This window comes from Elaeis guineensis, chromosome 4 (genome assembly GCF_000442705.2).
Source record: "Elaeis guineensis isolate ETL-2024a chromosome 4, EG11, whole genome shotgun sequence".
In the NCBI taxonomy this organism is placed as follows: Eukaryota; Viridiplantae; Streptophyta; class Magnoliopsida; order Arecales; family Arecaceae; genus Elaeis; species Elaeis guineensis.
This window is the reverse complement of record NC_025996.2, coordinates 56957820-57029908: the sequence shown is the minus strand read 5'-3', so window position 1 is coordinate 57029908 and position 72089 is coordinate 56957820. Positions and strand designations below refer to the sequence as shown.

At 39.0% G+C, this 72089-nt stretch overlaps 2 protein-coding genes across 2 annotated transcripts; both read left to right on the top strand.

Moving 5' to 3' along the window:
- Positions 1–22619: 22619 nt before the first annotated feature.
- On the top strand, positions 22620–34015 carry LOC105042494 (uncharacterized). Its single transcript, XM_010919734.4, has 6 exons — positions 22620–23169; positions 23366–23464; positions 26906–27083; positions 28909–29006; positions 33458–33519; positions 33602–34015. The coding sequence occupies exons 1-6, from the start codon at positions 22708–22710 to the stop codon at positions 33723–33725; spliced, it is 1023 nt and encodes a 340-aa protein (XP_010918036.2). The 5' UTR covers positions 22620–22707; the 3' UTR covers positions 33726–34015.
- A 148-nt stretch (positions 34016–34163) lies between these two features.
- On the top strand, positions 34164–43182 carry LOC105042506 (abietadienol/abietadienal oxidase). Its single transcript, XM_073256572.1, is given in 11 exon segments — positions 34164–36714; positions 37259–37538; positions 38111–38441; positions 38570–38719; positions 39029–39074; positions 39077–39267; positions 39537–39620; positions 40007–40085; positions 41154–41275; positions 41688–41815; positions 42899–43182. Coding segments are annotated over 10 exon segments (1488 nt in total). The 5' UTR covers positions 34164–36714; positions 37259–37290; the 3' UTR covers positions 43008–43182.
- The last annotated feature ends 28907 nt before the right edge of the window (positions 43183–72089 follow it).

Below are 72089 nucleotides of genomic sequence, written 5' to 3'. Positions count from 1 at the left end.
AGAGCTGCCATCTTTTGCTCTAGACTCTGATCTGTTGAAGGTTCCTTCAGTGAAGCCTCTTAGGATTCGCCTTAGGTAGTAAAATGCCAATCTTCACCTGATGTCTTCAAGATGAAGAGAAATCTCGGCTTCCAACTATGCACGATAGAGGGCATACTCGAAAATACTAGTTGGAAGCCATCCTTCTTCCTCCATGGAGTTACATACCACCACCTGTGTGTCTGGGTGCCGCTTGAGACTGAAGAGAAAGCGAAAGAATATGATGTTTGGCACAACTCCGATCAGCACGCATACTGCGATGAAGCCACAGATATGCCACCATGCATTCGGGACCACCGTGCATGATGATATTTCGAAGTATTAGAGGAGCACCATAAAAAAGAGATGGAGTGGAAGCCTTAGTCCAGCTCGAAAACACTCCTTGTAGAAGCCCATACGTCCTGAAGATAGATAGTAGACTCGATCATCCGGTCTCGGGACTTCAAGTTGAAATAAAGAGGTATTTAATATTGCTCATAGAGCATGATTATGTCTTACTCTATCACCTCTGATCTGAAGTCCAGCGGCACAAAGTTAGGCTCCATGATGGCCATCTCTCTCTCTTATTCAAGAAAGCTACAAAAAGATGAAGAAGAGAGGAACTTGCGATGGAGGGAGAAGATAATCGAAACTTTACAAAGTTCGTATCTTGTCCTATCGAGGGATTTTAAATAACCTCAGACTTGAACGAGACCACCAAAAGCCACCTCTTATCTGCGTATTAATTGCAGGAGATGTGTATCATCAAAGACTAGCGTACGCACGACACGTGGGGACTGTGAATAGACATGATTGCCGCTGCCGATATGGTAGTTAACGCTAATAGCAGGCGAATTATATTTTATGCCACTTTCAAAAGAATATGTGCAGACGTGCGCCAATGCTCCCACATGGATGCAATTCAAATTCCAACCTTTTTTAAAATCTGAACAATAGGTATGGAAATTCATCTGGGATCAAAGTGAGAATTATAATCTCTTGCAATTTTAACTACAGCTAGAGGCACTTGGATTTTCACCTTACTTTTAACTCGGCTCGTGCCTTGCTTGAAGTATAATACAGGCTAAGTATTTGTTTGGGCTATTACTCTAGTTTTTATGGTTGTAGCCGAGAGCTAAGTATATGTTAAAAATTTTTGATTCACACATTTAAAAATATGATTTATATTTATCAAAAAAAGATTACATTTGTTCTTGTGAAGATCTTATTATAAGATCAAGGACTTCATATCACAAAGAATGAAAGAAGAAGAGGGCATAAATCATTCCTCAGGGGGATTGCCGGAGCAGTCGTTTGTGGGATGATATTCCTCGATGCTGGTGATGCCTTCAGTTTGGATGGCTGCATCGGTCTTGTCCACCTCATCAGGAAGGTGGGACGTCATCATAAACCTCGATAGGTTATCCGACAATAGTGCCTGTAAATCCTCATCCAGACAATCAATTTGAAGATGCTGAATTAAGTCAGGAGGAAGGCGCACTTGGGCAATGGACTTGCACTTCTCAAAGCCCATGAAGAATACCGCCCTACAAGCTTGGGCTATGATCTTAGCTCCTTCTTTCTCCAGCTGCTTTCTCCTGCTTTCAGCATGTTTGAGTAAAATCACCTGATCTATAAATTTACTCCAGAGAAGCTTATGATTTACCTTTCTCTCTTCCAACTTTTTCTTCAGGTGCTCCACCTCCGATCCGATCTCCTAGACTCCCGAGAGTGGCTCTGGGGAGACCTGAACTCCCTTGGAAGTAGAGCGTCCGGCACCTCGAGGAGCTCTTTCTCCACGGCCCATCCCTCGGATGTTCTGGCCCTCTTAGATGGACTACCACTGGGGCTCCTTTAAGAGTGAATCCCAAGATGAGGAGAACCTCTTCCCGCTTCGAGCGTCCTCCTCTGATGCTCCAGGTCATCATGGGTTCAATGACTGTCTCTCTCGGCCTCGAACCTCTGTCTCTCAAGAGTGCTAATTCGCTTTTCAAGATCTTTGACCTTTTTATCATCCTTGGATTTCTACCGTTTGAAGGCCTCAAGTTGTCTTTCGACCTGCTGCAGTTCTTCATCTTGATGGAGAATTGACTTCTGAGCCTCCTCAGAAAAGCTGAGTTTCTTAAACAACCCAATATTATCCCTTTCTAACTACTCTAATCAGTACTTCAGCAAGTCGATCTCCTCCTTCTCTATTACTGGAACATCGAGATCGAAACTAGCAAGGCTTGCTAAACATTGGCCTACGAGCATCAGGGATCTTAAAACATCATTGATGACTTCTCCTCTCTTTGTTCATTGAGGAATGACCTCTCGATTGGTGATAGGAGATTCTCAGGTACTCCACTATGGATCGAAGGTTCTCTCTTGTAGATGGAGCACGAAGCGTCAGATTTGAGAATCCCGCAGGAGCAGTGGATGCAAGCAAGCGCTAAGCAGGAGTCGCCATCTCCAAAGATCTTTCAGTTTTCGTTATCGTCGCCAGATCTTTCTCCAGGTTGTCAACCACCTTCTCCATCCATGCTATCTCAGTCGGATCTTTTTTGGAGCACCCTCAGTAGTCATTTTCGGTGCTGTCTCTGACAGCATCCCATTGATCGAAATTCTCCTAGAGAATCTTGTGCCATACTTCTAATGGTGGAGACATGGGCTTAATGGCAGGAGCAGCATATCCTTCTTCTTTTTTGATCGTGGATTCTGTTTCAGCAATCAGAACCACGACCTGTCTCCTACGAGCCAGAATCTGCTCAAGTCTCTTCACACACTAAGAATCTTTCTTACCCAAGGAATCATAATGGAGAAGATCTGTGGCTACTTGTGCCTTCAAAGCATAAATTTAAAGAAGGAAGAAAACATAAAGCCACTGCAAAATAATTAAAACCTCGAAAGAACTATCGTCTGAGTGGTCCCATCAATTATGTCCATCCACGTCATCGTATTCAGCTGATGTCACGAGCCTTAAAAGCAGACATAAAGGCAGAAGCACATGGCACCAGATCCGAAGTACTTTTGGAGTACTCCTTTCGTCTGATTCTCAGACTCGAAAATCAGAGGTAGTGCTATGGTGGTTACCGTGAGCACCTCGGATCGATACTACATCACAAGGCATTTCAAACTCTCAGATCATTAACACGATCACTGATCGTCATGTGAGTTGAGAAGTCCATCTTCCTGTTGAGCGAGGCATCGCAAGGTCCTACCTGTGTGTGAGCTGCCTCAGCCGACTTATTTCTTTATCATGTACAATAATTATCCATTTTGAATAGATAAGCTCGGCGTAATCGTCTCTCTTGATCTCACGGAAGTGATTGAGGGCTGAATTATCTCGCCTAGTTTAGCATATCCAGTGATCCGACAATCTCGAAATCGTACGATCTCACAGCTAACAATCTAGTTGTCCGATATCTTTCTATATAAATAACTAGAGCCCCGAGGATCCAGATAAGTCCAATCCCTCTCAGAGAATTCATTGTTGCTCCTTTGTTCTCTATTTTTTTGACTAGAGCATTGGAGGGTCCTCACCGAAGCCACAATCTTCGATTTGAGACTTATTTTGTAGATCACTCCAGCGTCCGGATCTCTACATGAAGATCAGATGTCTGTCATCCGATCTTGATCGATTTAAGCAGCAACACACCACTAATAGAAGAGTAATTAAGGTAGAAGAATATATTAGTAATGCGATTGTAGGCAATATGTTCGCTGAAATGCCCAATGAATAAAATAAAATAAACTTATGCCTGTTTGTTGAAATGTGCATTGTATTTTGCAGAGAAGTTTGAGGGAAAGGATGGGAGCAAGCTTAGTTAAACTGAAGGAGAGAGGAGAGCAATTCTCCTCTTTTATCCGCCAGTGTGTCAAGGTGAGTTTTTATATCATAATGACCCCACTAAAGACATAGTCAAGATGAGCTTCAATTTTTTATTAACAGCATAATAATATTTTATCCTTAATATCAAAATAGAAGCTTAGGGATATGTACCAAAAGGTCTCTAAATACTATTTTATTGGATATAATACTAAGGCACATACCCCATGGAATTGAAGAACTTCTTGTTTAATGAGTCTTGTATGCATGAAACAAACTTATTTAGTAACTACATACTTGATTCTTATTTTTATTAATTTTAGAGTAATACTTTTTATTGATTGATGTGCTTCTATAACATTTATAGGATAGTTACATATTTGCTCCTAGCCTTACTAATGGTGTATTGAAAACGGTGTTCATGAGGGTTGCGGGAAGATGACTTGGTCAAAGACTAAATTATTTAAGAAAATGGGCAATACAGAATAATAATACAGAAGATTTGAGTGAAACAATTGGTAAAGGGCCCGCTTTTATGACTGTTGAAAAATGAGCTAGCTTGGTGGTAGAGTGGATAAGAAAGAATGGCAGAAGAAGTCGAAGGTTGCATCAAAGAGTCATCAACAGTCTGACGTGAGCATCCATAGACGGTTTGCTATAATATATGCTCATGGTTGGTGTATGGTATGTACTTTTATGTATTCTTACTAGAGTTCTTTCACCTTAATAAAGGAGAATTCTTTTAAGATACATAAGTAGAAGATGTAGTTGTTTTTTGTTGGTAATTAGTTAGTTTCTTCTGATTGTGGTGGGAGAGCTTGAACCATTTTTTGGTCATCAATTTATCTCTGCTCAAAAAATATGTAAAGAACATGATGTCCAATGGTAAGGACTAAAGAGAAAATAGCTTTTCAGTTCATGTATATATAAACACATTTGATATGTTATCTTCCTCTAATTTTCAAGAAAATAAGTTATTCATCTCACCTAAATTTCCACATAAGTCTTTGAGAATTTCTAGTTAATTTCAGTCTATAAACAATTCAGCTTCAACTTGATTGACAATAAGATCTACCATTCAATGCACTTTTTTCTAGACGACCACTGTACTACCCTATCTCATTAAATTTTATATTTCTTAGTTTATTGGAGTTAGACTTCATTAGTTCCATGTTGATGCCCCATTTTGAAGTAATTGTTGTTGCCTTTATGGTACTTTTTCATAAGCATTGAGCATTCATTTACAGTTTTTAAATTATTACAGGAAGCAATGCTCAGCAGACTAGTCTATCACAAAGAGCTGTTTGAACACATCACAAGAGAAAAGATGGTCCATTTACATCTGAGAAAGCAAAGATAGTGAGTGTAAGTATTTTTGTTCTCTTATTCTTTTCTATTTTTCATATTTACTGTCATAGGGCATGTTATTATGTTAGTTATTTCTATACTGAATTTTTTTCTATTTTACATTGAAGGAGAAATATGATACTATCATGTGAGAAAAGTATGGTGAGGTCTTATCTTCCCATCCTTCTTCTTCGGAGGAGGTTTGGTTGGCTGTTGCAGGACCACCCAAAAAGGATAGAGTGTTTGGGTTAGGTTATAGCTTGGTTGCTCCTCCATCTAAATCCAATGGTATATCATCTTAAAATAGCACCATTTGCTATGGTGCATAGCGACATTCCAACAATGAGGTGATAAGGGAGATGCATCATATGTGGGAGAATATGGATAAGTTAAATCAGAATATTCAGACATAACAAAATTCAATAGGTCAGGTTCTTCTTGCACAACAATAATCTATAGACCATATTCTTCATGGCTTGTCTCAATTGATGCATTTGTAGCCACCACCGACATCACTTGGATCGACAACTAAGCATTCTCCTGGATCTTCGGGTATGACTCCCACTACAGCTCCATAACGTTGGTCATTTGCTTGGTGGGTTGCTCCTCTTCGATGGATGCCATCACACCCATACATTCTGACATTTCTTTCGACGGCTCAAACTCAACTCTACCTCACGTAGTTGAAGTAATACAACTTTTATGTCTTTCTTCATTTTTTGTGCTATATTATACTTATACGTGGATATATGATGTTTAGGGTTCTACTTGGGAGCAGCATGCATTGGAGGGAGATAGAAGTGGACATAGCTGTGGTGGAGGTGATACATATCTAGGCACTTTATAGTTTGTTGTGTGCTTTGTTATGTGCCACTTGTCTTATTTTTTGTACTTTATTGTTTGTATACTTTATGTGTTTGGACATATGTGATTGACATTATATATATTCTATGTGCATTGGCACATATTTATGGTGTTATGAAAATTATAATTTATTAGTTTTGGATAAAATATTATAGATTTGATGATTGAGTGTGTCTTGCTAAAATGGCGGAATTCATGTTGCCTGAGGTAAAAAATAAGAGATTGGATATTATTCTTATGGATGTTATTAGTTATGCAGGTATTAATTTTAGGTATTGAAAAAAATTAGGAAAAAAATTAAAAATTTTAGTAACAAAATAGACACAGACTGTTGACAGAATTTAATCTTCAAAACAAAATTAGCGATGGAATCATGATGGATTAAAGACTAACAAAGATGTCAGATAAATAGCATAATGACAAAACTGTTGGGTGGATGTCTGCCAGGACACCACCTCCCAAGATCTTTTCAGTACCACGCGATGCAGCAGGAAGAAAGAAGAAACAAAACAAAAGAAAAAAATCAAAATACGTGGATCAGCCACAAAAGGGCTCACCTCCACGGGACATCCAAACTTCACTATGAAAAAGAAAATTTTACAAGAGGAGACCTCACCCTCAACCCTTGTACACCCAATTCTCTCTCACCTGAAGTTCCCTCACAAAAGCTCTCTCTCTCTTGGAGACCCCCCCTGAACCCCTGAAGAGCCTGGCGACCGCTGTCCAGGAGCCTCCTGCTCCTTCTCTCTCAGCACTCTCACCTCTCTCTCTATTCTCGGGTTCGTACGGGCTTCGTACGGCGCAAATCCGAACCACCGCTTCCTCTGTTCGTCACAAGGACCCTTTTAAAGGGTTAAACAGAGTTTAAACCTAATTAGATTAGGTTTAAGAGTCATAAACAAGCCAAATCAACCTCCTCAACCGTCGGATCGTCACCGAAATCTCCCTGGGCCATCCGATCGCGATCGGTCCATGGAATAGTGCCGTGGAACGCGTGAAAAATGCCCACGCTATCTACAAGCCCAGCGTGGACCGCCCGATCCACGGTGGATCGGGACAAAGGGGCCAGCAGGCCGCCTGGGCTGGGCTGGCCGCCGTGGGGCCTGGGCCGCGCCTGTGCGCGCGCCTGGGCCGCGCCTGCGCGCGGGCCTGCGGCACCTGGGCCGTGCGCCCGCCTGGGCCGCGGGCCTGGGTCGCGCATCCCGTGCCGCCGCCTGTGGCCGCGCCGCTGCCGCCGCCGATGGTCGCCGGCGGTCCTCCACCATCTCAAAACTTATGCCGACTTCGAAAGCCGTATCTCCTCCATCGAGCTCCGTTTCAGGTGATCTTGATCTCGTTGGACTCCATTTTTCACCGCGAACCTCGCTGTGGGCTCAATGTGGGCTGAATCTCAAGATGTCAAATCCTAATAATCTCCACCTCGACTCGATATTCGGCCTCCTCCAAACTTCGAGAGCTTCTGGATCTCCTCACCCCCATGCCCTGGGGCAATCGCCTGCTGATCATGGATGGGCAAACATGGGAGTCGAGCCAGGCTGCTCGATCCCATCTCCATCGTATGCTGTGCTCCTTCTGACTTGAGATCTGCTCAGGCATCATCCTGCGGCAATAGGAATCTCACCTGGCGATGTCGCCTCTCGTCTTCCCGAGTCTCCTGTCTCATGCCCAATCCGCCTTCTGGAGCTCCACCTCGCTCTGGGATCCGCCTGGCTCCCGAAGCTCCACCTCGCACTGGGCTCTCTGCCAGGTAATAATGTCCTCTGCTCCCCTTCAGCACAATCCTATCATCGCGTAGCACCCTCAGGATTCCTCCATCAGCTACCGTCCTGTAGCCTCTCGAATTCAGTCTGCTCAGTGAGATAAGATTCTATCTGAAATTGGATATGTTTCGAACCTCCCCCAATCTCCTCACTGCACCATCATGTGTCCTCCAGCTGACCGTCCCAATGCCTCTGATCGCACAGCTTGATCCATCCGACAGATATACAGTGCCCTCACTGTTCTCAGGGAGTCAAACTGCTCCTCTCTGCAACATATATGATAGGGGCATGCAGAATCTAATATCCACTGCTGGGAAGAAGTAGATACCTCATCAGATATCTCTAGACATCTCCATCTAAATCACTGTCGGCCGTCGCTACAGCAGCCACTGTCCGATTTTTCAGTTGAGGGCAATCTCTGGCTAGATGCTCTAACTCCTCACACCGGTAACACCTGATTTTGCTCAAGTCCCTCCTGGACTTAGACCGCCCTCGTTGCGATCTCCTGTCGCTCCGTCTACCACCTCCTGCTCTTCCAGAAGCCACCAAAGCTGAGCTACTGCCACCTGAGCTCAAAGCTGGGTTCTCCCTCCTGAGAACCTCATTCTGGAGTATCACCGCGGTGACCTCGTCCATCTTGATAGTGCTCTTCCCCACTAGAAGAGCAGTCACCAAGGACTCGTACGAAGGGGAAGCGACGCCAGCAAAATCAGCCCCTGGTCTTCTCCTCAACATTCTCGCCAACGCTGAGAAGGTCGGTGAGGATCTTCTGAAAGTGGCTGAGATGCTCCTGCACGCTCTGTCCCTCAGTCATCCGCAGTTGGTAAAACTACCTCCAAAGGAAAAGAGTGTTGGTGAGAGACTTCGCCATGTACAACTCCTCGAGCTTCGACCACAGCACCGTCGGAGAAGTCTCGCTCAGCACATGGGTCACCACCTCATCCGCCAGATACATGCGGATGGTACTCACTGCCTGAATCTGTAGCCATTTTAATCCCGCACCTCTATGGTGGTCGGCTTCTCATCGCACAAGAGAGCATCGATCAACCCCTGTTGGATGAGCACGTCCTTCACCCTTGCCTGCCACAAGGAGAAATTGCTCTTACCATCGAACTTGTTGATCTCCATCTTGATTGTTCCTATCTTCTCCATCTTCAGTCTTGCTCACCACCACTGCAATCTGCATCCTTGTACTGCCTTACTTTGATACCACTTGTTGGGTGGATGTCTGGTCAGGACACCACCTCCAAGATCTTTTCAGTACCACGCGATGCAGCAGGAAGAAAGAAGAAACAAAACAAAAGAAAAACAATCAAAATACGTGGATCAGCCACAAAAGGGCTCGCCTCCACGGGGCATGCAAACTTCACTATGAAAAAAAAAATTTTACAAGAGGAGACCTCACCCTCAACCCTTGTATACCCAATTCTGTCTCACCTGAAGTTCCCCTCACAAAAGCTCTCTCTCTTGGAGACCCCCCCTGAACCTCTGAAGAGCCTGGCGACCACTGTGCAGGAGCCTCCTGCTCCTTCTCTCTCAGCACTCTCGCCTCTCTCTCTCTTCTCGGGTTTGTACGGGCTTCGTACGGCGCAAATCCGAACCACGCTTCCTCTGTTCGTCACAAGGGCCTTTTTAAAAGGTTAAACAGAGTTTAAACCTAATTAGATTAGGTTTAAGAGTCCTAAACAAGCCAAATCAACCTCCTCAACCATCGGATCATCACCGGAATCTCCCTGGGCCGTCCGATCGCGATCGGTCCATGGAATAGTGCTGTGGACCGCGTGGGAAACACCCACGCGGTCCACAGGCCCAGCGTGGACTGCCCGGTCCATGGTGGACGGGGCAAAGGTGCCAGCAGGCCGCCTGGGCCTGGGCTGGCCGCACGCGCGGGCTGGGCCGCACCTGCGCGGAGCCTGGGCCGCGCCTGAGCACGGGCCTGCGCGCGCCTGGGCACGGGCCTGCGCGGCCTGGGCCGGGGCCTGGGTCGCGCGTCCCGCGGTAGCTGCCTACGGCCGCACCGCTGCCGCCCGCGGCCGATCGCCGACGGTCCTCCACCGCCTCGAATCTCGTGCCTACTTTAAAAGCTCGCATCTCCTCCATCCGAGATTCGTTTAAGTGATCTTGATTTCGTTGGACTCCGTTTTTCGCTGCGAACCTCGCTGTGGGCTCAATGTGGGCTGAATCTCGAGGTATCAAATCCTAACAAAAATAATGATAGACTAGCAATAAAATATATTTATATTTAATGACACACTAGCAACAAACTAGCGACTCATGAGATATTATATTAACGATCATATACTGACAATATAATGATAAAAAATATTTAGTTTTAATGACAGACTAGCAATAAAGTAGTGATGAACAACACATTATATTAGCAATCGAATACTATCAGAATAGTGACAGATGATAAATTTTTATAATTATATTAAAGACCGCATAGCGACGAATTAATGATGGTTTTATTTTTTCTAATTTTTTTTAATGATGAAATTATGACACATTAGAGAAAAATCATTGTATCTTATCAGGATTGTGCCATGGTTTGAGCGATGGCAGAAATAATGCCGTTAATCTATTACTAAATAAATTTAGCGATGGATTAGCAATAGCAAAAATATTCGTTACTAGTTTAGCAACGAAGCTTTTTGCTACTGCCTTGGTTCCGTCGCTAATCAATTACTAGACAGTCTCTATCCAGTTTAGCAATGGAGTAAAGATGGATTTTGTCTATCAATAATTAACAGTTTTCTTATAGTGTAAATAATATTTAGATAGAAAAATAATTTATTTATATTTTTTATATATTGAAAAATGACTCAAGAATATATTACCCATATTCTTTTGCATTATTAGTTTTCTATATAAGTTACTAAGATCTATTCTTATTTTCTATAATATCTTTTATTATACAAATATTATTGTATATAATATAATAGTATAATATATTATATTTATATATTATAATATATAATATTATATAATATATATTCATAAATATAGATAATATATTATAATAATATAATATAAACTAATAAATTATATTATATATAAAATAAAATAAAATATATATTATAAATAGTATATAATATTAACATATTAAATAATATATTATTATATTATTTATTATATTAATATTATTATATAATAATAAAATAAGATATTATATGATAATATTATATTATTATAATAATATCTTATATTAAAATTATATTATATTATATATAAGGTAGTATTATATTATTATAGGATTAGGGTATATTAAGAATGAAATAAAAAGATTATTTTTTTGGTTGACGGGAAAATAACTTATCGACCTCCTATAGGGCCCATACTTTTATGGATAAAAATCATAACAAAGTTGGTCAATTTTTTTATTGAACAACTTATTTATATTCTTATACTTCTCTAGATAGATAAATTATTTTTTTATGGTAGCATTTATCTATGAAATGGAGAGAATCTTACCCAGTTAGGAGATGTAATATAATATAAATTAAAAAGATGATATATTAATATATATATAAAATATAATATATTATATTATATTATTATATATAATAATATTTATATAATAAAGGGTGATATAAAAAATATAGATAGATCTTAGCAACTTATCTAAAAACTAGTAATGCAAAAGAACATTTGTAACAGACTTTCGAATCATTTTTTAATACATAAAAGGATATGGATAAATTATTTTTTTATCTAAATATTTTAAAAAAAATACTAATCTAGAAAAATATAGATTTTGGATAGTTTTTTTTATCCTCAAAATAATGGATCTAAATGGATAAGACTTTTTTTTTAAAATTTTATAGATAAATACTATTCATAAAAAAATAATTTATTCACCTAAAGAAGTATGGGAATATGGATAAATCGATCAATAAAAAGTCAGATCAACTTTCTTTTGATATTTATCTATCATAGAACAGGTACTTAGGCCTTGCTTAGCTAAGCTTTTAGAGTATCAGAAAGTATCTTTTGACCCTTCAGGAGTATTTTTGAATGGTACAGTGATATTTGATAAAAAATTAGGAAGCTATTTTTGCTTTGTTAGAAAGCTAAAAATATCTACTTGAAAAAACTCTATTTTGAAGCTTTCCCTAGAAATACTTTCTGACTAATGTCGAAAAGTTATTTTGATTTAAATAATTTTTTAATGATCGAAATACGCACTAACAAATCTTATAATTACATCTTATATCATATCATATTATTATACTATAAATATAGTATAATATAATAATAAATTAATATCATGATATATTATAAATATATAATATAATCTATTACAATATTATTATATTATAAAAAGATAATTTGATATAATAATATAATATTAAAAAAAATTATGAAGATATCTCTTGAATTTTGACTCATTTACACTTGGATCCCAAAAGAACAAAGCTTCAAATGAACTCTAAAATTTTAAAAAGGTTGCAAATAGGTCTAACCTTTTGTCTCTGGCCTAATAACATTAACAGAAAAGAAACAATGAGCAAAATACCCTTAGTTCACTGGTTTTTTTTTCTAATAATATTTTTTTTCTTTTTTTTCTTCAAACCATTCTGAGCCTTCTCGAACCCGTCTCGAGCCCTTATAGATGCCACCTCCCATCGATCTTCGACGTCACCTTTTCCCTTGTAGATGCCCACCTCCTCCCCACTCTTCTCACTGTCATCTTCTACAGTCTCCATTGTTGCCTTTTTGAGCCCTCGTGGACACTCACCTCTACTGTAACCTCCTGTCGGTCTCTCCGTTGCCTTCTCAAGCCCTCATGGACATCCACCTCCTCCCCACTCTCCTTGTTGACACCTCACACTGATCTTCACTGTCGCTTTCCTTCTAATCATCATCGCATCGGTCTTTCCCCTCCAATCTCCCTCAGGTGCTTTCCTTTCCATAGATCTTTGAAAAGAAGAGACGCCGACCTCCTCCTTTCTCTTCTCACTGCTACCTCCTATCGGTCTCCACCATCACCTTCCTCTCCATTATCTCCAGCATCGGCCTCCCCCCTCTAATCTCCCTCAGTGCTTTTCTTCCCATAGATCTTCAAAAAAGAGAAAGAAATGAGAAAGAAAAAAAGGAAAAAAAGAAAAATTTGATCATTCTATCAGACTACGTGTTGAGCTCTGGTCATGCCAAAATTAAGAACTCCTAGGAATGATTTTTATGGTATTTTATAAAATTTAACTTTTCTAGCGACCTTCATGTTATAATGTTGTCTAATGGAGACATATGGCTGGACCTCTTTGTAACTTTTTTAAAATTTTGGGGTCCATTTGAAATTTTTTTCTTTTGGGATCCAAGTATAAATGGGTCAAAGTTCAATGACTGAAATGCCTACTAATAAATCTCATAATTACATATTATGTCATATCATATTATATTATTATACTATAAATATAATTATAATATATCATAATATTATTAAAACATATAACATAATCTATTATAGTATTATTATATTATAAAAATATAATTTGATATAATAATATTTAATTATAATATAATATTATTATATTATAATATATAATATAATCTATTATATTATAGTTGATTATTAGATTAGGTTATAATCATTATATTATATTACATCATAATTATAATAATATTATATAAGTATAATACTTATATTATATTAAAATATTATATCACATTATATGGTAATTGTTGCGGATGAAATCCATTCTAGGCTGGAGGTGCTGAAGTATGATGAGTCTGACAAGTCGACGGTAGCTGGACCTTCAAGAAAAGTCTCCATCAAAGGTGGCTCCAACGGAGATCCTCCGACGTTCAAGTCAAATTTTTTGCAATAAGAGAGAAAGAACGAGAATTTTTTGAGGAGAAGAGAAGGCATACCTTTGGATCCTTACTTTATCTTTATTTATAGGAGGGTTTGGAGCCTTTGGAAGATGAAAGGTCATAGAAAATCTTTTTGCCCCCGATAACGTTCTTGAAAATTATGCCCGCCCTTTTGATTCTCTGAGGGACGTAAAGATAGCACACCTCATGGCAAGTGAGAGCTGCTTACATTTATTATATGGAATGATGGCTAAGACCTTGGAGATGGCGAGATTTTATTCATGGCTGCCCTTTATAGAGAGGCCCCTTATCAATTACCGCCATCATGACAAGTCACCACATTTAATCACTCGATGTGATAAGAACATCATGAGGCCTCTTAGGGCCCAACGACCAAAGCCAAAGGTTAGAGGCCGATGTTGAGATCGATAGTCGAAAAGGGATCGAGGCCACCATAGAGTTCGTCGGTCAAGCAAGGATCAGATGAGCGTAGAGGATACGGGCATCCATAGGCAGAAGCCAGACAAGTGGGTGTATTTTCTCTGACACCTTTTCTCTCTCCTTGCTCTTCCACTCCTGCCACTTTTTGTTTCGATGTATGGTCCGTAGGAGAATGGGATGAGAGAGTGGGAAGCAATTAATGCTTGCGTCAACAATTAATGCTTGCATCAGATCCAAGTGACCCAGAGCAAATGTATAATGGTTGGTGTGGTTCAAAAAATCCTCTATTCCACGTCTTCAGCCAATATAAAAATACCCCCAACACTAGCTCCCCCACTCCGAGTCTAGTCATAACTTGGTCGGGTGAAGGGAGTATCACAAATTTGCTAAAGATGTGCCAAGGTCAGCCTTTCAGCCATGGCGATGTGTTTGCAGTTTCCAGTTGGCTCACTTATGGACAAGGACCATCATTGGACCGTTTTGGTTTCTAGGGGCCTTGGCTCTACTTGCTAAAGGGCGAGAATCTTCGGGCCTTCGTCAGTGCTACTCGTTGAAGGGCGAGGGGCCTTTGGATCTTTGTCGGCACTCTTCGGCCTTAGCCATATTACTGCCACTTTCACGAGTAGCCTGTCTTTGTTCCTCAGGCTTTAATGGTTGATGTGGTTATCTAACCTGCTGTATGCTACCCATTCGATAATTCAATTTATGAGTGTGCGGAAGGGAGATTGCTGTCAATTTTACCAGACATAGTAGCTAGATATGGATCAGCTCTGGTGCAGTAGGTTTAGCGGATCAGTAGAGAAGAAGGTCGTTGATCGAAGCAGCAGCTTTGGAGATGAAAAAGATATAATTATCCATAGCATATCTGTTCATGGATGAAACCCCCAGATACTTGGATCTGGATCCATTTATAGGGAAGATCAATGGTGATGGGTTCACGATGACCATCAGAGGTGGAGAGAAGGGGGGGGACCCCGGATTTAGCTCTCGGGCATTGCCGAAGATGAGGTAAAAATAGGGATCGATTTTGGAAGCCCAGATTTGAGACCAATTGGTGCCGCAAGCGAACCATTTGTGCATATCTTCCATATCTTGACCATCTTGGACAGCAATATCGAAGCCCAAATTGAAAAGATTCAATTATCCATGAAAGTACATCAAAATTTTTGAAAGAAATTGGCACCGATAGGGACTTCGGCCCATTGATAGGGGCTTGAACGCCACTTAGAATCGATTTTACCGATGGGATCTTTGGCATCACTTGGAAGCAAGTCGATCGGCGGGCAGCTGGCATTATTTGAAATCGATTCCAAGTGGGGTTCGATATAGATAGAGGCAAAGCACGCAAGTGGAGGACTTTGGGAACTCCACGGTTGGTCTCAGGGGTAGTTCCAGCACCGAATGGGGCTCGCAGGAGGGGGTGATGTCGTCCATGGATAACTTTGACACTGGACGGACTCTGAGGGCTGCTTGTGGTTGTGACGATCGGTGAGAGTGCATGCAAATGGCGTGGCCCAGGATTGGGTCGGTTAATGAACTTTGGCATTTGTTGAGGGGTTCGATGTTGATGAAGGGGCATGGCCTCTAGAACTTGGAACAGGAGATTGGGATCTTGGCGAGAGCTCGCACGAGCCTTCAGTCGCCGATCCAATGGGGTCCGAATTGTAGACGTCGGTCTTGGTGTAGGAGGCTCGAGCCGAAGGGGGGCTAAGCATGTAGAAATGGAGATGGCCGAAGGGGTGGTACCGAGATGGTGTCGGCCAAGAGAGGCACACGTGCTGGGGAGGTGGCTAGGAGGGTGCGTGTGGAAGTGTTGGCTGAATGAGGTTTGGCACCACTTAGGAGGGGATCGACGGAAGGGATTCGATCGAGAGGCTTTGATAGCGCCATGGGTTTCGACACTCGGTAAGGGTTCGGAGGCCACCACTGAGAGGGATCGACAGCACATGAAAAATGCACCAGACTTGGAGAGTGCCACGGAGAGGGATCGGCACTATTTGGCGAAGAGAGCTTAGATCAAGAGCTGGAGGAGATCGATGGGGACCCTAAGGAGGGATCGGTGCCACCTGGAGCCGGATCTGGAGGCATGCATGAGAGAGGTGCGGCCTCTGGAATCCAAAATGTGGGTGGAGAGTGGACACACACGAGAAGGGCACAGTGTGGTCTATGAGTGACTTTGGTGTCAACCGAAGTCGGATGCATAGGGGATGCTTTGGTGCTCTCGAATCTCTATACGAAAAGTTTAGCTACTTGTTGGACACCTTGGCCTCGTCAAGGATGCGTGTGCAAGGGGTGCAACATCGTTCATGGGTGACTCTGGCACCGGTTGTGGGTGCGTGTGGGCTACATCTGTGGTGGGGCAAGTGGGGCTAAGTGAGATTAAGGAGATGCTGGTTTGAAGGAGGACTTGGGTCCCACCACTCTTCCACCAAAATTCCTTAGTGGCCTCCTATATGTATGTTTGATACTGACGGGTGGATAGGATTGGGCAGCATGTTTTTTAATTTGATTGTACCACTTACAGGGGAATGGATGAGATAGGAAAAAGGTTATGGCATATGCTAAGTTTGAATGACCCAAGGGCAAATCCCGAGGCCTATGCAGGAGTTCTGAAAGGAAACTTTGTGGTCAGAGCGCTCAAGCTCAATGGTCACCCATGATGATTTGGTGTTAATTAAATGTTGGACCCCATTGATTAGGAGACTTCGGTTCTATTAAAGACAGACCTATTTCTGGGATCATGTATGTGGGAGAAATGCAGCACCCTCAAGAGGTCCGTGCATAGGTGGCTTTGCCATGGTCTGACTTCGGGTGCATGGGGTCCCTGTTCCTATAATCAAGTCGTTTTCAATCAGAATGTGTTGAATTGAAATTTTTCACCTTTGCCTATATTCATTGTTTCAGTTTTCATGGGTTGTGGTATTTCAAACTTGAATATGCTTAAATTATGTGCCAGTGAGGTTTTTAGCTCTTCCACCGAAGAGTGAGATCTTCGGTCATGTTTTCACTAAATAGTGGGGACTTCGACTGCACTTTCATTGAGCAACGGGGGCTTTGACTGCACTCTTATTGAATAATGAGAGCTTCGACTACTCTTCCACTGAAGAGTGGAGACTTTATCTGCTCTCCCACAGAAGAGTGAGGTCTCTGGATCTCCACTGAAGAGTGAGATTTCTGAATCTCCATTGAAGAGTGAGGTCCTTTGCCCTCTAACAGAAGAGTGAAAGCTTTGGATGCACTCCCATCATGGTGGAGACTTCGACTGCACTTTCATTGTGGTGGGGGCTTCGACCGTATTTCCATCATTGTGGAGGCTTCATTTGCACTCTCACCGTGGTAGAGGTTTAATCTGCACTCCATGGCTTGATCTATTCTCTGGGGCTTGATCTGCTCTCTCACTATCATGGGGGCTTCGGCTACATCAAGGACAACCTTGGTGGTGATGGGGATGCTCATGCAAGAATGTCAGATCGAACGGGAATAGCCTCACACGTCAAAATCCATCCTTTGAATCCTTTTAAAAAAGAGAAGACAAAGAGCATCGATTTTCAATGCTCCTCCATTGGAGGGAACATGGACTATGAGTGGTGTGCACCTTGCCCCACTTTGATATTCATGATTTCTTTATTCCATCTCATCCCCTCTCTTTCTCCTGAAAGAGCATCTTTTTTAATGTATCTGTCGAAGACCTGGGGCATAGGTGATGTTGCCATATAATATGATTTCTTTAGAGAATGGCTTGAGTTTCTATTTAAGCTCTCCGAGCATCTCTTGCACTTCTATTTTGTCCTAATCATTCGTCAACCAATCATGTATTTTGTTGGCATTGCGTGTACGTATATATTTTATTATTCTATGCCCTAGCGGCATTCTAGTGTATAAAGTGTAGAAGCAACTAAAGGTATCCAAGTGCCTCGATGTTCATGCATAAGCAACAGCATGGGGTAAAAAGGGGCTTCGGAGCCTCCTTTCTTTTTCCTTATCTTATAGACTTATAGTTCTATCCAAAAGGAGGAGAAATAAAATAAAAAAAATAAGTTTTCTCTCATGTTGTTGCATTTTAGACTTAAAAATGCTTAAGTTTAGCATCAAGAAGGTCTTCTGCCTTCCACTGAATAGTGGGATCTTCGGTCCGTCATTGAAGAGTGAGGTCCTCGGCAAGTGGGTGGCTTCGGATGCACTCTCATCGAATAGGTGGGGGCTTCGACAGTCTTTTGCTGAGTGGGGGCTTTGGCGACTCTCCTACCGAAAAGTGTGGGTTCGATTGCTCTCCTACTGAAAAATAGGAGCTTTGACTGCACTCCTATTAAACAGTGAGGGCTTCAGCCACACTCCCATCAAACAGTGAAGACTTTGACTGCTCTCCCACTGAGCAGTAGGGGCTTTGACTACACTTCCATCGAACAGTGGAGGCTTTGGCTGCTCTCCTACTGAAGAGCAGGGGCTTTGCCTGCTCTCCACTGAACAATAGGGGTTCGCCGACTCTCCCACAAAAGAGTGGGGTTTTGTCTGCTCTCTTCAGGTACATAAATGGCCGTTCATGCCCTCCTTCATAGAAGTTATGAGTTCTGTTAGAGAGTTTTTGGGTCTTACTAGACTCATTTTATTTGCCTTGGCACAATGGTCTTCTTCCTTGGGACTCTTTTCTTCCAAGTATTTGGGATCTTACAAGGGCCAACTCTTCTTCTTCTTATCTTATAGGTTGTAGTCCTATCTAGAAGGAGGGGAAATGAAATAAAGAATGAGGGCTTAAGAACCTCTTACCAGAAAGTTTTATGTATGTCTTTTGAGGCTGGCTTCCTCTTCCGATCCGGATTACATAGCCTCTATTTATTGAACTCCACCGATAGTATTCATGGGGATAACGATCGATCCGCTTGATTTATGACTGTATTCGATCCATTTGATCTATAGCCACAGTTGAGTTCGGCATCAATCATGAATTCCCAAATCATCTTAGTGACATCTTTTAGAGGGCTTTGCTAATCATTGGGATTAGCTCAAAATCTTTTGCATATTATTTTTCCTTGCTCTTAATCTCTAGCCCTTCGCAGCCTCAGTGCGGAGCAAGGCACGTGCATGGAGGAGCTTACAACCTCTGCTTTCTTTTTCCTCTCCATTTCTTCTCCCTTCCTTCTCTGTTATCACTGATGGCAGGAACAGGCTAGGGGGAAAGGACAGAACCCTTTTCTTTTTTTTTCTTATTTGTTTGATATGCTTTTCTTTCTCTCTTGTTCTTTTTCTCCCATTACATGTCCTCAAAAGCCACGTTCATCCTTCCAACTTACTCATGGTTACCCACTTATTCCTACAAAGTGATGTGACGGGCTTATGCGAGGCCTCCTTTGGGGTCATCATAGCAGGCCATTAAATGTATTAATTTAACCAAAGGGGGATGGGCTCCAAGGGCTTGTCACATTTTAGCGGGCAATGAAGTCGGTGCGGATGTTGAATCGAAGCCAACGGTGAAGCCCGAACCAAAGACCAAAGCCACAAGATACAAACAGGGAGCGACAGGATAACAATTGAGGTGGGGTGACTGGGTCCCCTTGATAAAACGGTCACTCCTATCGACGAATAGGCTTGCATCCTCCTAACTTAAATTATTTACTCTCGGCTCTCAAGTCTGACCAAGGAAGCTTAAAAGAAATGAGGTGCCTTCCACTTAACGGGGTAGAGATTGATAGTTGTATGGCATAGACTACCTCATTCCTTTCGAGAGCCAGCAAAGGGAGTTGTGGGGGATGCTTTGATAGCCCTCTGGTAGCTAGCGCGGAGTATAGTCTCCGATCAGAGCGATCGCTAGCAAGCATTCCTTAGGTTAGAATACCCCAAGGATGCTCTTCACGATAGCACGATAATGGTTTGCATGCTTTTTTCGAGAGTGGACACGCTCTTCTGACGGGGTGGCTCGTGCCATTGAGATCACTACATGGATTCATCTGGAAGTCGTGCTCTCTTCCCTGCCTGAGGTTTTCTCCCTGACTGGGACTTCCTTTTTCACTGAGAGCTTCCCCAATTTTGAGTCTGGCAAGGATGACCCTGGCTAATTTTGGGATGGATGATCAAATTTCATCCACATCGGAGCAGCGCGATGATGCTCCTCCCCTTGAATGCTCATGCCTTCCCCTTGGAGGTTCAAGATCCTTTCTCTAGTACCAATCTATTGCGGATGAAATCCATCTTGAATCGGAGGTGCTAAAGCATGATGAAGCTCAACGAGTCAACAGTAGCTGGACCTGTAAGAAAAATTTTCACTGGAGGTGGCTCCGACGGAGATCCTTCGACGCTCGAGTTAGATTTCTTGCAACAGAAGGGAAAGAGGAGTATTTTCTGAGGAGAAGAGGAGGCGTACCTTTAAATCTCCGCTTTATCTTTATTTATAGGAGGGTTTAGAGCCTTAAGAAGATGAAAGATCATAGAAAATCTTTTTGCCCCCCATAATATCTTCGAAAACTGTGCCTACCACTTTGATTCTCTAAGGGCTGGAAAGATAGCATCACCTCATGACAAGTGGAAGCTGCTCACATTTATTGCATAGAATAATGGCTAAGATCTTGGGGAAGAAGAGATTTTATTCATGGCTGCCTTTTACAGAGAAGCCCTTTGTCAATTACCGCCATCATGATAAGTCACCATATTTAATGGCTCGATGTGATAGGAATATCATGAGGCCCTAACGATCAAAGCCAGGGGTTGGAGGCTGATGTTGGGATCGGTAGCCAAAGGAGGGGTCGAGGCCACCATGGAGTTCATTGGTCGAAGCATGGATCAGACGAGTGCAGAGGATGCGGCACCCATGGGCAGAAGCCGGACATGTGGGTGTATTTTCTTTGTCACCTTTTCTCTCTCCCTACTCTTCCACTCTTACCACTTTTTGTCTCGATGTATGGTCTATAGGAGAATGGGATGAGAGGGTGGGAAGCAATTAATGCTTATATCAGATTCAAATGACCCATAACTATAATGGTTGGTGTGGTTCAAAAAATCTTCTATCCCACGTCTTCGACCAATATAAGAATACCCCCAACAATAAGAATACCCCCAATAGTAATAATATTATTCAATAAAATGATATTTTAAAATATAGTAATATTTACATTATAAATATATAATATTATTATATTATAATAATAACATAATATGATATAATAATATTTTTAATAATAATATATTATAATTAAATTATAATAATATAATATATTATATTATAATCTATCATAACCAATATATTATATTACATTATAAATTATATTATAATATTATCATAATATTATATTATATTACATTACAATATTATGTTACATTATATGATAATAATATTATATAATATAATAATATTTAATATATAATAATATATAATATAATATTATATTATTCTTTATTATATGATATCATATAATATCTTTTGCTGTCACTTTATCATATCAAAAATATTTTTTTTTATTTTTATTATCAATATATATTAAAATTTTAAAATATTTTATAAATATAATTATCAAATAATAAATAACTATTTGTAAAAACTCTTCTTTTAAAAGTTCTTATTCTCAAGAGTTCCGCTCCAATCCAAACAGGCCTCCCCTGTGGCTAAGCTTTTGGATGGTATAATAATATTTAATAAAATATCGAAAAGCTATTTTGATTTTACTAAAAAGTTGAAAAGATCTATTTGAGAAAAATTTTATTTTGAAGCTTTCTCCAAAAATATTTTTTAACTAATATCGAAAAATTATTTAAATTTAAATAATTTTTTTAATGACCCAAATATCCCTAACAAATCTCATAATTATATTTCATATCATATTATATTATTATATAATAAATATAATATAATATAATAATAAATTAGTATTATGGTATATTATAAATATATAATATAATCTATTATAGTATTATTATATTATAAAAATATAATTTGATATAACAATATTTAATAATATAATATTATTATATTATAATAATATAATATAATATTTTATATTATAATTTATTACTAGATTGGACTATAATCATTATATTATATTATATTATATATTACATCATAATTATAATAATATTATATTATAATATAATACTGTATTATATTACAATATTATATTACATTATATGATAATAATATTATTCAATACAATAATATTTACTTTATAAACATATGATATAATCTATTATAATATTATGATAATTATAATATAATATAAGATAAAATATTTTAGTTATAATATAATATATATATTATATTCTATTATTAAATTAGATTATAACCAATATATTATATTATAATTATAATATATAATATAATATTATAATATATATTACATTATACGATGTTAATATTATATAATATAATAATATTTTAATATATAATAATATAAAATATTATATTTGATTATTTTTTATTATACAATATTATGCAATATCTTTTTTTATTATTTTATTATATCAAAAATATTTTTTTATTTTAATAATATTTTAAAATACTAAATATGATTATGAAATAATAAATAATTATTTTATAAAATTTTTATTTATGAAAACTTTACCTCTCAAAAACCCTACTTCCAAAGCTCCAGCTCTACTGCCACCAGCAATCTGGACCTCGGTGTGGTTTGTCGTTAACCAAGCGAAGGGTCCTAGGAGGAAGATTCCGCGTCCATGGCTTCCTCCTCTCTTGTCCGGCCTCTCTCCGCCGGCGCCACCGCCTGCCTCGGCACCCTTCCCCGGCTGGCCCCCCCGTTCTGTCCTTCCTCCTTGTCTCTCCGGCCCCAAACCCGCGGCCGCCGTCCCGCGTCCTTCGTCGCGAGGGCGAGAGGAAGGGAAACTCCCGCCTCGCAGCAGTCCAAGAACGCAAAGGAATCGAACCAGGCCGCCTCCGCTTCCGCGCCTGAAGGAGGGGAGGAGGTGGAGGAGGACCTGCCCTGGATCCAAGAGAAGGCCCTTGACCTTGTGGAGTTCACCGGGACTGTGACCCAGGCCATCCCCGGGCCTCGCGTTGGCCAAAGCCCGCTGCCGTGGCTTCTCGCCGTGCCGCTGGCCTACGTCGGGCTCTCTTTCGTCATTGCCTTCGTTAAGACCGTTAAGAAGTTCACTTCGCCCAAAGCCAAGCGCAAGAGACTGGTACCAGTGGATCCTTGACTTATGTCTGAATGGGAGTTTTTTTATCTTTTCAATAGATTCTTTTTTGATATTCTTCTCCTTACAATTTTCAAGTGGATAGAAGGAATTTTTATGTTGGTTTGGGGCTACCATGTTATTGGTTATAAATTCAAGGGCACTGTTTGCATGTTTATTAAAAAGTGATATCTTTTTGTAGGTAAATAAGAATGCTTTCTTGTTGAAATCAATAGACGAGTTGTTTCAGAAGGGGAAGGATGAAGTGAAACATTCAGCTCTCCAAGGCCTTATGGAGAAGGTAATATTCTTGACATTATACTTCTTTTCTAGCACTATAATGAGAATTATATGCATTAAAACTGCTGGTCCACTTCATATACTGTGTGGTTAACCAAATAGATATGACTGGATAATGAAAACAAAGAAGTAGCTTATTGCTAAGCAAGGGTTACATGTAATATAGAGGTTTTTATGGAATAACTTTGCCCGGCTTATCTGCAAAATGAGACTTGAGAAATTTCACTTGATTACCTCTGAATTGCTGTTTCAAACTTTTGAACTTTTGATTCTCTTTTGTAATCTAATTATCATTAGTGTTGGCTTAATTATGCACCAAGGCTGCTAAACTATATTTTGAGAGATTTTTATTAATTTCAATTAGTAGAAGGGTCTCCCTTGACTGCCTGTTGCAACTCTATATAGGCAATATGGTTTAGTCATAGGATTGTATCTGCATATGCAGGCATGCATGCAGCAACATTCATCAGATCTCAAAAACCACTAATGGCTATTCTTTGCAACATCTCTACAATCAGATAAGCCATTCTAAGGATAAGGTAGGCCTTTCCATTTTGTGCTAGTTGTTTCAGCCTTTTTCCTAGGGTTTAAAGTTTTTGTCCTCATGTCTGAATGGCTTAAACACCTTTTCCAAATTCTAGTCCTGGTGATACATTAATTCATTCTGGAAACGAGTCTGTATGGTTGCATCTTGATGGTTTGTACTTGTCTTATGGAACTATTGTTATTTACAGTTTCAGTTCATTGTCATTAAATCGTTGTTTCTGGCGTTCACCTTTTTTTTGTTTTTTTTGAGACTAGGAGGGGTTAATTCCCACCTTTTCTACACTACACCCACCCTATGATTGGGAGCTAACTCTTAACGGAAATCAAATCCCTACCTTCTTGCCCAAGTGGTGAGGTGTGATACCATTTGAGCAAGTGCTTGTTGGTGGCGTTTGCAAATAGTAAATTTGGTAGGATGCTGTATGAGCGTTTTCTTAGTTAGTAAATCAAAATTTCCTGTTTCATTCTTCCACTAGTTCTACTTTAATGCCAATACAACTACAATAATGGCTGTATGGAAAATAGTTATTTCAAAGGAGATGATAAATGGGGATATAAAATATTTCAAGGCACCTAATGGTTGTTTTCTCCCTCATTTACCATAATTCTTGCCTACAAGATTTGCCCAATTTTGAAGTCCATTTTGTAGATTCCTTGGAGCTCACCATTCTTATTGAGTTTGATTTTTATTGTTTCAATATGTGCATATGTGTGTATCTTTATATACGTATACATATGTATCCATATTTATGTGTATATATATGTATGTATATATAGTGTATATATGTATCTATGCATGAATGTGCATGAGTACAAACTATGGATGAGGGTTGACGTTAGGTTGATAATAGCTGTTTGACAAGAAGTTCAAGCTGTATGTATAACTGTCTTGATCATGTTTCGAAAATCACCTAAATGACAGTATGACCGATAATGTATTGTTCTGGTGTGAAACTAGCATTGATATAGGATGGAAGCACAAATGGGACTAAATGCTGGGATGGAAGTGCATGATCATATTTTTTTGTTTAGAGAAATCTTCAAGGTATCAAATGTAAGGTCATGGTCCATTTTTCTAAAAAGTGCCTAGCATGTTTCTTATGTTTGCTCATGTAACATGCAATCCTTACTTTGGTCATCACGTTTGCTATGATACTTTTTAAATGTTTTTTACAAAGACATTTAGTTGAATATCACCAAACCTCCATGAAGGGTATAAAAGGAAATTGGTAAGCAACTGGCTTGCTATATCTTTCGCTGCAGTTTGACCAATCATCAAAAAAGTCAGATATAAAAAACTGAGATATAAACATAACCGTGAAATCACTTGGATCCTTTGTGATTATTGAACTAGTATTTAGTGCTGCTATGAGCTTGCTTGCTTTCAATCTTCTAGTCCTCTCGCTTGCTCCCTCTTGCTATTGGAGATCAAAGATCCCTTGTTTGTGGCATCGTCACCTTCTCTGCATCTCCTCCATTGCTTGCCGCCTCCTTGTCAAGTCTATTGCTGTCTTAGGTCATCTTGTCCTATTCTCAACTTTTCCAAGCCCCTTGTATTTCATAATTTCTCGCTACTAGCAACTTGGTCCCCTGTTGGCCTCTGCCAGCATTGCTTTTGGGGCTATTTATGTGCTCCATTTGTGTCAGCCTCAAGTGCAACTGCGATGTCACTGACTTTACAAGCGGTGGGACTTGGCCTCAAGGGGTCCACTTAGGATCAGGTGGTGCTGCTTGGCACGGCTGGTTCAGCCATGTGGTGGAGGTGGTGGGGTGGTTGTAGAGGTGGCGGCAGCATGAGGAAAACAAAGCACGACCATTATGAGGAATTGCAAGGCTAAGAAGACTGTGATCTACAACGATCGGTAGGATGAGAACATACTTGTGATTAGTACCATTCAACACCAATCAAGGGTGAGCAGGAAGTCGAAGAGAAAGAGAGGAGAGGGAGAAGAGAGAGAGAGAGAGAGAGAGAGAGGAGCACAAAGAAGAGAAACAAAGTCATGGTAGTTGTAGGAAATCCAAATAGAGGTGGTTTTGACAAAAGTCATCATCATCATCATTAGGCCTGGGAATGATCACTTAGGGTCTCAAAAGACTGTAATGTGGTGTGATGTAAATTACAGGTGTATGTATGTATTTATGTATTTATATGAAAGAAAATAAGAAGTTTGAAATCTACTAGGATTCTTAGATACCTCACACTTAATATGAGATTCCGAATCTTACATAAATTAGGAAACTGACATATTGGCCAAAAAATTCATATAACTAGGAAGTACATGGCATTTAGAAAGCGTGCATTAACTTATAATGTCACAAAACAAAACTTGACATCATATTATGACTTAAGATGCCACTGTATTAGCTAAAACGACACATTATTGATGTGTTCCTAGAGAGTAAATATTAACAAAAATATATGGTAGAAACACAGATTTACCATTGACTCCAAAGTATTTTTTTTTCATGATCAAAAAGATAAATCATCATGCAATCGGTCTTATTAAGATGACTGGGCTCATATACTGTTGATCTTTTGTGCAGTATAACCCCATCACATAATAGTAGCCCTTTTTGCTTGGTTTGCTGATTGTCATTGTGTTTGACCCATGATGATTCTCTTCTAATTAAGTGATCTGGGCGCATGTCTAAATTGGAACAAGATTTTTGGCCTAGCTAAGGTAAAATTATGCTGTTGTTTGTAACTTGTTATTTAAACTAAATTAGGAAAATAGGAAGTTCTGTTAGGTTGTCATTTTGCAGACTGATTATTTCACTTAGTTATTCAGCATGCACAGCACTTGTAAATGTAATCTATTCCATGCAGTCAAATCTTTTATCAAACATGTAATTAACATTACTTTGGTGATGAACTCTACTGCCTGTGTATGTTCAGACAGGTTTTAGCATGGAAGATATTTTAAGAAAGTACATCCGGTATGCGTTGAATGAAAAACCTTTTAACCCTGACATGGTCGTGGATCTCATACATCTTAGAAAAGCATCAATGTTGGAAGATGCTCAAGTTGCTGCAGTTTTAAATGAGGTTTCAAGGCGAATTGTCAAGGAGAAAGGTGATGCTCACTACATTTTGCTTTTACTGGTGGTCAAATTGCTTCTTTCTTGGAACCTTCAAAAAATTATGCATTACAACTTTTAGAATCTACAAATTCTGTTAATTCTCAAACAAAAGTTGACTGTTATGTGAGTTAGAAATTAAACTTTTTAGTTTAAACTTGATTTTAGTTATAGATGGTCTTTGAAGTCTATAGTGCACTTGACTGGGTTTTGCGCTTGACTTGGTCCTAGAATTAGACAGGGTTTTCTAGTCAAAGACTTGAATCATATCTAAGTAATGTTTTGATTAATATATGATATTATGATGTACATGATTGTGAATCCATTATTTTTTTAGAGGCACCCTGTCCTTTGCTTTAACGAGTTTGTAAATCTAGTGTGCACTTCAGAATTCTTTTCATCTAAGATTTGATTGAAAATGTGGGTTCTTTTCACATTTCTATGAGTGCTTGATAACAGCAATCTCAAGGTGTTGTTGAGAGGTGATAGCAACAGAGTTTATTCTACATGTTGGAATATACTTGTTAAGGAACCTTATTTTGATCTATTGTGAAATTAGATTTTTTTTCTTTTTTTTTTTCACAGTGTCCAGTCACTAATCCATGAAAATAACAACAATATTTTTGTTTTTTGAGAATAGAAAGGAGTCCCACCTGTATTAAATTAATTACCTAGATCGGAAATCTTGAGGATACACCATTCAAGACAAACCCTGAACCTCCAGTTTTTAAGCAGAGGGTATGCCCACTAAGGTCACCTTAGATCATAAAGGAACAACCATACTATTGTGATATGTTCTTATCTTAGGTGACTTTACCCTACTTTATCTTTATTAGGTCACTGGCATTTGACATGCATGATGCATGTGATTGATCCAAGAATGAGGATTATTTGATGGGTGGTTATGACTTTTTTGTGAAAATTTAGAATCATAGAGAGAAGGAAGTGGGGGCATTTCTAAAAGCTCAGTTTGCTACCTCTCACTTTCTCCTTTCTTTCCTCTTACATGTGCTTGAGAGTTTATGGTAGTAAAATGCTAGAGATGCTGGGAGTGGTAGAAAGCTTGGACTCATGCTTAGGGGACAAGACGTCCTATGTGGGCAGATGTAACTTAGTCATTTGATAGTCCAATGACTAGGTTAGATCAGACTTGTGTAGTGTTCTTTTGTAAAACATGGGGTTGTGCTTGAGGTAAGATACTGATTCTTACTTCTTTCTCTCCTTTTCTTCTCTTATTTGTACAAGCCATGCATGACGGCAGACTGATGATATGATAAGTATGGTTTAGGCTGAGGCATAGTGTTGCTAAGGGAAATGTCTGTATTATAATAGTGAAGATAAATAACAATGGAAGCCTAGGTACCCTAGGCATAATGTGGTGTTATATTAGAGTGCCTAAGAAAACATAGTGTTGTATTAGAGTGCAGGGAATACATTGTAGAATTAAAATAACAAGCCCTAAGCACCTTCACATGCATAGGCAAATTATATAGTAGTAAGTAGTTGAAATGCTAATTGAGATATGGGATAACAGTAGGTTTGAACTTTATAGTTTTTTCATTCAAAAGATTTTTTAGTCATGTCATGTTATTTCTTTGACTCTATTTTATCAAAGTTTCGACTCTATTTGGAGGAAAAGAATGTACAATTTTAAATGAAGTGGTTGCCTTTTATACAAGTCATTTCTGTGAGCTTCTTGCTAGGAGTGCAATTAATATCATCTGGGGAGTATATTTGCCTTGGCATTGCAGAATGAGGGGTTTTTGGTTATGTTGTAGCATTAAGCATAAATTTTGACTGTTATCATATTATGTTTTTCAGGGCCGGTAGTCATGGACATATCAGGATTTACGGAAAGGGGTTTTAAGAGAAAGGTTGCTGTGCAAGCCCTATTTGGAAAGATCTTATACCTATCTGAGGTAAGCTATTGTCTTATATAAAAGCTATTTAAATACTTCTCTCCCATTTCATCACAGTGACAATCTATATGCAAATCGTGAAGGATTCTCATCTTTTTTTTTTTTTTCCAAAAAAAGCAAATGATGGGCGCATACCATATCTAACTTCATTATATGTAAAGTTATATAAGCATACAAGGTATAGGGGAGATTAAATGCTAATATGCAAATCTTGGGAATAAAGAACCTATACTAAAGGTCTTCCCAAGGCACATAAAAAGGCAAAAAGTGAGTACTGAAAGCAAGCAAAAATTTAAAAAGCAGACATTCTTCTGATTGTAAAGAAGCCCTATTTGGTTCAAAGCCCTATTTGGTCTTGGGACACCTGCCCTATTTGGTTCAGGGCAGGTGTCCCTGCTTGCAAACCCTGTAGGGGAATGAAATCCCACAATTTAAGACTCTCCAAGGTACTCTTTGATTTCTTGCCATGAGCACCCATATATATTCTTAGCCTTATTACTGCCTTTTCTCTTTCGTTGAATTTGTGCAAATCTCTTTATCGTTCTTTCTTTGAATTCTTATGTTCTTTCTTTAGCTGGTTATCTGATCATACCATGTTTCCTCTGTTCTTGTATTTTTTGCACGTTCATTTGCTCATGTTTTGGAGGGGCAGGATGGGGTTTATTCTGCAGTCCTGAGCTTGTTGATGGGGACATGATTATTTATATTAAAAGAAAAAAAAAAGAAACAAACCTTTCACATCATTGGCCAGCCATTGCCATTTTTCAACCATCCCCATTTTATACTATTATTTTCTCCTCCTCCTCCCCCACCCCACCCCCGCTCATTTTTTTCAACCAGTCCTGAAAGTTTTGATTTTACCTTTTTTGTTTGTTGATGAGGGCATGATGATAAGATGCTTCCGACAACATCAGCAACCATCGAGATTTTTCAACCATCCCCATTTTATACTATTCCTTTTCCTCTTCCTCCTGCTCGTGCTTCCATTTCTTCTTTCTGCTTCCATTTTGTTAGTGTTAGTGGCATCATTTAATTTTATTTACCATTAGAATCTTGCATTTTCTTTGTTGTAACATTTTTGACTAGAAGATGACTGCAGTCATCTCTTATGATGTATAAGATGACAAGCATCTGAGTATATCCTTCACTATAATTAAAGGATTATGTCTGTTGGTTATGATTATATTTACTTCATCATTTACTATTTTATCTAAACCATCGAAGATACTTGGTCTATTTATTTAGAACAGAAAACCTCTTATGTTTATCAGGCCCTGATTGACCATAAGCATTTTAAGCTTCAGGCACCTCACTTTTTGTTTTTGTTCTTTTTGTTGCTTATAGATTACTTGATTATCAGGCACTTCATTGGAACCTGTGTACCTAATTGTTGATTTTTTGCTCATAAAGTCAAAGAGTTCAGGACTATCACAAATTGCCTGCAAAAATTTAAACAAGGAGACAGAGCTTAAATGAATCGAGAAGAATAAAATAAAATTGGCAAACCTTTTAAGGATATGCTTTCAAACTGTGGAGCTTGTCTGGAAACATAAAAAGCTTTGTTCATATTTTACCTACATGAATTCTGCAACAAAAAGTAAGTTATTCATCCATCCATCCTTGAAAAAATATATCAACAAGGTTGAACCTTAGGTGTATCCTGAAAAAAATATGTATCTGAGTTCTTTTGGAATCTCAGTTACTTTTAAAATGCCTCTATCCAATTGCATGTAGCTAAGGCAGAGACCAATGTATCAATTTATTTTTTTCTCCACATAGTTGATTGTGAAAAATGAGCTGAGAGTGAAAATGTGGACTTTTATCTGAACGTAGGCATGGAACTAAAGTGAATATAAGTGAAAAGAGATGAATAGAAGTATAATGAAGTGCAAAGTGTACAGCAAGGTGAATGGAACTTGCTTCTAAGCTTCAATGGACAAATATTAACATGTTTTTTTTTATGTCATAAACCTTATTAATTAATTTTTTTCATGTTTTTGTCACTGACACAAGTTTTTTGGCCTTATGTTTTAAATTATAAGTTTCAAAAATAAAAAATTCCAACTTACCCAAACCTTTGGGGGTGTGAAGGGACTTTATCATCAAGTTGATAGGGGCTCTAATATTAGCTCTGGCTTAGTCTCTAGAACTATTTGATCCAAGAAGCTGCCACGTTTGTGACATTTGAAGGTCTAGATTCAAGAACCTTAATTTAAGTTGATTATATGAATCAAAATTAACAGTTATGTGGGAATTAGGGGTATATAAAGGGTTCAACACTCATGAGATGGTACATCCATTATTGATTACAGCACTAGACAGTAAGTTTGACGGAAAGGTATTCTGTTGGGGCTATTTATGGGAAAGGGCTGAAGTATAAAATGTAATGCAGGAATTGGAGGAAAAAAATAATTGCAATTTTAGAAAAAAATAAAGGGGGTCTTGAAGAGAACTCATGAGGATTGGTTTCTAGCTAAAATAAGAATTTGTGGATGATAGCTGACTTCTTGGAGGCCTTAGAATTGGAGTTCCTAAGAGAATCTGGAGGGGTAGAAGAGACAACTAACCAACAGATATTGTTAAAGAAGGAAAGATCTTGCATTCTCTTCCTCGCCTAGGGTTATAATCTTTGCCTTCAATGTGGAGTTACACAGCTCATTCAACCTTCTAAAATAAGTCTGTTGCTTCCATTACTTACATGAATATGTCAAACCTTGCTTTGAACAAAGACTTCTTCATTGCGTGTGTCAGGAAAACTTCAATTTGCCATGCAGTTTTTTCTTTTCACCTCTTCATATTTCAATGACCTTGATTAAGTACTGAAATGAAATCATTTCGTATCTTGATCTGGAACTTTTATTTAAGTCCTTTCATCCTTGTTGGCCCTTGTATAACCTATCTACAATATCTGTCTTCCTAGTACTTAGTCTATACCATCATTTCATATAGTCTAGACTCTATACAACCATTTCATTTTTGGTTAGGTTTTCTTCACCCCCCTCCCTAAAGAGAAGTGACAGGTTTGAGTCCATTTGTGCCTACTATTCGCACCGGAAACTCATCCATATTGTACAGTAAGAAAGTTTTGATTGGAAAAAGAAGTATGATCCTATTTGATTCATGTGACTAAGGTTCATCGTGTCAGTACTAGAGCCTGGAGTGGTTGGCCAGCAGTACAGTTCGGTATTTGCCCTCATGCCGTTCCGTATTGGGCCCAAACTAAGACAGAGCGAGATGAAGGGAGAATGGGAGAGGGAAAGGTGGGGGGGGGGGGGATGGAAGGAGAGGGAGAGGGCCTCCAGATGCCAAGGTTAGTGGAACTCGGAGTAGTGGGGAGGGAGGGAAGGAGGGAAGGAGGCTGTCAGAGGCCTTCGGTGGGCCTGTGATGCTGCTGTGTCTCCATCATACCGGTGAAGGTTGGAGGTGGGATTTCACCCTCCTAATTGAATCAAGGGCTTCGGCCCTTGTTTCATTTTTTTTTTTTTTTTTTTTAAGGGAGTTTTTATCGCATGAAGTTGGCAATATGGTTACTGACTTCACTATAGTTTCTATTTTTTTGGGATTTTCAGTTGACATCAACAATCCACCCTCTGGAGGTTTCTTCTCCATCTCCCTCTCCTTCCCTCTATCCTTGCTCCTCTAGGTTCGTCAAGCTCGACAGTGGCGCGGTGAGCTCCGTAGCCCTTCGGTGGCATCCGATGGCTCTCTCTTTCTTTCCTTCTCCTTCTCGCCCCCTCTCTCCCTCTCTCTTTATTTCTTTCCTTCGCCCTCTCCCCTCATCGGTTTCTCGTTTGACTACCGGAACCATCTTGATCGGCTGCCAGTACAGTACGTCATCCCTATAATGGGCGGCTTGGGGCAGTTCGATGAACCATAGGTGTGACTCCTTTTAAAATCATGTGTTGCTGTCCAGCTTGGCTTGCATTGCTTACAAATAGATAAAATGTGATATATGATGTTTTATGTAGTTGACTGGCATGAGCATAATTATTGGTATTTACCCATTTTTTGATATGCACTCTTTTTTTTTTTAAAAAAATGAACAAATATGTAGTCTTGTGCTCTTGGTGATTTGTTCTCTTTTATTTTTAACAATGTGCATGTATAGTTACTTAGTGGTCACTAGTGAACATAAAATATATTATCTTGGGTCTTCTTCCATGGCAACCCGTCGCCAGCCCTAGGAGGGTGCCATTGAATCTTAGAATACTCCCTCTTTTGGGTTGGGTTACATCAGTTGCTTTGCAATATTCATTTCTCTTGGTTGTCTTGTAAAAGCATTTTGTGATCCACATTATATTTAGTCAATTAAAAGACACAATGTGTAAGCACAACCACTGGTGGATGTTTTGTTATATGTCCAAATTGTTTTAAGTTGCTAAGTAGCTGCTTATCATTCATTTATTATTTTATATCTTATGTTGATTCTTCAATTTTGCATCCTAATCCAGCTTCCAGAGTTCTGTTCGAGAGACAGCTCGCTAATCATTAAGGAAATATTTGGAGTTACAGAGTATGACCAGTTGAAACTTATAGATCTGTATGCCACTGCTCTAAAAATTACATTGCTTATTTCATTTTCCTCTTGTGCACAGTGAGGATGCAGACACCCTCCGGATTCACACGCTTTCTGAAGCTGGTGATGTTGAATCACTCGAGAAGATGGTTGATGATTCTGATACAGAAGATTTTAAAGATGGATCGATATCGGCTCCTTAATGTTAAGTAACCTTGGAGCTTAAAAATATGGAGGGTGAGTGATTTTGAGAAACCCTTTTCTTAAAATTTTTGGTGTGTGTGTTGCTAGCATGTAGGTAACTGGCCAAAAGAATCTTTTTGACATTAAATACTTTTGGCATTGGTGTCTAAGAGGGAGAACAATTCAACAAGTGAGACAGGTAACAGAGTGCTTTTCCAGTGTGGTAATGCCAATATGGTACTTGCGTGCCTCCTGTACAATTAGTTTTGCTTAAAGGAAAATGGGAACGAAGAAGCCACTTTAATTAGAAGCATAGATAAACTGTGGAGAAATCTTTTCCTGTATCGTTCCCTTTATTTCTTTAATTTTTTTAAATTTAATTCTAAATATCTTGTCCCTTGCGCCTGCAGTTCACTAACTTTTATGTTGATCTTTTTTTCCCAAAACAAATGGTGATATGCTCGATTCGCTATTGGAACCCAAATAATTATTTTATGGTTGTTTCAGTTGTGGAACTGCATTTAGTTGACGGAAGAAGGGGATGCGGAGGGAAGCTTTCGTCAAGTATATTTTCTTTTGGAATGCTTACCGTTAAACAACTTTATGTTTATTATTCTTGCAGTCACGCTTATCATGAATGATTTTATAAATGATGATCCGGTACCAGTCGAACCTTTATGATGTGGCGGACAGCCCCTTTGGTACCCCGCTGATCTTACACTGAAGACTGATCCTGTGGCAATCTAGGACCAAGACATAGCTATGGTAGTCCTGCCCTATCTTGGTTGTGTGCATCTAGATAATGGTGGCATGAGAGTTTTGTGGAATCCTCCAACATGTTGGGTGATATGGTTATCGTTATTAAGTAAATACCTACGCTTTGATTGCAAGGTACACTAGCCGTTTTTTAGCTTAAAAGTTCAAACATATCTGTTCTCACAAGGGAGTGGTCCTGAACCAGGGATGATACCATGGTCAGAAGTACTGGTTGTTAATGGTGGCAGGTCAACACCTCGAGACAGCTAAAAAGAGATCCTCCTACTTTAATAGCCACTCGTGAAGGGCGCGTTTTATTTCTTTTTCGCTTTCTTCCAAATCCAGTGATGTTGCATCACTGATTACCTCAACCTTTTGGCCAAGCTGTTGTGCTGGTCTCCAACTTTCATTATATTTATATACTTTAGTTATCGCAAACCAAGGGAACAAGAATGACAGCCCAGAATAATTGCTTGGAAATATGGTAGCTTAGCGCCCAGAGGACCAGGTACAAGGCAGAATAATAATTTGTAATATTTTATTTATAACAAGCTCTCTGCCTAGAGAGAGAGAGAGAGAGAGGAACTGTTGCAGCTTGGCCTTTTCCATGCCCACGCCCACATCTTTTGAAGGCTTTGCAAGTTATTGTTCTGACTTTGAACTGACATGAATTATTTAGTCCACCGCAGGTTTGTATGTTATAGTTTCCATGCGCGAGCTATGCACGTTAAATATATAAAAGAATAAAACGAAAAAAACTAGTGATGGAAGAAAAGAATAATCATGATCAATAACTGAAAAGGACATAGGAGACTTTTGTGGGGAAGTTTGAGAATAATTTGTTTTAAAAGCTTAATTCCTCGTTGTATTAAGAAGACCAAAAGTGCTGAATTGAGATGCACTTGACCCACTTGGACTAGTTCATTGATTTTATTTAAGCAAAACAAAGTTGCCAAGTCCATACATCACCTATTGCTGTACGATGTAACATAGTTGCTTTTCTTCTCTCTTCTTCTTGGAAACCCATCATGCACAAGTTGATAAATGATTTAAGTCTGGTCTTCCATAAGAATCATGCCATAAGATCAAGTGGATGGACAGCTGTTATCACATGAAACAAGTTTATTGTTATGAAATATATGGTAACAGGCAGTTCTGCTTTGTTAAACACCAACTGCACTTTGAGGCTTTGTTCAATTTCCCTTGGAAAGAATATATGAATGCTGGCTAGTTCAGATCATGCACACGAGTTCTGACTTGGAGAACAATTTGGCTGGTGGCAGGTATTCAAACTTCAAAAATCTGTGAAGATGTTGGCAAAAGATTGTGAAGAATTTGGATAACCAATTTGGAAAAAAAAAAAAAAGAATGTATGCCTTTTTATGCATTTATTTATATTTTATATTTTTCTCAATAAAATATATATGTTGATGTGCATAGAAACAAGCATGGAAAAGGCAAGATCTCAAAAACCAGTGGTACCACCAAGTTTAACAATAGATGGAATCATTTATATGCGATCAAGTGGTACCCCTTGAATAATTTGTGAAGAGTAACATCAATAAATCGAAAAGTTCATAGACTATATAATAGTTCATAACTAATTAAATTGCTAGAGAATAATTCAGAAAGTCGTTCTCTCTCTTTTTTCTAACAATTCAGATAATATTCTTATAGACAAACATCTAACTACTGTTCTTAAGACAGACCATGATGCCCCATCTATATCCTCAATTCCCCTGTGCTCTCATGGCAGGAACGAATAGAAAATTTATTTAAGAAAAGCCACCAATCATAGTGAACCACACCACTCTCCTCTTGCCACCTTGCTGGGGAAGAAGTAATCGGGGACGTGATATGTTTTAAAATTGCAGATGTGTAATGTTCAACTACTGTAGACCTCAAGATCAAGAACTAGCAGGGAAGTTTGAGCATTCAATATATAATAAACAATAGCCAGTAGAGGGGGCATGTTTTCCGATGTGAGTTTCCAGTCAAATGTTCTTGCCTTGCTTTCCGTGGTGTAAAACTTGGGATGCCCGCCCCTTCCAGGTTTTATGCCGTTCTGGCCTGGAGTTTGATGCACTTGTAACAACTACTCACCCATCCGTGTGTTGTTGGGGCCTGTGTATGAACTATAAATTAGTCCCATATTCTTGGGAGGCTTTCAGTTCACCGAGGAGAAAGGCATTGATCTAAGTGCAGATCGCAGGAGCAAGCATTGCCATTTGCTGGCAAACAGCAGAAGGCGAGGTAAGAATTTGTTCCATGGCTTCTCTTCTACTGGCTTAGTGCTCGTCGGCACGTAGTGATTACTGCATATCATGCTCTGCATTCACTAACAGTCCATTTAAACCAGGTATTTGGACTCTTTCTCCATCTCTTCTTGGCAGACTTGAACATCCACGTATGAGAGGAGAAATCACAGAAAACAAAGATTGCTTTAGAGTTCGTTGGAACGTATCTCCTTTTAGATCATGGAGAAAATAAGGATTATGATTGTGAACTACGTCGCTAATATGGACTTTGTTAACCAACCATCAATTAAATTTAGAGGACAAAAGAGAAGGAGAAATTTATGTGACAATTTTTTATTGAAAGCATGACTGTCCAACAATGCAAGTCAAGTAGACAAAGCAATATTGGCTAAAAATCCCCCTTTCCTTTGCATTAATCTGTCCATATAATCGCATGAGAAAAAATAACACTAGGATTAGGACTTTTTTAGGAATAATATTCACTACTGATTTTGTGGATTGATGTCTGCATAAAAGAATAACTGGTTATATTCTTCCAGGTTCATCTTCTCGATATATTTCGGACCCAACAATGTCTTTAAAATTTGTTACTCACATCGAGGAAAGTCATCTCTTCATATGGACCTTTGTGGTTGTACTCCTATTCTTCTTCATTTTTCTGAAACTGTCGCAATGTGATCAAAGAAAGAAGATTGGTAGGAATTCGATGAAATTGCCACCAGGCGGACGAGGTTGGCCTTTGATTGGTGATAGCATCAAGTGGTATAAAGCTGTAGTAAGTTCTCATCCTCCAAGATATGTGGAAGACCAGGTGAAGAGGTATGTGGCACTAAAATTGTCTTTGAAGGGTTTCATTTGACTTTTCTCCAGAGTCATAGCTACATTCATTTATATCTTCTTAGTATAAATACATTCATTTTATTTATCTGTTTCTGCCAAAGAGACTTTCAACACGATATCGATTCTATCTTGCTTCACAATCATGTTATTGATTAAACAACTTTGTCCTGAAAATAGGGTTGTGAATGCCACCATTATGAACCAAAATTGGAATCTCTCCTCAGTGCAAGCACTGAGGCAGACTTAAGTCTTGTCTGTTAATCTAACCAGTTGATTACTGTAGCTAAAACCTATTCTAAAGGTGATCCACAAATCAATACCTCTTTTATTCTTTGGAAATGATTCCAAATTAAATAATTTTTAGGTAGGAAAATGTTGCTTTAACCATTCAAAAATTGAGGCAGAAGCAATAGGAATCATCTGAATAGTGATGAGACTCCATGAATTACCACACAGCGAGATCTTTATGAATAATTTTGATGTTTTGAATTCATGTTTCAAGTGGAAACATAGATTCACATGACAATACTAACATAATTGAACTGTTACAGGTATGGGAAAATATTCACATGCAACCTCTTTGGTAGACAAGCTGTTGTCTCAGCTGATCCGCACTTCAACCGATTTGTTATGCAAAATGAAGGGAAATTATTCAAGTCATGCTATCCAAAATCATTCTGTGATTTGGTTGGGAAGAATGGAGTGATTGTGGTGCAGGGAGAACAGCAGAGGAAGTTTCATGGGATTGCAGTGAACATGATGAAGTTGGAAAAACTTAATTCAAATCCCCAATTCTTAGGAGATGTCCAGATGGTCATGCTTCAGACATTAAGCAGTCTACAAGAAAACCAAGTTGTAATGCTTCAAGATATCTGCAGGAAGGTAAGTGTAGCCCACCAAAGAGCTTGCTTCTCTAAGTTTTGTTCCTCCCTTTATTTTCTCTTAAGAATTGGGACCAATGAACACACCGGAAAGAAGCAACCTGAAAGTTTGATTTATGCTGTTCAAAGGTGGCCATAAATCTGATGGTTAATCAGCTATTGGGAGTTTCAAGTGAGTCTGAGATCGACGAGATGGCCTGCTTGTTCTCTGATTTTGTTGATGGGTGCCTTTCTGTTCCAATCAACTTGCCTGGATTTGCTTATTACACTGCAATGAAGGTGACTAAATTAACATGCCCTATCTACTTCATATGTAAAGATCAATATCTCCTTAAATACTTCGGAGAAAATTTACTATGTTGCGCAAAAGATTGTCCACTATAAGATAATCATATATTTTCTTGTGTAACATAGCAAATTGCAGACAAACTCTAGTTTCCCCACACTTTGTTTTTTAATGCAAGTCCCAGTCTTGATGATGAGACAGAAAATTCCATGAATGCAAAAATTAGAGGTTAAAGATCTTCTAGTTGCATATTCTTGGGATCACCTTGGAGATTTCTCTCATGGTCTTGTTGAACATAACAGGCAAGAGATACCATCATTAAAAAGATCAAGAAGATGATACAGATACGAGGCGGAATCCCAGGTCAGCAGCAGGCAATGGGGTCCTTGGTAGACTAGTTGAGGATGAAAACTTGCCTGATGATGTTGTTGCAGACTTCATTATAAATCTCCTATTTGCTGGAAATGAGACAACAGCTAAAACAATGCTCTTTGCTATTTATTTCCTCACTCACTGCCCCAAGGCATTAGAGCAACTACTGGTAAGGAGAGGTGCTTGCAATGCTAATGCCACAAATTATTTGCTGCATTTTGCTTTTTGGTGTCTTGCTCTGAGATAGACATCAGTAAGCAGTCATAACAAAATATAGCTAGTTTTTTTTATTGTCTTAAACCTTCAGAGATTGCATACGTTCAAAATGATAAGTTGCTGCATATTTTGAGTCTAATTCTGTGCTCTACTTCTCCCCTTCTTTTATCATATGACCAAAAGTAAAATCCTTTTCTCATTGTGTATTCAATCTTTGAGCAGGTTGAGCAGCAGAATATTGGAAGGATGGCTCACAAAGACATGCTTGTATGGGAGGATTATGAAGCGATGCCATTTACTCGATGTGTATGAAATTTATCAGTTATAATTCCTTTTTAGTTTCTTATTTTAGTTTCCTATTTCAGCATTCTAATTGATCTGGTGAAGATTAGAAACATATTCAATGTAAGGAAGGAGACCATGAGAGGTTGGCTTCCCATGCCTTATGATTAGGAAGTTGAACTAATGGCCTTATACAAACTAATGACCTTATTCTTTATTTTAAAAACTTGAAAGTCCCGTGAGGCAAGAACTACCGAAGGGTATGATGAAGTGAAACAATGAAATGAGTCTCTCTTGCCATATCTCTTCTATAAGGTCTTGAAAGATAAAACAACCTCAGATATAAAATAGTATTCCTTACAGTCTCATGCAACAGTAACACGGCTTTTATTGAATTTGGTGGTATGCAGGTTGTTTATGAAACGCTTAGACTTGGAGGAATAGCAATATGGTTAATGAGGGAGGCAAAAGTGGATGCTGAATATCAAGGTAATAGCATTTTATGTCTTCATCACTTATCCAATCAAATTCATGCCTTTTCTCTTCGTTATATGCATCAATAGGTATTGTTTTTGATAGGTGTGAAAGGCAGATGATCACTTAGATAAAAATTATGAGAAGAAAGTTCAAAGAGATTTATGTGACATGCATGTAGACTTCATTATAGGAATGATTGGAGGACTCTTAAAGCTAACTAAAGCAAAAAGAGAAGCCAAAAATAAATAAATAAAAAAAAAGCTTAAAAGAAAGAAAGGACCTTTGTTATATTCTAAAATCATCATCTCCAAAGTCACTATGATACTATCCTTGAATTACTCCTTTAAATTTGAGAAATTAGAGGAAATTAACAGAAGTAGATGAAAATGAGTGTTGATTTCCTCTAGCATGCTAATAGTAATGCCTAGATTGTCCAGATTTAGTATTCCATTTTCATTTGCCATCCTCCCTTTTTATCATCTTAATATGCTTTATTCCAAGGAGCTTTATCCATATGAGTTAAAATCCCTTAAGCCAATTATGTATTTAATTCAACTTATTATCATCATCCTTTTTTAACTAGTTATGTTCTTCCTTTGTTTTATTTGTTGTCTGACTTATTTATCTCTTCATTTGCATGATCTAGGCCACATGTGAAATGGAATGTTAAGCTTAATATATATTGTTGATCCATTCTCTATCAGTATAAGATTTTGGACTAAGTTATTACTTGATACTTCAACTGTCAGATAATAAGTGACAAGTAGATTGGGTTGCATCTTAGTATGTTAATTTAAATGAATAAATAAAAATGATCAAAAGACTCATAACCATAGCATACTAAAGTAGATGTATTATTTTTTAAAAGAAGATTTTCTCAAGGACAATATACATATGCAAGCAAAAATTATAGAGTAAAATGCAAAAGATATCTTGGAAAGCAAAATAAGAACTGCAGTTATTAAGGGTAAAAATCAACAGCAGCACGTCTAGTTTATTTGAAATGGTATATGATGATTTTAACTAAATAAAATTATCTCATTATTTTTGTTTTTTTTTCTTTTGTTCATTGTTTGCCAGATTTTGTCATCCCAAAAGGGTCCTTTGTAGTTCCCTTTCTCTCAGCGGTACATTTGGATGAGAATATATACCCTGGGGCTTTAAATTTCCACCCATGGAGGTGGATGGAGCAAGAAAATAAGGTTAGCTTTTTACTTTATGAAAAAATTCATGATTATTAATTTATCGATTACACTTTATATATGTGTCTAATAATTTGTATTATTTTGGTCAAAAGAAAAAAAATTCTTCCTTAATTTTCTTTTGGATCAAAGCTTATAGGTTTTTATACACTGATTTGAATATGAACCTTATTTTTGACTCATTTCAAATTTTTAGGGATTAATTATGTAGTGACTATAATTTTTAGAAGCTATAGCTAATCTTGAATAACTTGATTCATCATCAGAACATTTATTCCAAGTTATACTGTGGACATATGAACATGCCTATAGTTCCTCTTGTTAGATTAAGTTCCTTTCTTTTCTATATACTTAGAAACTCAAGTTGTCTGTATATATTGATAACCATTTTCTAATCTTTTTGGTTTTAAAGGAGAAGAGAAATTGGAGAACTAGTCCTTTCTACACGCCTTTTGGAGGAGGTGCTCGATATTGTCCTGGGGCTGAATTAGCTCATCTTCAAATTGCTCTCTTTTTGCATCACTTTGCCACTAAATACAGGTTTATATATTTTTCCTTCTCCTATGAATTATGAGAATTTGCATATAATTCTACTATTTGATACACTTTTATATAAGAAATATGAAAAATGATTCAACTTGTAGAGAACTTAAATAAAGAAATATTTTCGATAATATAATTAGATAATATTTCTCAACAAAGATATTAATTGGATAATGTTAAAATGAGATAATTAGAACAATCCAAATATACATTAATGCATATAATAATAATAATAATAATAATAATAATAATAATAATAATAATAATAATAATAATAATAATAATAATAATTATTATTATTATTATTATTATTATTATTATTATTACATTCCAATTCTGATAATAATGCAGCAAGGAGCAGGTTCATGACCACTCATTTTCACAGGCATGGCCGATGTTTTGGCCTAGTCCATATAATTTTGGAGATAAATCCAATTCATGAACTCCAAAATCATTGAAACCATATGAAAACTAAATAACCAACTAATAGCATTTATTGGTACACATATTTATGGATATTATGTATTGCACATTTGAAGGGGTTGTATGGTTGGTATCTACATCTATACACTTGATAGCTCAAAAATATATAGTTGGTAGGTCTTTGTTACATTTTAGTTTAGCTTGTATTATACATTTACACTATAAGTAGTTTGTGTGTCCTTTACCTACATCAAAGATCGATTGTATTGAATATAGATTTATAGGTTCTGACATACTATGCATTGGATCTCTCAACAATATTTTATTTAATAGATAATCTATCTTTGATCAGGTAGATTTGAGGTTGCAAATGTTATTTAATTATGTTGTTAGACTAAATCCAATACAAAACTACATGAGGAAACTCAGTTTTCACATTTCTATTTTTTTTTTTTACATGCTCATAGGTACCACAACTTGCAAGAACCTTCATATGAAAATTTTCCAAATCATATGATTCAATTTATGAAATGTCACCTACTTGATGTCTATGTCACACACTTATTATTCATGAATAAGCAATTAAATGTAGATTGAAAATGCTGTCAATGAAATTATGGGAACTAATTGAAATATTTGTATAAAAAAAAAAAGCAGGTGGGTCCAACTCAAGGATGATCAAATGTCATTCTTCCCTTCAGCTCGCTTGGTTAATGGGTTTCAAATTTGTATCACCAAGAATACGGATGCAGTTCTAGTTCAATGAAATCTTGTCTATATTTGCTTGGAGGTTTTGCCTAAGTTGCATTTCAAAGCACTGATGCTATAATTGTATACTATTTAGTTAGTTTATTATGTAAATTCTTCTTTCTCTTATAAAATCATGTATGTGTTTTTCCTACATGCATACAAGATGTGTATGTACGTGCTTATGCAAAGGAGTCCAATACATATTTCTTTTTCATACTTTGCAAAGATTCATTGTCAAATTTCATGTTTTCTAAAATGCCACAACATAATTGACATTGTTGTACTTTTTCTATCATGTTTGAACATATCATGGAACTCCCTAGTGAAGTCTTGTCCAAGTGTGATATAGAAGACTGGTGACAAGCCAAATAACTATGAGTAGATATGCAAGGGTGTGCCACTAGTACTAAATCAAACGGAAAGTGATTGAAAGAAGGATAGAGACAACATGGGTCTAGGTATTTTGATCTTTAAAGATTTTTATCATTATTACACCATCATTCAAAGAAGATGGAAAAGAGATGTAGCATTGGACTTGATAGAAGATGTAGGATTAATTATAGTAGGGGTCTAGCACAGGCTACATTAGTAAAAGCTAAGTAATTATTGGTGGTCCGCTTGCTGATCAAATCCTCATCACTTTGATTTCTATCATCGCAGCCAAGATCTAAAGGTGTAGGGCCACTTTTGTTGTCCTAAGATTCCATGAGAGATCTATCTTAGATGTTAGGCCGACGATGGATAGAGGATCGAGACTGCTTAGATCTGGAGAGTGGTCGCTCATCCTAAGATGAGGCTCTTTTTCTGAAGCTTACTTGGGATTGGCTTCTGATGTACATGCCTCTCAGAGATAGGGGTATGGAGCTTCCAGCTTCGTGCCTAACTTATGGACAGGAGGACGAGTTGATGGAGCTTCCATTTTATGTTGTTTGAGGGCAAAACTGATTTGGAGGAGGATGGGTGGCCAGCCTTGGAAGGTGAGTAGTGGCCCTTGGCTGGAGTCTTTCCTGATTGTGATCTGTTAGAGTATGGTTGAGAGGATGACCTGCACCTGGGGGATTCAATGGCTTATGTTGCCTACAAATTTGGCTTTTTAGGAATAGCATGGTCTTTGAAGGTGTGGAGTTGCCTACGCATGGGTGTTGAGAGAGCCATCTGTCTGGCTATAGTGTGTAGCTATTTCCATGTTGTCGGCCTGTCACTTGATGCCCCCAATCTTTGGGATTCTTTGCTACTTCTATAGCGGTCCGGAGAGTTATTTTCACATCTTAGGAGCCCCCACCTTTAGGATTCATCAAAATGAATTTTGATGGCAGTGTCATAGATGGTAGGAGCAGTGCGGACTTTGTCATCCGAGATCCAGATGCTAGATTACTTACACAAGGGGTTCTTATCTTTCTGAGCTTCTATCCCCGAAGTTGAGCTTCATGCCGCTTGGATGGGCATTATCTATACCGGTTAGGAGATGCGGATGGAAAAAATTTTATAGAGAAAAATTCTACCATTATTATTCACTTCTCCATGATATCTGGACTGCTCTTCGTCTTTCAGTCACGATGTCTGTCTGGCATATTTTTTGGAAGGTAAATAGTACGGCACATTGGGTTGCATCTTATATATATTGCAGAGCATTTCGAAGACTGAACCTGGAGATCGGATGAGACATGCCTACCGCCCTGTGGGATCTTTTATATTCTGATTTTATAGGCTGTGCTCATACTAGAGTAGTATGATCGCCCACTTGTACCAAAAAAAGAACATGCTAAGTTATAGCTACTCCTAAGATAGAAGCTATAGTAGAATAAAATAACATAAAATACATTAGATTGATTGTCGAAGGATCTCTTATAAAGTGCAATTTTTATTGCTTTATACTACCAAATAACAACTGCATACCCTGATATTAGCCATCATGCCTGGCCTTCAATCCTAGTAATTTTGATAACTAACACCGTTGTTCTTCATTATGAATGTTTGCTAGCACTATTTCTCTGCAAGGTCCATAATATCTTACTAGATCATTTGTATGATACTACATTTTCCATATCAAGCAACCAAACAACTATAATTAGGTGGAACTTTTAACCATATACAACTAAAGGATTTTATTTTTGGTGATTGCAATTCAATTGCAGCATAAGCAGTTTGAATTGTCAGCAAAGAAATGACATATTAATAGCAACCGTTCATGTTAGGCACTAATTTGGCTAATACTTGGTAGCAGAACAATCTGATTTTAGGATCTAAAATTCACATACTTGTTAGGAAGGGAAACAAAAGGTCAGTTGCCTAGCCATTAAAGCCTGCAATGTTCATTTAGGCAATTTTGGATTATAATTTTTCTTGTAAATATTGATTTAAGAACTAGATGCAGATGTAATGGGTTCTATTATGAATGACTACACTGGAAGCTGAACCTTTGTCCTATCAACAAGGAACAAAAAAAAGCAAACCAACTAAAGTTAGAGTTTCAATTTTGAGCTTTAAATCATATGCATGTTTGGTCTTGCACAACTTTTTAGTAAATTTTAAAATAAAGGTATTTTCTAAAACATAAAATGTGTTTGACCAGTGCTTCTAAAACGAGCAAGAATTATTAAAAAAAGTGCTTTCCAGTGAAGCAAAATAAAACTAGCTTCTAGTTACTTTTTTTCCCCCCATATAATTGCTCCATGTCTTTCAAATATGGTAAGCTTATAATGATGAGTATTCTACAATATGTGTTTGTGAAATGGTAAAAATATCAAAGAGCATTATAAGAATATAATGAACATGATTTTAAAAAAATGATGTTTGAAAAGAAGAAGCGATGCGTAACACAAAGGTAGAGGATAGGGATTTGGAGCTTTCCACAAAATAAAGAACTCAAATCAAGAAAGAATAGAGGTTTTCCTTTCCAAGTTGGTCAAGTCACTTGATGGCCAAATCAAGGTCTTGGATCTGAATATTGGCTTCATCAGGATCTGGAGGTTAGGGGTATTTGGAATTCCTTTTAGAGTTGCCCATCATTTAGGAGCCTCTTTTATGACCCAGAATGTATACAGAAGCCTGTGCTTATACCAACAGGGTGGAGAGAGGATGTCACCTAGAGGAGGAGAAGAAGTGGGGTTGGGGAGGGGATGGAATGGGTTGCATGAATTAAGGTTGATTACCTCCCCTTTTTTTTTTTTCCTTTTTTTTCTTTTTTTTTTTTTTTTCTCTCCTTTTTTTTTTCCTTAAAAAAAAGTTGATTGATGCTTATAACATGACCTAAAATATGTATAAAATATTAAAAATATAGTATGAAAGTATGTGGATGCGTGGACTATCTCCATATAGAGCGATCTATGGATCAAATCTTTCACGATTAGAAATTTCCCAACCACCACCGCATATGGTATTTTCTTGGACAAATTATCCTGGCATCCAAACATGCCCTATATACCGCTTAGAATAGATAAGGCTCTTCTCTTATGGGGCAGGCAAAACAAAGAATAATGGGCTATTAGCACTAAAAGGAATCCAAGAAGACTCAAGGATTTATAACAAGACTTTGGTTCAACTTCACAGATAAAATTTGGCTTTTAGAACTTCGAGTTTGGGAGATTCTAATAAAATTTCATGAAAGAGGATGAACAGTAAAATTTGAAAATAGTAAAATTTGAAGAAGATAAATAAACAGTAAAATTTGAATAGTAAAGCTTGCGGAAGATAAATAGTAAAAACGGTCGTCATATTGACTTCCAAGATTGTTCCCTTGGCCAGTCAATCCTGATCTTTACTAATGTGGGCTTACAGCCATGATTAAACTACCAACGTGATTGTGTGCAAAAAAATAAATAACTATCGAACCTTCTCTTTGCATAGCCGGCTTTCTCCGCTCACAACTATGCCAGAGGTAGATTAATAGTTAGTTGAAGATCAACAGTATTTGAGAGAAACAAGAAATAGTAATATTATTGATGGATAATTTTTACAGATTTTGACAAAAACATATTCCAAAACAAAGACCATACCAAGTGTAATGAAAAAAGTAAGATGGTCACTGATTTTGGTAATTCTAGCTGATTGCAAATGACTGTAGACGAATGTGTAAATAGCTAAGAAGTTGAAATTGATTGGTGTTGCGGCCAATCCCTCGTCGCCTGGTCGTCGGAAACGAGCGCCTGCAAAAGAAGTCCGCACTGATCGGAGGTGACTCCGGTGGGGATCCTCCGACGGTCAAGTTAGAGAGGAGACTAGGCAACAGTAGAAAAGAATCAAGGAGCTCAACGAGAGAGAGAAAGAGAGGGAGAGTAAGCCCAAGGAGTTTCAAAGGGATCTCCTGCAGTACTGTTGCCTTCTCCATTTTATAGTAGAGCGTGGCATGGCGCCGTCATTAATGACGCAGACAATGGGAGAGTTATCAAATCGTCGGAGGCTGTCAGGATCACCGTGGGACTGTCAAATCATCGTGGGGCTGTCAAATCACTAGGGTTGACCCATGTCTTAGGTGGGACAGTATCCCAGGGCGGCTACGCCGCATGCCTTTGTCAGGGCGGCGGCCCTCAGCAGCCGTACGGTGTTCGGAGGAGCCGACCGACTGTGTGTCGGCGTCTGGTTGTGGAGTGTCGGGTGAAAATCCAGGGACCCTCCAACGTCAGTCGGGCGTGTTGCGGGAGTCGGATATCGGGCTCCACGGTTCGGTCAGTCGGGAATGGAGAGGGTCTGCCCGACCGGCGTATACTCGGTCGGATGGTGTCGGCAGTTATCGGTTGGTGCGGTCGGTAGAGTCGGGCGCCGGTCAGGCGGGCTGATGGTGAGTCGGCATGAGAGGGACCGGTCGGTATATCCCAACAGTTGCCCCCCCACTCCTGAGTCGGATGGCGTGCAGGCCAGCGTCCTCACATGGGCGCGGCGTCGGGCGAAAGGAGTGGATACCCATCGCATTATGCTCCGGCTCTGGCGACCGTACCAATATTCAGTTCGGTGCCAGACGTCTCACGTACGTCAGGCGACTTGTCGGTGTCAGACGTTCCGTCGGTGTCAGGCATCCCGTCGGTGTCAGATGTCCCATCGGTATCAGGCATCCCGTCGGTGTCAGGCGTCCTATCGGGAACGGAAACCGCCGTTTCCGCTGTCTCTTCGGGAACGCGAACCACCACGGCTTTTCCGCCGCATGGCAGGGGGCCATTGGGCCGGATCCGCTCAAGCGGATGGAGGTAACGTGGCCTGATCTGAGGGCAGGTGCGTCAACCGTCGGACCGAAGGAGGGCCCAGATGTCGCCATGTGTCAGATCTGGGAGATCCTCGCTGATTGTGCTTTCATCTCGGCCATCGGGGGCGCTATATATACAGGGTCACTTGCATCCGAATTTTTACTTTTCAAACTTGCTGTCGAGATCCTGGCCATGTGGTCCCTTGCCTCAGGTAACCGTCCCGTGTCCTCCCTTAGAAAGTCTTTTTCCCTAGGAGCCTTCATCTTGTCCTTTATCTTCTTCCTCGCTTCCTCATCGTTCTCTTCCTTCTTCCCCTCATTCTTTGACTTCTGTTCCAGCGTAATGGCTAGAACATCTCCACGAGGAAGTCGGTCGAAAAATCCGACTGATGATTCTCGTCGACCCCAGAGGTGGAGGTCTCTTCACTTTCGGGGCCGAACGTTGATCGGCTCCGGGAGCAGTACTGCATCCCAGAGTAGTTCCAATGTTCGCCCCTGGAGCCGATGGTCGGGTTAACAACCCGCCTGCGGGCCAGGTGGCCTTCTACGTCGAGGACTTCCGGGCCGGTCTTCGCTTTTCGGTTTCGGAGTTCGTCGGAACGTGCTGAACTACTACGGACTGTGTCCGGTGCAGCTGGCGCGAACTCGGTCCGGCTGGTAGTCAGCTTTGCTCTGTTGTGTGGCTTTTGCCGACCAATCCTCGCATTTCACTCTTCCAAGCTTTTTTTGTTCTCCGACCCCACTTAAAGCTCGAGGGTGGTGGTATTTCAACCCTCGGAAGGGTCTCTCCTTTATCATGATCTTCCGTCGTCGATTCATGGATGGAAGAACCAGTTCTTCTTCGTCTCTTCCTCTGTTCCTTGGGGGTTCCCCTCCCCTGGGAGGACCCCCGAACCAACCAAACGAGAACAGTCAGGTGGAGGTCGGGGATCGGAAAGACTTCCACCGTCTGAAGGATATCTCTGTGCCGAAGCAGAGGGAGCTCGTCACCGAGCAGGCCCTGTACGACGCCAGTCTCAGCCCGGTTCCTCGCCTAGGTGTGTTTTTTTTTTGATGCTGATCCTCTATTGCCATTGCAGATATGCCATCGAGGATGAGATTGACGGCAGCCGACGTTCGGCAATACGCAGCGCAGAAGAGGCCGCGCAAGGGGCCGAACCATCGCGGCCTCCCAAGAGGCCTCAGGTAGCTCCGACAGTGGGAACGGAGTTTGTTTCTGAACGGGCGTCGACCGAGAGCCGGTCATTGGACTGTCGGTGCGACAGTGCCGACTGAAGTCCCGTCCGAGGAACCATCGGTTGAGGGAGCAGCCTCGCCCGAGGGACGGGCGGCCGAGGAATTGGTCGAGGGTGTGCCGGCTGCTCAGCCGGCGGAAGCGGTTTGGGCAGAGGTGCGCGAGCCCGAACAACCTGTGTCGGCGGCTACCGCTCCTTCGGGAGGGACCCAGTCGGGCTCAAGCATGCCCTCCCTTTCCGACATCAGGGCCTGGGTGTCCGCACGAGGGAAGGCCCCGATGGCACCTGGCGACGACAGGAGGTCGGTGGTGGCGAGCGTCGACCGACTCCCTATTTCCCGAAGGGGCGTTGGCCCTGGCCAACCACGACTTGGCCAGGAGGCTATGTTAGGCAGTTATCCTCCCAACCGATCATGAGGTCATGAAGAACCAGAGGGTATCTGACATGCTGTCTTCCTTTTACCCGACTGTGATTCGGGTAAGTCTCCTCCCTTTACTTTTCGTTTTCGTCATTGCCTTTCATAAGTTTGGTCTTCTGATGGTCGGTTTTATTGTCCGCAGCTGATTTACAATATGTCCGAATTGGAGGTCGGGTATCGGAGATTCGGCGATCTCCAGGCGGCCTGAAAAGACAAGGCCATGGCCGCTGAAGCCGACAAGGCGGTGTTGGTCGATCAGCTGCAGCAGTCGGTCGATCGGGAGGCCCGACTTGAGGGGGAGATCTCCCGCCTCTCCGAGGAGGTCTCCGACTCACTGGTGTTCTGGCCACTTCGGGGATCGAGCTGCAGTCAGCCCGAGATGATGCCAAGCGAAGTCCCGCACCGTTGCCACTGCATCGCGAGCGGGATGACTTCGCCAAGGAACTCAAGGCCGAACGCGAGCAGCTCTGAATCAGCTCAGGGAACCTCACCAAGGCTGAAGAGAACCTGTCCACCGCTCAGGCCGATGCGGACATAGCAAGGGCGGAGGCAGAGTCGGCAAAAGAAGCATGGGTCGGGCCGTAGAGGACTTCCACGACTCTGAGGAATACGGGAAGAACTTCTAGAGAGTGGCTTCCTTTCGTACCGTGTAGGGTACGAGGATGCTCGGGAAGCCGTCCGGAGCCGTATCCGGAGCTCGACCTCAGTAGCATCGTTCCGCCAGCATCGAAGGCCCAAGCCAAGGGAGAGATGGCCGACCCGCCGTCGGGAGATCGCACCGCTGTGGTGGAGGCAACGCAGATCAGCTGCCGAAGGCCAGGCGGCTTCGACCCCTGAAGCGGCTCCAACCCCTGAAGCCACCCCGACTCGAGGGATGCGCCGATCGCCCCCGGTCTTCTCCCGATGGAAGAAGCCGACTCCGGTGATTAGTCGGTCTTTTGTTTTTACTTTTGTTTGGTATACTTGTAATCGGGCTTCGGCCTAATTTTGTAAACTTAGCTCAAGCTTCAATGAAACTAAAATCTTTTTAACTCAACTTTTTCTCTATCTCTATGTATCGTGGGATGTGTCTTGTGTGACTCGTCGAAATGCCTTCGAATGCATAAGTCGTAAGCCCAACATACTAGTTAGGATGTTCAGTAGGATCCCAAGTAACGATCCGGAATAGTCGGTAGCGTGCGCCATGGCAAAGGCAGAGCGAACTCCGACTTTAGATCAGCCTCCCGACTGTCGTATGACCCGACAGTCGAGGGCTTAAGTCGAACACCCATCGTCCAGACGTGAGTCGGGCGTGTTCGTCGAGTCGATGGTCGATCGATCTCTGGAGATAGCTTGATGACCCGATCATTCCGTAGGATCCGATAGTCGAATGTCGTCTGACACATTCAGTCGAGAAAATGATGACAAGTCGAGTTTTCATTATCCAGACCTTGGTCGGGTACATACGTCGCGGCGTGTGATAAACGGTGGCAAGCCGAATACCCTTCGACCAGTCGTGACCTGGTCGGTAAGTCATGAACGCGACATTGGTCGCGTTGGCGCTTTGCCTTTCTTGGCCGGGGCCAAGTCGGCAAGTTAGCCGATCATTTTGCCTGAGAGTTCGGCTGTAGAAGGAGTGTGACTCCTGTCGTTATGGATATATCGTCCTCGTAAGTGTCCGATGTGTCGTTGGCGATCGGGCCATTGATTCCCCAACGGAATGTTGGCCCAAGTTGGGGCATCGGGGCTCGTACTCCTGGCGAGCGCTGACCCACAGTCGAAGAGTCGAGATTTCAGACTTAAAGTTTTGAAACTAAATTTGTATTCCGGACGAGGGGATACAAAGTTCACTAGTAGTACAATCTCAGATTGTCGGTGTTCCAAGTCCAGGAGATGGCTGTTCCTTCTAAGGTCTCGAGTTGGTAAGCTCTCGGCCCGTAGGTGTCCGCTATCTTGTAGGGTCCTTTTCAGTTCGGAGCCAACTTCTCCTGGTCTAGAGGCTTCGAAACTTCTGCTTTTCTTAAGACCAGATCCCGGGCCTAAAAAGCTTTGGCTTGACCTTGTTGTTATAGTATCGGGCACTCTCTGTCGGTAGGAAGCCATGCGGAGTTGAGCCTCGCACCGGAGTTCAGGTAGGAGGTCCAAATCGGCCCTCCGACATTCGGAGTTGCCCGACTCTTGGTACTGCTCGACTCTGATCGACGGTAGCCCGATCTCCAGCGGGATCATTGCTTCCGTTCCGTAGGTCAAGTTGAAGGGAGATTCTCCAGTTAGGACATGGGGCATCGTTCGGTATGCCCATAGGACGGAATTTAATTCTTCGACCCAAAGGCCTTTGGCTTCATTCAGTCAGATCTTTAGTCCATGCAGAATGGTCTGGTTGGTCACCTCGACCTCACCGTTGGACTGTGGGTGCCCGATCGAGGTCAGTCGGTGCGTGATATGGAATCTCGCGCAGAACTTCTGGAAGTCTCGGTTGTCGAATTATCGTCCATTGTCAGTAATAATGGTGTGCGGTAGTTCGAACCTGAAGATGATAGACTTCTGGATGAAGTCTTCCATCTTCTGCTCGGTGATCTGCGCAAGAGGTTCGGCTTCTACCCACTTTATGAAGTAGTCGATTGCGACGACTATGAACTTTCTTTGGTCAGATGCCGAAGGAAAAGGACCGAGTATGTCGATCCCCCACTGGGCGAAGGGCCATGGGGCGACAATAGGAGTGATTTGGCTGGCTGGTCGGTGCTGTATGTTGGCATACCTTTGGCATGACTCACACCTCCGAACCAGTTCAGTCGCATCCTTTCTCATAGTGGGCCAGTAGTAACCCTGCCGTAGGACTTTGTAGGCCAAGGATTTGCCCCCCAAGTGATTTTGCAGATCCCTTCATGCACTTCTTTGAGCGCGTAGTCCGCGTTGGTCGGTCCCAAACACCTGAGCAGGGGAAGAGAGAATGACCTTTTGTAGAGTCGGCCGTCCATTATCACGTATTGGGAGGCCGTCCATCGGAGTCGTTTGGCTTCCGTGGGGTCTTCAGGGTTGGTTCCGTCAGTCAAATATCGTATGATTGGATCCATCCAGCTTGGTTCGATCGTCAGTTGCAGCACCTCCTCGGCCCTGTCGATGCTCGACTGCTCGAGGTTCTCCATAAATGTCCGACCCAAGGCATCGTAGGCTGATGTGCAAGCCTGAAGAGTACATCGGCCCGAGCGTTCTCCATCCTGGGAATGTGGGAGATCTCGAAATACCTGAGGTGTGTCACGAGATCTCTCACCTTCTGGAGAGATTTTGCCATGGTCGGGTCTCGCACCTCAAAGTCACCTTTAACTTGCCCTATGATCAGCTGGAAGTCGGAGAAGACTCTGAGGCTGTCGATCCCAAGCTCCTTCGCCATCCTCAAGCCAGCGAGGAGCGCCTCATACTCGGCTTGATTGTTGGAGGCTTTGAAGTCGAATCAGAGGGCGTACTCGGTGACCACTCCCTCCGAGTTGGTTAGCAGGAACCCAGCCCTGCTTCTCGAGCATTGGAAGCTCCGTCGATGTGCAGCACCCAAGTAAACCTGGGGTCAGGTTCGGAGATTGCGACTTCTCCGGGGCTCTCGCCCTCCGACTCTTGGTCGGTCGTCGGGCACTCTGCGATAAAGTCGGCCAGGACCTGGGCTTTCAAGGCTGGTCATGGTCGGTACTGAATGTCGAACTCACTCAGTCTCACAGCCCACTTCGCCAACCACCCTGATGTGTCGGGGCGGTGCAGGATCGCTCTCAGGGGTTGGTCGGTGAGAACCATGATAGCGTGCGCCTGAAAGTACGGACGGAGTCGCTGCACTGAAATGACCAGGGCAAATATTATTTTCTCTGCCTTCGAGTATCGAGTTTCGGCTTCGTGGAGCACTTTGCTGATGTAATATATTGGTTGGTGAACTCGGCTCTCATTCTCTCGGACGAGCTCCGAGCTAACTGCCTCTGGGGAGGTGGCCAAGTAAAGATACAGCGTTTCCCCGACCTCCGGCCTCACAAGCAGAGGCGGAGAAGTCAAATATTTCTTCAGTTCCTCGAAGGCCCGTCCGCACTCGTCCGGTCAAGAGAAGTGCTTTGCCTGTCTCAGGGTTTTGAAGAACGGGAGGCATCTCTCGACCGATCGAGAAATGAATCAGCTGAGTGCGATGATTCTTCCGTTAAGCTGCTGCACCTCTTTTTTGGTATCTGGATACCGCATGTCGATGATTGCTTTGATCTTCTCGGGGTTGGCCTTGATTCCTCGTTGCGAAATGAGGAACCCGAGAAACTTCCCCGAGGTCACTCCGAAGACGCACTTAGTTGGGTTCAGCTTCATCCGATGTCGTCGTAGAGTGTGGAAGGTTTCTTCAAGATCTTGCACGTGGTCTGAAGTTTGCGCACTCTTCACCAGCATGTCGTCCACGTACACCTCTATGTTACGCCCGATTTGGTCTTTGAAGATCTTATTGACAAGTCGTTGGTAGGTAGCCCCGACGTTCTTCAGACCGAAGGGCATTACTCTGTAGCAGTAAAGGCCCTTGGCAGTCATGAAAGCCGTATGCTCCTCGTCCTCCGGTACCATCCGGATCTGGTTGTATCCGACGAAGGCATCCATGAAGCTAAGCAGTTGGTAGCCGGACGTCGCATCCACCAGCTGGTCGATCTTCGAAAGTGGAAAGCTGTCCTTCGGGCAGGCTCGATTCAAATCGGTATAGTCGATGCAGATCCTCCACTTCCCGTTGGCTTTCTTCACCATGACGACATTGACGAGCCAATCGAGATACGTGGTCTCTCTGATGAAGCCCGCCTCGAGTAGCTTGTCCACTTCTTCGTCGATGGCCTTCTGCCTTTCAGGAGCAAAAGACCACTTCTTCTGCCTCACCGGCCGCATGCCAGGGTTGATGTTGAGTCGGTGGGTCATTGTCTCCGAGGGGATGCCGGACATATCCGCTGTCGACCAAGCGAATACGTCGGCATTGGCTTTCAACAGCTCTATGAGCTGTCGTCGCCCTAGGTCGGATAATTGCGATCCGACCCTGACCACCCATTCGGGATTTTCTGTTATTGGGATGGAAACTAGCTGCTCGACCGGTTCACCCCGTTCCTGCTCTTCTCATTGATCCAACTTGTCGGCTGTCAGGGAGTCCTTTGCTTCGTTACCTCGAGCAGAGATCTGGAAGCATCGGTGAGCGAGCTGTTGGTCCCCGCGCATTTCTCCAACTTCATTTTTAGTCGGAAACCAGACCAGCAGATGATACGTCGAGACTATCGCTCTGAAGGTGTTTAGTCCGGGTCTTCCAAGTATGGCGTTGTAAGCCGAAGACACTTGGACGACCGTGAAAGTTAAGTGGGCAGTGCTTTGTTGTGGTTCGGTTCCGGCTGTCACGGAAAGAGTAATTTCTCCTTCCACCGTGATGGCTTTCCCGACGAAACCCATCAGGGACGTGGAGACTCTTTCGAGCCGATCAGCCGACAGTCGCATTCGGAAGAAAGTCGAGTAGAACAAAATATTGGTCGAACTTTCATTATCGACGAGAATTTTTTTTACATCATAATTAGCTATTATTGCCGAGACAACGACAGCGTCATCATGGGGAGTTTGGATTCTCTGAGTATCTTCATCCGTGAAGGTGATTACATTATCCTGGCGTAGCTTTTTCATCGACTCCCCTGTAGCAGTCATCCCCTGATCCGCTCGTTTGGAGATCATGTTGATGACCCCGGCTGTTGGTTGGTTGTTCGCCGCTTCCTCAGTCGGTTGGGGTCGTCGGTCGGAGACGGGTCGAGTTGGCGGGCTCTGTCGAAATTTGCCAAGGTACCCTCGTCGTATGAGGGCCTCAATCTCATCTTTGAGCTGGATGCACTGCTCCATGTTGTGGTCGTGGCCCCGATGAAATCGACAGTACTTTCGTCGGTCGAGGCCCTTTGTCTTCAAAGGCAGAGGCCGTCGCAGATATTCTTCCCCTTCGATCTCCATCAAAATCTGCGCACGAAAAGCAGAGAGAGGGGTATAGGAGTCATACCTCGGACTCCACCGTCGAGGTGATCTCAGGCTCCGTCGTTCGGGCGAAACATGTCTATTGGTCGGGGACCTGCTAGGCTCGGCTGGAGCTCGACCTTTCCTTCGCTTCTCCTTTGGGCCCTTGGCCTCAGTCAGACATCGGTCAGAAGCTCTCTCATCTGCGCGCATGTATTTGTACACGCGCTCCAACAGTTCGGCATATGTTCGGGGGAGGGTCTTATCCAAGGAGTACGTGAATCGAGACTTGAACAAAATCAGGTGTTATCATTTCCTTTTCCTTCCACTATGAGTTATTTCTTGCATTTAATATATTATGTAAAAAAAATAATAATAATAAATAAATAAATATATATATATATATATATATATATATGAAATAAATTAATCTATAAAAGAAATAAGAGTAAGTTAGAAAGTATTTGCTAATGTAGTGAGTCACGGAGAAGATTAGCTGGTTAGACTCTTGGTGGCTTAGGTCATTTAAAGACTATTAGCACTTCCAATTGCACATGCACACTAACAAGGTAAAGTAGGTGTTAATTATAAGGTCAATTAAGGATTTGAGTATTATTTAAATTAGATAATTTTCTCTACACCCCAATTGAAGAAATTTGAATTTAAGGAAAGAGCTACCTGCCTGAAATAAAATGCAAAACACAGAGTAAATGTGGATTGCCCTAAGCCTAGTAACCGGGTCTCTTCACCTAAGTCAAGTGTTGAGATTCGCGTCAAACGGTGGTGGGAAGGCCAGGATGCTCAGCAAAAAAAAAAAAAAAAAAAAAAAAATACAGTGTGAAAGCTACCTTAGTTCTTTGTTTAATCTGGGGTGTATAGAAAATTAATCGAACTAAGTTATGAAAAATGATATAATTGGCCTGTACAAGTTAATACTGAAATACTAAGTTAGTTATCACTCACACAAGTACTATAAAACTTTAAGTGTACTCTAAGAAAGCTTCTAAGTAGACCGACTATCGATTCTAATTCGAAGCTCATTACTTAGTAATACTAGAAAACTTCTTGAATTTCGATCTTAAATTAATTTGCAAAAGAAGGATCTTTTTGAATTATGATCTTATTTTGGTACATTGCTAAGGGACTAGCAATGATTAAGTTGGGGGGGTGTGATTTATGTCACAAATTGATATAAAAAGTATCAATTAATATCTAAATTATCTAACTTTATTAAGAAATTGATACTTGTTATTATATTTTGCAGAAGAAGAGATCATCAATAGAAAGAACAAGGAAAGAGGATTCCAACGGCGCAAATTTTATGCAAAACGGAGTTAAATTGACCCAGGAATTGAAGAATGAAGAAAGAAGACTCAATTGGATCAAACCCGAGTCAAATCAGATCAAAATTGATCAAAAATCAACTGATTTGGTGATCTGATTAGCCGCCTGGTCCACAGCAACAGGCGCGTGGACCGTGGACCCATCGGCGCACCATAAACCCCCCTAACAACTCTCTAAAACCTCTTAGTCCCACATCGAAAGTTTTGAAAACCTTATAACCCCCAAATGCCTATAAAAAGCCCCCTAAGGCCCTTGTTTTATGTATTCTTCCTTCCGATCAAGCTTGTAACCCTAGATAGTGGGGTTTTTAGCTCTCTTTTCAAGCCTCGAGCTTTGAGGTTTTTGTAATAAATTTTTTTTTATATATAAAATCTTCTTTTTATGCAATTTCATCTCTTTACATTATGCAATTTATTTTTCTTGCAATTAGGATAGTTTAATTTATGCAATTTAATTTTATGCAATTAGGTTAGTTTAAATTATGCAGTTTAAATTTATGCAATTAGGATAGTTTAATTTATGAAATTAGGGTAGTTTATTTTTCTGTATTTAAATTTTGTAAGTAGATTTAGATCATGTCTAGCTAAGCATCCCTTCTAGGGTTTGCGATGAAGCTAGATCATGAGTAGGGATTTTACATAGGGTTCTTTCTTTTTCTTAGGGTTTCTTTTTCTTCCTCTTTTGCCAAGAATTTTTGATGAACTACAGTTGGGTCAGAGTCCCTTCATAGTTCATGCTTGATTCAGTGCATAGGAGGAGAAAACCCTAAGGGATCCTAGTTACTACTCCCCTGTAAAGAATCTTGATAGGTTATCGTTGGGCCTTAGTCCCTTCATAATCTATGCTTGGAAAAGACAAGAGGAGTAGTCGTTAGGATCAATAAGAAAAATTTTAGGTAGAATTCCCTAATCTAGATCTAGTGGATTCAAAAACCCTAGATCCTTAGTCTTATTGTCTTTAGCAAACAACTTTCGACTTTCGATTTTTGTTAAAGCTCACTTGAGCATAGATTTGAAAATCATTTTTAAAACCAAGTCTCTGTGGGATCGACCCGTACTCGCTGGTCGTGCTACTCTGCACACCGTGTGCAGAGTAGCACGACCAGCGAGTACGGGTCGATCCCACAGAGACTTGGTTTTAAAAATGATTTTCAAATCTATGCTCAAGTGAGCTTTAACAAAAATCGAAAGTCGAAAGTTGTTTGCTAAAGACAATAAGACTAAGGATCTAGGGTTTTTGAATCCACTAGATCTAGATTAGGGAATTCTACCTAAAATTTTTCTTATTGATCCTAACGACTACTCCTCTTGTCTTTTCCAAGCATAGATTATGAAGGGACTAAGGCCCAACGATAACCTATCAAGATTCTTTACAAAAACTAACCTAATTGCATAAAATTAAATTGCATAAATTAAACTATCCTAATTGCAAGAAAAATAAATTGCATAATGTAAAGAGATGAAATTGCATAAAAAGAAGATTTTATATATAAAAAAAAATTTATTACAAAAACTTCAAAGCTCGAGGCTTGAAAAGAGAGCTAAAAATCCCACTATCTAGGGTTACAAGCTTGATCGGAAGGAAGAATACATAAAACAAGGGCCTTAGGGGGCTTTTTATAGGCATTTGGGGGTTATAAGGTTTTCAAAACTTTTGATGTGGGACTAAGAGGTTTTAGAGAGTTGTTAGGGGGGTTTATGGTGCGCTGATGGGTCCATGGTCCACGCGCCTGTTGCTGTGGACCAGGCGGCTAATCAGATCACCAAATCAGTTGATTTTTGATCAATTTTGATCTGATTTGACTCGGGTTTGATCCAATTGAGTCTTCTTTCTTCATTCTTCAATTTCTGGGTCAATTTAACTCCGTTTTGCATAAAATTTGCGCCGTTGGAATCCTCTTTCCTTGTTCTTTCTATTGATGATCTCTTCTTCTGCAAAATATAATAACAAGTATCAATTTCTTAATAAAGTTAGATAATTTAGATATTAATTGATACTTTTTATGTCAATTTGTGACATAAATCAAGACTCCTTTAGCCCTCTCTTCATGGCTGAGATAGCCATGTCTTCGTTGAGGTCCCGAACCTCGAGCGTGGCTGCGTTGAATCGCATCATGAAGTATCGGAGCGTCTCATTTTCTCCCTGCTTGAGAGAAAAAAGGCTGTCGGAGGTCCGTGGGGGCTTCCGGCTAGTGCTGAAGTGGGCCACGAAAGAGTGCTCAAGCTGCCCAAAGGAGTGAATACTTCCTGAGTGAAGGCCGGAGTACCAGGCCCTGGCAGCTTTGCGAAGTGTGGCGGGGAAGCCGATGCAGAGAAGGACATCGGTCGCCCCTTGAATCGTCATGAGAGCCTTGTAGGTCTCCAGATGGTCAACTGGGTCGGTGGAGCCGTCGTAGGGCTCCACATGGGGCATCTTGAATCGACTAGGGATCGATTTGTCGAGGATGAGTCGAGAGAGAGGTTGGGCGGTTTGGAAGTCGACGTTGTTCGAGGACTTCTGTCCGTCCACCTGCAGTTGGGCGAGTCGACGGTCGATTTCTTCGAACCTACGTTCGTAGTCGTCGGCCCGTCGGTACTGAGAGACGCCGAGAGTGGAGTCTCCCGACGAATCTGAGAGGGAGGCGGACGGCATCCGTGGCCGCTTCTCCTTCCTTGCTTGTTCCAGCTGGGAAGGAGACGGTCGTCGGGACCGGTGGGCATCATGCTGTGTCTGCCTTCCCCCCCCCGGTGGGAGTGCCGTGACGGCTGCTCCTGGGGAGGGGATGGAGACCGATGCAGGCGTTGGCGGCTGCTCTTGGAGGGCATCGGGTGTGCCGCCGGTTGCTCCGTCGGTGAGAGTGGCAATCGGGTTGGTTGTTGTTGAAGGCTCTTGACCGCGTCCGTCAGCACGGTCATCTGCCGCACGATCATCGCGATCTGCGCCTCCATGGTCACCACGAGATGCGGAGAGCTAGGTTCCGCCATGGAGGGTGGAGGGGAGGCCTCTTCCCGGTGGGAGGAGTGCCTTGCCGATCCGATGGCCCTCGATCGCTGAGCTCTGGTTCTTGTCATCTCGAAAGGATGTTTCGAATTCTATGGGGGTCGTGATCCCTGTCGCCCCCTATCTGGCGTGCCAAAACCTGTTGCGGCCAATCTCCTCGTCGTCTGATCGTCAGGAAAGAGTGCCTGCAAAAGAAGTCCGCACTGACCAGAGGTGACTCCGGCGGAGACCCTCCGACGGTCAGATCAGAAGGAGACTAGGCAATAGTAGAAAAGAATCAAGGAGCTCAACGAGAGAGAGAGAGAGGGAGGGAGAGTAAGCCTAAGGGGTTTCGAAGGGACCTCCTGCAGCACTGTTGCCTTCTCCATTTTATAGTAGAGCGCGCATGGCGCCGTCATTATGATGCAGACAATGGAAGAGTTGTCAAATCATCGGAGGCTGTCAGGGTCGTCGTGGGGCTGTCAAATCGCCGTGGGGCTGTCAAATCACTAGGGTTGACCCATATCTTAGGTGGGACAATATCCCAGGGCGGCTACGCCGCATGCCTTTGTCAGGGCAGCGGCCCTCAGCAGCCGTACGGTGTTCGGAGGAGCCGACCGACTGTGTGTCGGTGTTTGGTTGTGGAGTGTCGGGTGAAAACCCAGGGACCCTCCAACGGTCAGTCGGGCATGTTGCGGGAGTCGATATCGGGCTCCGCGGTTCGGCCAGTCGAAAATGGAGAGGGTCTGTCCGACCGATGTATACTCGGTCGGACGGTGTCGGCAGTCATCGGTTGGTGCGGTCGGTAGAGTCGGGCGCCGGTCAGACGGGCCCGATGGTGAGTCGGCGTGAGAGGACGGTCGGTATATCCCAACAATTGGTGACATGGCTTTTTATTGCATTAATTTTCTTCCTTCGGGTGCTTCAGCCTTTTATAAAATAAATCACTACACATTGAAAGTAATTAATCAGATGAAAAGAATATCTCATATTTTATTAATATAAAATTTCAGAAATACAACCATCACCCTTAGTTGGGATCGATGGAAAATACCTGGGGATAAGGATAGAGATTGGGTTTTGGAAGTTTTGGATTTGAGATAAGAGTACATGATATTTGGTTTTCTGCCGAGGTTTATAGCATATTTGGACTTGGTTGATTTTTGATAGTTTTTGGAGAAGAGGTATGAAAGAACTTCTGCCTTCCTTTCCGATTATCTCCCTACTTATAGAAGTCTTGGGTTGCTCCAGATTTGAAGCTGAGTCGAATCCAGAATGTGTAGTCAACAGACGTGGCTATTGGTATCAGGTGAAGTCGGTGGTGGAGCTTTTTTTTTAAATAATATAAAAAAAATTATTTATATAAATAATATAAAATTTAATTATTTATGAAATAATGTAAAAAAAAAAATATCATTTTGAATACGTTTTTCTTTGCCATGTCACCCATTTTTTTCCACGTTGCATCGTCGAAAAAAAAAAAATATTATTTAAAATGTATTTTTAAAAATATCATTTTGAATGACGTTTTTAAAAACGCCATTCAAAATGACGTTTTCCATTTTTTTCTAAAAAAAATAAAAAATAAAAAAAAATAAATTTAAAATTTTAAATTAATAAATAAATTAAAATTTTAATTTTGAATGAAATTTAAAATATAAAAATTTGAATTTATAATTCAAATAAAAAAGATAATTTTAGATGATTTTTTTTTCAAATTAATTTTTTTAAAAAAATGTCTAAACAAAAATCTTAAAAATTTAAAAAATTAAAAATATCATAGAAAAAGAAAAAAAAGAGAAAGAAATGCGAAAGAAATAAAAATTATAAATTTGAATTTAAAAAAATAAAAATTTTAAATTTAATTCAAAAACATCATTTCAAATTCTTGCCAAAAATGTTTAAAAAAATAAAAAATAAAAAAATAAAAAGTGCATTAAAAAATTAAAATTTAAAAAAATTAAAAAAAATAAGAATTATAATTTGAAATTTAAAAGAAATAAAATTTTTAAAATTAATTGAAATAAAAATATCATTTCAAATTATTTCTCAAATTCAAATTAATTTATTTAAAAAATATTCGAAAGAAATAAAAAAATAGCCTAAAATTTTATAAAAATAAAAGAAATGAAAAAAAAAAAAATAAAAGAAATTTGAATTAAAAAAATTAAATTTTAATTTGAATTAAATTTTGATAAAAAAATAAATATCATAAAAAAATGAAAAAATGGGGAAAAATATGAAAAAAAGAAATTTATAAATTAAACTTTAAAAAATAAAAATTTTAACTTTAATTCAAATAAAAAATATCATTTCAAATTACGTTGTCCATTTCAAATAATTTTTAAAAAAAATATCTCAAGAAAAGAAAAAAAATGTTGTAAAAAAATAAAAAATATCCTAAAAAAGAAAAAAAAGGAAAAAAATAGAATTGAAAAAAATAGAAATTATAATTCTAATTGAAAAATAAAATTTATAATTTTAAATTTTAGAAATAAAAATTATAATTATAATTGAAATAAAAAATATCATTTTAAATAACTAAATTAATTTAAATATAATTATTTAAAAAATATTTTAAATAAAGGAAAAAATACATAATAAAATAAAAAAGATAAAAATAGAAGAAAACTAAAATTAAAATTTAAAATTATTAAATTTTAAATTGAATTTAAAAAAATATCATAAAAGAAGTAAATAAAAGAAGAAAAAATGGTAATAAAATAGAAATTATAATTATAAATTAAAAAAAAATTAACTTTAATTTAAATTAAAAATTATCATTCAAATTACTATCCTCATTAAAAAATTTAATAAATAAATTTTAATTAAATTTATTTATTAAAAAATTAAAAAAAAATTAAACAAATTAAGAAAAAAATTTAAAAAAACTAAAAAAAAGAGAAAAAAAAAGAGAAAACGTCAAAGGAATGGCATTTTCTTCTCCTTCTCCCTCTTCTCCCTTCTCCCGGTGTCTCTCCGGTGGCACAGCAGTGAGCTGCCTCCTCTCTCTCCCTCTTCCTCTCTCTCTCCCTCTTTTTCATTGGCCGCCGGTGTCAGAGGGTCGGTAAAAAAATATAAGAAATAATTTTAATTTAAAAAAAAAATTAATTTTAATTGAAAAAAAAATATCATTTCAACTTACTTTTCTCATTTAAAATTAAATTAAAAAAAAATATCAAAAAATAATAAATTTAAAAAATAAAAATTATCATAAAGAAGCCAAGGGGTCGACTCACAGAGTGTACCAGCCAAAAATTTTGCGTGTCGTTTAGCCCTTTTAGCCATGAGTCGATTCATGGGATCGACTCAAAAATATAAACTTATTTTTCTTACAAAATATACTTCAAAAATATTGAAATTGCTCCAATAGATTACACATCTTTTGTTCTTGCTCTTGAAGCTTCCGAATCAGGTCTAATAAAATTATGATTTTATCCCTGAAATACAATAAATCTTTTTCCAAATCAAAATCATTAGTAATCCCCTCAAATGCTTTGTAATCATCAAAATCAATTCAAAGAGCAACATTCGATATATTATTATTTATGTTATAATTTTTATAATCTTTTTAGCATAACTTTTTCTTTCCTAATGTTCTAAGACACATTCGAGTATGTGTATCCATATGCACAAAGCATAATATCCGATCACTTGAAATTAAATAATATAAAATAAAATCAATATTTAATATTATTAAATAGAATAAAAATGTCAAACGTACAAAAAATAGTACAATAAAAATATAAAAAATACTAAGTACAAATATAACAAAGACTAAGTCCCATAAGACGTCACGGTGCCCGTGGTCGCTTGGACCTTCTCAGGAAGGTCTTCGCCGGCTGCTCCTGCTGTGATGGCTCCTCCCCTATATTAGTGGAGGAGATCTACTGATTATGTTGCTCAGGAATAACTGATGCTGTCGGATCATCTACGGACTGAGAGACCCGTTCAACCCTCTCATCTGGATACACGGATGGACCTGAAAAAAAGTATCATACTCATGTGGCCAACTGGTACCCGATGATGTCATCTGGGGGATGTAGGAAGAAGAAGGCGCTGCCATCTGTGGATCAAAAGGCGGTGGCATCTGTGCAGCATCTAATGATGACATCTGCGGAATATGCAGTGATGGCATATGTGAAACATATGGTGACGGCGTATATCTCATATCTGATGTCGGAGCTGCTCCATATCAAGGCGCACAGCTATATAGATCAACACCAATCGCCACCAATATTCTGAAACTTGTTCTCTCTATCTCCCGTAGTATCTGAATCCGTTCGTCCTTATCAGTCGTAGATAAAGCACGACGAGCGTCCAACACGAGATCCGACATAGAATCAGTCTACAAAATAAAAATAAAACAGTCAGTATAGTGTAAAATATGAAACAAAGATATAACACAAATAACATAAAGTAATTTTCATAATCTTACCAAAAGACGTACAGTAGAACTCTCGCCCTCATATCCAAGAACTGCATACCGAGACTGTCCAATGACTCGCACCGTAATGCTAAAAAATCAAGCCATGTAGTCATCGGTATATGAACGATCTCTCAAAATAGGATCACCATGAACAATGTAATCTCGACATGCATCTCAAATATCGATGTACTCTGCATGTCTGATACGCCAGTCAATACGAGCTCTTCCTCATCGATCAATACGATGAAGTCCCTGACTGGTATCAAAATGCTCTGGGATGCCCTGAATCTGACCAAACTGCCACAGGACACGATTGAAAAGATGCCACTCTACCACATCAAAACAAATAAGTAGCACCCTAGCAGTCCATATGTCATATCCAACTGTACACATGTACGGCAATATAGCCAATATCTCATCTGTATATGGCTCCCACAAAAACTGATATAGTTAAAATAAAAAAAATTAGTAAGCTAAAATTTTAATAGATTATGAATACTGTAAAATAATATTTATAAAAAATTTAAAATTTATTTGTCTATATGTATCAACTAATGTATCCAACTGGCACCTATAAATCTGTGCCACTCTCGTCGATACGTGATGAACGTTGAATACAACGTTCCATCTGTTTCACAATGTGTTAATGTTAAATAAATTTTATCGAATTTAAAATAATAAAATTGAAATAAAAAAAATAATATTTCGATACCTATATCCCAATGGTCTGTCTAGTCTGAATGGAACATCAGGATCCTGCTGCTCTGATGGCATCTCGAGCAACTGTCGTCGTAATGGACTGATAGTCGGCATACGCTCCTATACTCAAATCTGTAAATTTTAAAAATTAAATAGATGATATATCTAATGTAAAATATAATTAAATATTAAAAATAAAAATTTTAATTCACATACCTATAATAATACAAGATAACCATCAATCTCGCTCTGATCAGCATAAGAACCCCGACACAGCTCTGTATAGGCAAGCTAGTACTGCACTGCCTCAACTGAATCGACGAGCGAAGTCTAAATCCTCTAATAATGGCAAAAACATCAACTTCATCTTAATCGATGAAGTATCAGGTAACAGGACACCACCTAACAACCGCAGCACCTGATCCCTAATATACTGCTGCACCATCTCCTCTGGTGCATCATCTGCAATATGAAAATATTGATAACGATCATCCAAACACTCAATCCTAAGTCGTGAATGATTGAAAAAATGTGCATCGGCCTGCGCTACAGGATTGTAGTTAAGACACCATAGCACAGACCGACGCATATTTTTTCAATTATTCATGACTCAGGATTGAGTGTTTGGATGATCGTTATCGATATTTTCATATTGCGGATGATGCACAGAGGAGATGGTGAAGCAGTATGTTAGGGGTCAGGTGCTGCGGTTGTTAGGTGGTGTCCTGTTATCCGATACTTCATTGAATAAGATGAAGTTGATATTTTTGCCATTATTAGAGGATTTAAACTTCGCTCATCGACTCAGTTGGGACAGTGCAGTACTAGCTTGCCTATACAGAACTGTGTGTCGGGGTTCTTATGCTAATCGGAGTGAGATTGGTGGTTATCTTGTATTATTACAGGTATATGAATTAAAAATTTTTATTTTTAATATTTAATTATATTTTACATTGGGTATATCATCTATTTAATTTTTAAAATTTGCAGATTTGGGTATGGGAGCGTATGCTGACTATCAGTCCATTACGATGACAGTTGCTCGAGATGCCATCAGAGCAGTAGGATCCTGATGTTCCATTTAGACTAGACGGACCATTGGGATATAGGTATCAAAATATTATTTTTTTTATTTCAAATTTACTGTTTTAAATTTGATAAAATTTATTTAACATTAACACATTATGAAACAGATGAAATGTTGCATTCAACGTTCATCACGTATCGACGAGAGTGGCACAGATTTATAGGTGTCAGTTGGATACATTAGTTGATATATATAGACGGATAAATTTTAAATTTTTTACAAATATCATTTTACAGTATTCATAATCTATTAAAATTTTAGCTTACTAATTTTTTTTATTTTAACTATATCAATTTTTGTGGGAGCCATATACAGATGAGATATTGGCTATACTGCTGCAGATGTGTACAGTTGGACACGACATATGGACTGCTAGGGTGCCACTTATTTGTTTTGATGTGGTAGAGTGGCATCTTTTCGATCATGTCCTACGGCAGTTTGGTCAGATTCAGGACATCCCAGAGCAGTTTGATACCAGCCAGAGACTTCATCGTATTGATCGATGAGGGAGAGCTCGTATTGACTAGCGTATCAGACATGCAGAGTACATCGATATTTGGGATGCACGTCGAGATCACATTGTTCATGGTGATCCTATTTTGAGAGGCCATTCATATACCAATGACTACATGGCTTGATTTTTTAGCATTACGGTGCGAGTCATTGGACAGTCTCAGTATGCAGTTCCTGGATACGAGGGCGAGAGTTCTAGTGTGCGTCTTTTGGTAAGATTATGAAAATTACTTTATGTTATTTGTGTTATATTTTTTTTTATATTTTATACTATACTGACTGTTTTATTTTTATTTTGTAGACTGATTCTATGTCGGATCTCGTGTTGGACGCTCGTCGTGCTTTATCTACGACTGATGAGGACGAATGGATTCGGATACTGCGAGAGATAGAGAGAACAAGTTTCGAAACATTGGTGGCAATTGGTGTTGATCCATATAGCTGTGCGCCTTGGTATGGAGCAGCTTCGACGCCAGATATGAGATATACGCCGTCACCATATGTTTCACATATGCCATCACCGCATATTCCGCAGATGTCATCATTAGATGCTGTACAGATGCCACCGTCTTTTGATTCACAGATGGTAGCGCCTTCTTCTTCCTACATCCCTCAGATGACATCACCGGGTACCAGTTGGCCACATGAGTATGATACTTTCTTTTCAGGTCCATCCGTGTATCCAAATGAGTGGGTTGAATGGGTCTCTCAGTCCGTAGATGATCCGACAGTATCAGTTATTCCTGAGCAGCATGATCAGCAGATCTCCTCCACTAATATATGGGAGGAGCCATCACAGCAGGAGAAGCCGGCGAGGACCTTCTTGAGAAGATCCAAGCGACCACGGGCACCGCGACATCCTTGTGGGACTTAGTCTTTGTTATATTTGTACTTAGTATTTTTTATATTTTTATTATACTATTTTTTATACGTTTGATATTTTTATTCTATTTAATAATATTAAATATTAATTTTATTTTATATTATTTAATTTCAAGTGATCGGATATTATGCTTTGTGCATATGGATACACATACTCGAATGTGTCTCAGAACATTAGGTGAGAAAAAGTTATGCTAAAAGGACTATAAAAATTATAACGTAAATAATAATATATCGAATGTTGCTCTTTGAATTGATTTTGATGATTACAAAATATTTGAGAGATTATTAATGATTTTGGCTTGAAAAAAGATTTATTGTATTTCAAGGGCAAAATCATAATTTTATCAGACCTGATTCGGAAGCTTCAAGAGCAAGAACAAAAGATGTGTAATCTATTGGAGATAATTTCAATATTTTTGGAAGTATATTTTATAAGAAAAATAGGTTTATATTTTTGAGTCGACCCTGTGAATCGACTCATGGCTAAAAGGGCTGAACCACACGCAAAATTTTTGGCTGGCACATTCTGTGAGTCGACTCCATGAGTCGACCCCTTGGCTTCTTTATGATAATTTTTATTTTTTAAATTTATTATTATTTTTGATATTTTTTTAAAAAAATTAATTTTAAATGAGAAAAGTAAGTTGAAATGATATTTTTTATTTCAATTAAAATTAAATTATTTTTTTTAAAATTTAAAATTATTTCTTATATTTTTTTACCGACCCTCTGACGCCGGCGGTCAACGAAAAAGAGAGAGAGAGATGAAGAGGGAGAGAGAGGAGGTAGCTCACCGTCGTGCCGCTGGAGAGACGCCGGAGAAGGGAGAAGAGCGAGAAGGGAGAAGAGGGAGAAGGAGAGAAGAAGGGGGGAAGGAGAAAACGCCATTCTCTTTGGTGTTTTCTCTTTTTTTTTTCTCATTTCTTTTTTTTAATTTTTTTAAATTTTTTTCTTAATTTATTTAATTATTTTTTTATGATTTTTTAATAAATAAATTTAATTAAAATTTATTTATTAAATTTTTTAATGAGGATAATAATTTGAATGATAATTTTTAATTTAAATTAAAGTTAATTTTTTTTAATTTATAATTATAATTTATATTTTATTACCATTTTTTTCTCTTTATTTACTTCTTTTATGATATTTTTTTAAAATTAAATTTAAAATTTTTATAATTTAAAATTTTAATTTTAGTTTTCTTCCATTTTTATCTTTTTGGCATTCTATTACGTATTTTTTTCTTTATTTAAAATATTTTTTAAATAATTATATTTAAATTAATTTAGTTATTTAAAATGATATTTTTTATTTCAATTATAATTATAATTTTTATTTCTTAAAATTTAAAATTTAAAATTTTATTTTTTAATTAGAATTAGAATTTTTATTTTTTTCAATTCTATTTTTTTTTTTTTTTTTTTTAGGATATTTTTTATTTTTTTACAACATTTTTTTCTTTTCTTGAGATAATTTTTTTTAAAAAATAATTTGAAATAGACAACGTAATTTGAAATGATATTTTTTATTTGAATTAAAGTTAAAATTCTTATTTTTTTTAAAGTTTAATTTATAAATTTCTTTTTTTTCATATTTTTTTCTCATTTTTTCACTTTTTTATGACATTTATTTTTTTATCAAAATTTAATTCAAATTAAAAATTTATTTTTTTAATTAAAATTTATAATTATATAATTTTTTTATTTTTTTTATATTTTTATAAAATTTTTTTAGGCTATTTTTTTATTTCTTTCGACTATTTTTAAATAAATTAATTTGAATTTGAGAAAGTAATTTGAAATGATATTTTTATTTCAATTAATTTTAAAAATTTTATTTCTTTTAAATTTTAAATTATAATTCTTATTTTTTTTCAATTTTTTTAAAATTTTATTTTTTAGTGGCACTTTTTATTTTTTTATTTTTTTGAACATTTTTGGCAAGAATTTGAAATGATGTTTTTGAATTAAATTTAAAATTTTTATTTTTTAAATTTAAATTTATAATTTTTATTTCTTTCGCATTTCTTTCTCTTTTTTTTCTATGATATTTTTAATTTTTTAAATTTTTAATATTTTTATTTAAACATTTTTTTAAAATTAATTTAAAAAAAAATCATCTAAAATTATCTTTTTTATTTGAATTATAAATTCAAAATTTTATATTTTAAATTTCATTCAAAATTAAAATTTTAATTTATTTATTAATTTAAAATTTTAAAATTTATTTTTTTATTTATTTTTTGATTTTTTTTTGGACGGAAAAATAGAAAACGCCATTTTGAATGGCTTTTTTAAAAACGTCTTTTTAATTTTTTTTTTTTTCGAACGATGCCAATGTGGAAAAAAATGGATGACGTGGCAGAGAGAAAACGTTATTCAAAATGATTTTTTTTATATTATTTTTATAAATAAATTAAATTTTATATTATTTATATAAATAATTTTTTTTAATATTATTTAGAAAAAGAGCTCAAATCTGATGACAGTATGTCTTTGTGAGGGATCCAAGGAGCTTTGCATTAAGTGTTGTCCTTATGCTGGGAATCTAAGAAAGTAATGTACTTTGGATTCTCTGAAGGTTGGAGGAATACTCTTTGCTTTTGTCTGGCTGGGGGAATATTGTTTGCTTTTGACTTACTTTTGTCCTTTTATCAAGAAAGTCTGGAATGATCCTGTTACTGATTTGGTGAAAATCTGAGGCCTTCGATGCGACAGCTGGTTGGTATTTGGCATCCAAACTACTGAGCTGGCTGCTGATTTAGACGGAATAGTACTTTAGAGTTTAGAAACTATTCTTCTTCCAATCGAAGGATGGGTTCTGTTGATGAGCTAGTTTGATCTTGATCTTCTCTTTCTTTTTTTCTTCTAAGTTTTCTAATGATTTAAGTAATAATCTTTTATATTTAGATTTTGATTTGGCACCGGCAAGTCTAGCACTTGTTACAGATTTTTGCTGTAGGAATATTACTGCCTTTAGATCTATTGCTGGAGAGACTTGAAGAGAATGGCGGGATGACCATTCAAGTATTTTTGGTTTAGTAGCTTTTTCTGAATTGAAATTTTGCCACCATTTTACTTTGAACTTTCTTACTAAAATATTTGCAATGGAGGGTTTTAAACAAAAATATATTCTCAACTCACAATCGACGAAAGGGTGAACTTGGAGAAAAAGTTCAATAATGGAGGAAATTTTTATTCTCTGGGAGGAAGAATTACTTTTTCTTAGAATAGGTTAAAACCCACTTGAGCTATTTGAGGAAGAATTTCGCTTAGAGGTCTAAAATAGTCCCACTATTTATAAAATCAGTAGAAAAATTGATAATTAATTTTTGATTGGAAATAAAAAAATCAGGAATGCTTGTAAGATTGATTTTGGAACAGAAATGGAGTATACCAAGCTGTTTGGTAATCCTAGTAATTGAAGTACCAAGGGAAAAAATCTTGAGAGAATTTCTTGAAATTTGATAGGTGGTCTCCCCAAGAAGTGGGAGTATGTACTTGTAAAATCTAGATTGAGGAGTGAGTAATCTCATTTGGATTATTTTTATCTCTGTAGTGTTTAACAGTTACAGAGTCAGTATCTGTTAAGATATATTCATAATATTTTTGAGTTTTTTAAAGATCTTTTGGTTGAAAATGCTAGGATATTGGAAAAATTCTTTCTGCAGTCATCGTGGGTGTATTTGCAACATATTCATCCTCAATTGTTATTATCAATTGAGAGGTTTTTTTATCAAAATAATAGGTTGTTAGTTTTGTAAAATTTTTTTAAAGAGTTATTGGGTCAGAAGTCCCAATCACCGTTTTGGGTTCTAATGATGATAGTTATAGGTTTTGAGATGAAACCTCTGCAACTGCTTTTTGAAAGACTTCTAATATTAATAATCTTGGATTTGCTCTAGCTAAATTGGCTAATTCCTCATTATTCAATATGGTGGATCTCTCTCATTCTTGTAGCTCCTATTCTTCTTGAACGACCATCTCATACCAAATTTTTGGTTTAATAGGTTTTGGAGCAGGGAGGTTTTTAGGGATTTGTACTTTGGAGGAATCAGAGAATTGGGAGTAATCCTGTTTGGATTGTTTTTGAGTGGATGGTGTAGAAGGTCTTTTAGGAGGAGCCATCTTTTGATCCCTGTAGAAATTTCTGTGAGAGGAAATCAGGTAATGAGTTACATTTTTCTTTTATGAATTCTATCTCAAAATCAAAAATGGATAAAACTCTTACCATCTAGCAAAAATTTATTTTGAAGCTAAATTATTTTATATCTTTTTGCAACATAAATTTTGCTAGTTGACAATCTATCCTTAAAAGGAACTTTTGGTTTAACAAGTCACTTTGAAATTTTAAAATATATAAAACTATAGCAAGAATCTCTTTCTTTATTGTTGAATAATTTTTT

What these genes read in the sequence shown, in the direction of transcription:
- LOC105042494 (XM_010919734.4), top strand. Translation starts at nt 22,708, where the DNA reads ATGGCTTCCTCCTCTCTTGTCCGGCCTCTCTCCGCCGGCGCCACCGCC. An exon ending in TCCAAGGCCTTATGGAGAAG is followed by an intron (nt 23,465 to 26,905) that starts GTAATATTCTTG and finishes GTGTATGTTCAG; the next exon opens with ACAGGTTTTAGCATGGAAGA. An exon ending in GCGAATTGTCAAGGAGAAAG is followed by an intron (nt 27,084 to 28,908) that starts GTGATGCTCACT and finishes TATGTTTTTCAG; the next exon opens with GGCCGGTAGTCATGGACATA.